General features: G+C 37.7%; 2 protein-coding genes and 1 long non-coding RNA gene across 5 annotated transcripts; 1 reads left to right on the top strand and 2 right to left on the bottom strand.

The window, feature by feature from the left end:
* Positions 1-22,879: 22,879 nt before the first annotated feature.
* Positions 22,880-68,241, bottom strand: LOC110941011 (peptidyl-tRNA hydrolase, mitochondrial). 3 transcript variants are annotated; one of them, XM_022182612.2, is made up of 8 exons: positions 67,816-68,241; positions 66,492-66,576; positions 66,339-66,406; positions 65,773-65,823; positions 65,622-65,695; positions 64,930-64,988; positions 64,764-64,840; positions 22,880-23,143 (listed from the first exon to the last, which is right to left on the bottom strand). In XM_022182612.2, the coding sequence occupies exons 1-8, from the start codon at positions 68,155-68,157 to the stop codon at positions 23,030-23,032; spliced, it is 870 nt and encodes a 289-aa protein (XP_022038304.1). In that variant the 5' UTR covers positions 68,158-68,241; the 3' UTR covers positions 22,880-23,029. The 3 variants fall into 3 exon arrangements, with proteins under 3 accessions (XP_022038304.1, XP_035846003.1, XP_022038303.1); XM_022182611.2 differs by lacking the exon at positions 22,880-23,143 and adding an exon at positions 64,292-64,569 and having other exon boundaries at positions 67,816-68,237; XM_035990110.1 differs by lacking the exons at positions 64,764-64,840; positions 64,930-64,988; positions 65,622-65,695; ... (2 more) ...; positions 66,492-66,576; positions 67,816-68,241 and adding an exon at positions 23,354-26,789 and having other exon boundaries at positions 23,055-23,143.
* Positions 54,394-59,382, bottom strand: LOC110941013. Its single transcript, XR_002593741.2, has 3 exons — positions 59,236-59,382; positions 55,837-56,191; positions 54,394-55,760 (listed from the first exon to the last, which is right to left on the bottom strand). It is a non-coding gene; the product is annotated as an uncharacterized LOC110941013 (long non-coding RNA).
* LOC110941010 (putative F-box protein At4g09190) lies at positions 59,477-61,962 on the top strand. Its single transcript, XM_022182610.2, has 2 exons — positions 59,477-60,970; positions 61,756-61,962. Exon 1 carries the CDS (start codon positions 59,717-59,719, stop codon positions 60,944-60,946), a length of 1,230 nt encoding a protein of 409 aa, XP_022038302.1. The 5' UTR covers positions 59,477-59,716; the 3' UTR covers positions 60,947-60,970; positions 61,756-61,962.
* Positions 68,242-72,089: the final 3,848 nt, after the last annotated feature.

The raw sequence follows: 72,089 nt of genomic DNA, 5'->3' as shown, positions 1-72,089 counted from the left end.
CTCTTCGGTGAGAGCCACACTCAAATCAATGGCTTCAGTGATTGTCGCTGGTTTGGAAGAGGTCACCATGCTGATTATTTGAGGAGCTAGTCCCCAAATGAAGCGCTCAATTCTCTTGAACTCCGGTGTAACCATGTAGGGTACCACATGCGACAAATCGTGGAACCTCTGAACATACTCAGCTATCTTGGGACCTTCCATCTTCAGGTGCCAGAATTTGGTCTCTAACCTCTGGATTTCAGCGCGAGAACAGTACTTTTTGCGCATGAGTTCTTTCAATTCGGTCCACGTCAGTGTGTAAGCTGCGGCTTCGCCAAGGGTCTGGACCTGTAGATTCCACCAGGATAGGGCTCCATCCACAAATAGCCCTGAGATGTAGGTGACTTGTTGATCTAGCGCGCATTTGCTCATGCGAAGTACGGACTCGGTTTTCTCAGCCCAGCGGACGAAAGCAACAGCACCCCCTGTGCCATCGAAGTTTATGGGCTTGCAGTCCAAGAATTGTTTGTAGGTGCACCCATGCGGTGGATTGTTGTTGTTGTTGCCCGTGTTGCCAGAGTTGCTTCCACCCATTCCTCCTTGCGAGGCAGCATATTGAGCAATAGCAGCAGCAATGACTTGCTGTAGTTCGTCCTGAGTAGTAGGCATCGGCTGAGGCTGTCGTCTTGGCGCCATCTTCTAAAGATGTATACGTCGATCAGGCCATAATAAGCATACGTATATAGTAATAGTAATAGCACATAACATCTCATGTTATCAATATATCACACACAACATCCCATGTCCCAACATCCCATGTCGCAAATATCATACATACAACATCCCATGTCTCAACATCCCATGTTGCAAATATCATACATACAACATCCCATGTCACAAATATATAAATAAGAAATCAAGTGCATCGGATATGGTGAGAATACCGCGATTGCTACATATATCGAGACCATAAAGTGTAGTAAGTGTGTCATACAACCATCAATCAAATAGGGGCTACATCACCCCTGTACAAAACTATATCTTATCAGTATCACATACATTAGGTACATCAAATAAGTATCAACAAAAGTCAGAAATCATCAGGTGGTCTCCAAAAGGCTGTGCAGTCACAATCGCTGTCGTCTCACCATCGTCTACCACTATGGCACCAATGAGCTCTATGCAGATGGGGGTGGAGGAGGGGGAAAGTGAGTGTAGAGTAAGCGGCGTAAATGAAGCCAATCCTCCTCCATCGCCTGCTGAGTGCGAATAACAGAAGCGATCTGCTGCTCCATAGTCGAAAGTCGGGCAGCAAAGTCCGGGGGTAATGATCGAAAAGGCTGAAAAGATGAAGACGTCTGACCATGATATGGACCTAGAGATAACTGAGCTCTCTCGAGCTCCTGGAGTCGCTGTGTATGGGACTCATGCTGATGGACAAAGGACATCAAGACGTCCTCTATGGTGTGCCCCATATGGAATGGATGATATGGATCAGTGGGTGGCATCGGAGAGGAAGATGACCAAAGCAGTGGCGTGCTGGTGGGATCGAATGGTGCTACATGAACAGGTGAAACAGAAGATGGAACAGATGTCATCTGGGACATGAAAGGCATAGGCATCGGTATGTGCCCAAAAGGGTGGGCTGAAGAGCCCTCTCCAGGCCCCGCTGGAGGTACAAAAATGAAAAATCAGTATGCTGTGCATCAGTGTGATGTGGGGGAAACGGTGGAACATCCTCGTCAGCAGGTATCCAACCGTGCTGAGCCTCCTCATCGGGTGGATCCATATGCTCAGCAAACAGAGCGTGCTCAGGCTCGAGGGGTACAGGATCAAACGGAGCAATGACAGGATCAACAGGTGCAACATGCTCAACTGGGTGGTCAACAGGGATATCAGCAATCAAAGGGGGATCAACAAAAGGTGGATCAACAACAGGATCATCAGCTATCAAAGGAACATCACCAACAGGTGGGTCAGCCAAAACGGGCTCAACAGGAACGTCAGCATGTACCAAGTCATGCTCATGCACAGGATCGAGAGCAGCTGCCTGCTCTGGGGCCACGGCAGGCTCTGGGTCATCAAAAGCCATATCAAAATCAAACTCTGGATCAAAGGGATCAACAGGATCAACGGGATCAACAGGGTCCTCCAACTGCTGGTCCATAGGAATATACTCAATATCGCGGTCAGGATCAAATCCTCGAGGAAAAACGGGATCAGAATCCTCAATGTCGTCGTGCTCGAACACAAAGCTCGGGATGGGTGCGGCAGAATGTAACGCTCCGCATTTCTGCACTTTCTCGTTTTAGCAAGTCATGTTGTACTTTCCATATTTAGACTCTTGTACTCTCTTTGTAACCTACTTTCGTTTCGTTTGTAATTCGAGACTATTGATCTTAACGAAAATGAAACTACTTTAATCATGTTGTGTATTCATATTAGACTTATGTGCTATTGGTATTCAAATTTCACGTTTGAACGATATATTATCATAGACTCTCGATTCGTTATTACGCTCAGTGCTCGTTAAACTAATTGAAACTCGTAAAATAGTGAAACTCGAAAGCTTTGTGAAACGTAAACGTTTAAAGATTTTTATTCGTTATAAATATGGTCATTATTCAAGTTTAAACTAATGAAATTAATTAAAATAATTAATTTTGTTATTTAAAAGTTTTTTTTTATTTTTATAATATCTAGTTAGTCTCGTTAGATATTAAAGTTAGTTTTTGTAAAAAAAAAAAAAAGATATTAAGTTAGTAAATACAAACTAACTTAGTTAGTTTAAACTTAAAGTTAATTTTCCTTTTTAAATAACAACTTAACTTGGTTAATTAAAGTTAAGGGACTAATAGTGCAGTTTGCTGAAAGTTTAAACCTGCAGGGACTAGTTGTGTAACTTCTGAGGTTGAAAATCAAACACAAAAAAATAAAGGGGGCTGACCAGACTCGAACCCGGGTCTGCCACCCCAGTCACACGCGCACAAACCAGCTGCTCTGCAGCCTTTTTATTGAACAAAACCCAACCTTATTAAATTTAAACACTCGCTTAAAAGGCCTGATCAGTGCGACCAGACCCTTTAGCTCGCTGTTTGAGCGGGATTTTGGGTTTGTTTTGAGTTTTAAACATGTTATAACATTAAATACTCAACCATAAACTAACCCAAACCTTCTCCTATAAATACCACACTAATCCAAGTCCTAAACACTTTACAAACTCATCTAAATCTCTCTCAAATCATCCAAAAACGTAGCTGCAAATTGGTGTTCGAGCAGATTCATCCTACTTCACAAAAGTGAGCATATCTCACTCGTTTCTTGTCCGTTTTTGCTCATTCTTTTTCCTACTTGCTTGGTTAATCATGTAGTTTGATTCCTTGACTTCTCCTTGGAGAAATCAGACCTGGAATTGCTCCGAAATTGACCAAAAACTTTCTGTTTTGTTTCAAACTTATGCAAACTTCATCCAACTTGTGTGAAACACATCTCAAACCAATGTCCTAATGCTTACAACCTCTCTTATGGTTGGTTAGGCTTAAAAACATGGTTGAGACATCTAAATCAGAGGTTAAAACCTTATAAACTTTCTGTTTTTAATTAGGGTTTTACCCACAAGTAATGTTCAAGTGTGAAACTTGTTGAATGTGAGATGGTTGGATTAGCTTGGGCTATCCTTCATAAGAATCCACTCATTACTTGATGTTTTACTATAGATTAGTTGTTGTTAATACTTTGATACTTGTATGTTCATGACCCTCCTTGTTGTTTATAACAACAAGTGTAGTGGTGAACAATAGAGGTGCCTAAATGGAAGCTTGTTCTTCCTACCTCATGTATGTATTCTATGACACAAAGAGGTACCTAAATGGAGACATTAATCTCCTACCTCATGCTTGAATCTTAAGACTTGTACAACTATATAATATCTAAGTTATTCTATACGTATACATCTAAGTAACTAAGACTTGATGATGACTTAATAGTTATTTGTTAAGTGGACGTTACATCATCTATGACCATGCCCTTGTTACGACTCTAATGGATCTTAGAATCCATGAAATCATACCAACTCTTTTGAGTTTCAATAGTGTCAAGAACAAGAGTTATGTGTACAAGATGATTATTTTCACCTATGTTACTTTCTTTATATTTTAAAAACTCCGAATCTATAATCTTCCGTATACGCCAAACTCACACACCTACGTTTCCTTGTGTAGAAGGACAAGGTGCTCCGAACTAATTCATCTACAAACTTGCTCTCGGAACTTCAAGTCACCACTTGTAAACCGTGAGTATACTCGAACCCATTTCTACTTTTAACACTTTGGGTGCAACATGTATTCTATATTAAACGCACACGACACTTGAAACTTATTTGAAACTTACTCTATCCATTTAAACATGAAACATGAAACTTGTGAATCTTGAGACTTTTTGTGCAATGTGAACGTTTAATTCTTGTGTGTAGTTCCGCCTTAACAATAGTAGCGCTATAGGAGTAATGCACCTCCCCGTTAGTCTTTGGGGTATTGTTAGGAGGAGACATATCAACCTCCCGTGAAACTTTGGGTTAGGTACTTAAACGCATTGGGAAACTTGGGCTATCACTTGGACTACGTAAACTAGCACGTTGAAACTATTTTGTTATGTTCATGTTGGATATGAGTTTTTATTCTATTATGTTATGTAAACAAACTTGTATACTCGCTCTTTGCTTTTGCATTGAAACTCTATTTTAATACATGTTGCAGGTTGATTATTGAAGTATGGATGATTCATGAAACAAGTTAGGGTGGACTAGATACACGCCTAGAATATTTTATCTCTTGTTTGTTATGTTACTTGTTGAAACAATGTTGTTATTTCCTTTTGAATCATGTATGACTTTTAGTTTTAAAATGAAATTTGAATTTAAATTAATTATTGTCACATAGTGTTATGACGTTTTGAGCAATCTACACACTTCGTCTCATCCCGATGTTTCCGCCATCGGTTGGGGTGTGACAGATTGGTATCAGAGCCATAACTATAGGGAATTAGGAAAATTGCCATGCTTTTGCCCTAATCTATAGTTCTAGGAATTTTGTCTCTTGTTTGTTGTTTAAAACTTTGTACTCTACCATGCATGCTCCCTAGCTATACTTTTGATTAAATTTATGTGCCTTTCCTAAGGCTAACACGAATACACTTATGCTATTTTTATACTCTTGTAACACCAACGAGAAGAATTTACCAAAATAGGCGTGAAACCCACAATTTGGTAAACGACTCTCATTCTACCTTTAATCTATTTTTGCACGAAATTTCACCATTAAGCTAGGAGTGACATCCACAACTTAATGGTAATTTCCATTTCAACTCTAGTGGACCCTCGTCAAAGTGTCAAAATTTATTTTGGCCGACGAGTACCAACCACATTTAGGGTACGAAATCGTCAAGTTAGGGGTGAAACCGCATCTTGTCGATTAAGTCCCATTCCTTGATTTTTATTCTCGCCAAAGTCCCGAATGTTTCAATCATTTAGAGATGTGTAGTAACCAGAAGGGTAAGATACCGTTAATCGCTTCTCGACGAGAGTATCTTACTTATAGGCCAAAGCACAATATCTCTAATTCGAAAGAACTTTCGACCCACTTTGGAATAGTCGACGTTTCTCTACCCGAAACACTCCAATGTTTTATTGAGCCTTTCTTTTATGTATCTCAATTTATATGTGATTTTATACTAGAACGTTCGTTCATTTCAAAATGTCGTTTTAAACATTTCGCACGTTATCGCAATCACAAACAATAATAATCCCTCGTGAACAAACTAAATTTACAATGCTTTCATTCATTCATGTTATGCTATGTGGAATCCATGATTATGCTAAATGAGATGTTTAAACATTTGTGCTATGAAACTTTTATGCAATAAGTCTTTTGTGCCATGAACCCTATATGCTATGTGATCAATTTCGTTTTCATAAACAAACATTATGACCAAGTCTCACTCATTTCGTTCTTTAAATCTTAGATGTCTTCTCGTCTCTCCAACGCGTCTAAGAAGTCAAAGTCTCGCTCCACCAAGAAGATGATGGCTTTCATGGCCGATCAATTCGCTCGCGTCGTCCCAAAGGTCATTTCCGAGATTCGTGCATCTGAAACTCCTCACTCTTCCGTCGACTCTAAGGTCGAAATACGCAAGCCCGCCTCGTTCAACTTTAAGCACTTTTCTTCGTGCAATCCCAAGCCATTTACTGGCAATGATGGGGTGACCGCTATGCTTGAGTGGTTTGACAGCATAGAGGTCACATTCATCAATAGCGATTGCCCTGACGAACTCAAGACACGTAGTGCAACCGGGGTATTCCAAGCCCGCGCTCTTGAGTGGTGGTCGAATGAAAGAAACATCCGTTCGAACGAGTTGGCTTATGCGTTGACCTGGGAGGAGACTAAGGCCCTAATGATGGATGAGTTTTGTCCACCGCATGAGCAAAGAAAGTTAGAGGAAGAATTTTGGGTTCTAAAGCAGATTGGTGATGACAACCTAGCCTACACCACCCGTTTCAAGCAACTTAGCTTCATTGTCCCTCACCTTGTTTCAACCCCTGATCGCAAGAAAAGCAAGTATATCAATGGTTTACCCCCTAGTATGCGTGACACAATCGAGGCAGCCAAACTCGATAGCATCGAAGACATTTACCGTTTGGCCGCGTCTTTGAATAACAATCGTGTTCGCGATAAGCAAGCCGCAAACCCCGTTTCTTCTAAGCCAGCCCATCAAGTTACCCAACAATCGAATAACAATAGGGGAAAGAAGCGAAAGCAATCCAACCCCGTTTGTAACGCGATTGTGCCGCCTGTTAACCCAAATCCTGTTGCTCCTGTTGATGCCCCCAAGCCATACACTGGGATTCACCCCAAGTGTGCCACTTGTAACTTCCATCATCCCACTAATGCTAGGTGTCGTCGTTGTGAAAATTTCAACCGTTATGGTCATACCATCAACTATTGTCGCCAAGGGCAGCCAGCTCAACCAGTTCAGCCCGCGCAACCAGCTCAACAAGCTCAACAAGCTCCACCTGCTCCCCAAAACGCAAGACCCGCTAGGGCATGTTTCAAATGTGGGGATGTTAATCATCTTCGTCCCCAATGCCCTCAATGGATCCAAGAGCAGCAGCAGCCTCCTCGTGGACGCGTCTTCAACCTAAACGCAAATCAAGCACGCAACGACAATGATGTCGTTAACGGTACGTTTCTTGTTAACCATCCTTATGCTTCGATACTATTTGATACTGGTGCGGACAAAAGCTTTGTGTCCTTAGAATTCGAATCATTGTTAAAATGTGCACGCTCTAAGCTACCTAAGTCGTTTTCCGTTGAAGTCGCCAATGGCAAGTCTATCCTAGTCGAATCCATTCTCCTCGATTGTCGTCTCATTCTTAACGAGCACGTTTTCTCTATCAATCTCATACCCATGCAACTGGGTAGTTTCGACGTCATCATAGGCATGGATTGGCTTCAAAAGAATCATGCCGAAATCGCTTGTCACGAGAAATTCGTTCGCTTACCTCTTCCCTCTGGTGATGTTTTACACGTTTATGGAGGCCGACCTTCAAGGGGACTAAAGCTGATGTCCTGCACACAAGCAAACAAGTACTTACGCAAACAATACTTTGCCTTTTTAGCCCACGTTGTGGAAGAAAAAGGCAAGGGAAAGAGCCTAAGTGATGTTTCAGTGGTGCGTGATTTCCCTGACGTCTTTCCTGAAGAATTGCCCGGTCCTCCTCCTCCTCGATCCGTTGATTTTCGTATTGACCTCGTACCTGGTGCAACTCCTGTTGCCAAGGCTCCTTATCGTCTTGCACCTTCTGAGATGCAAGAATTATCCTCGCAACTCCAAGAACTCCTCGAGAAGGGTTTCATTCGTCCAAGTACCTCTCCTTGGGGTGCTCCCGTGCTCTTCGTTAAAAAGAAAGATGGTTCCTTTCGCATGTGTATCGATTATCGTGAGCTCAACAAACTCACCGTCAAGAATCGTTACCCCCTTCCGCGTATCGACGATCTCTTTGATCAACTCCAAGGCGCTACCTGTTTCTCCAAAATCGATCTTCGTTCTGGTTATCACCAACTTCGAGTCCTCGAAGAGGACGTTCCCAAAACCGCTTTTCGTACTCGCTATGGACATTACGAGTTCGTGGTTATGCCTTTTGGCTTAACCAACGCACCCGCTGTGTTCATGGACCTCATGAATCGTGTTTGTAAACCTTACTTGGATCGCTTCGTGATCGTCTTTATTGACGATATCCTCATTTATTCTAAATCTCGAGCCGATCATGAGCGTCATCTTCGTCTTATACTCGAACTCTTGCGTAGTGAACGTTTATACGCTAAGTTCTCTAAATGCGAGTTTTGGATCAAAGAAGTTCAATTCCTTGGGCACGTTGTTAGTGAAAAAGGAATTCATGTCGACCCTTCAAAAATCGAAGCCGTGAAGAATTGGACCGCGCCTAAATCTCCTTCTGAAATCCGTTCTTTCTTAGGATTGGCGGGTTATTACCGCCGATTCATCTCGAATTTTTCAAAGATCGCCGTTCCTCTCACCTCGTTGACTCAAAAAGAGAAACCTTTTGCTTGGGGTCCTGAGCAAGAGGAATCTTTTCAAACTCTCAAGGAGTTGCTTTGCAATGCTCCTATCCTCGCTCTCCCTGATGGGAATGATGATTTCGTGGTGTATTGTGATGCATCGAATCGTGGTCTTGGTTGTGTGCTCATGCAACGAGACAAAGTCATCGCTTACGCCTCTCGCCAACTCAAAATACATGAGAAAAATTATACTACCCACGACCTCGAGCTTGGCGCAGTTGTCTTTGCGTTAAAGATTTGGCGACACTACCTATATGGTACTAAGTGTGTGGTTTTCACTGATCATAAGAGCCTGCAACACATCTTTGACCAAAAGGAACTCAATATGCGACAGCGACGTTGGGTGGAATTACTTAACGACTACGATTGCGAGATTCGCTACCACCCTGGTAAGGCGAATGTCGTGGCCGATGCACTTAGTCGTAAGTCTCATGTAGATGTCATTCGTTGTTTTCATGTCTCGAGCGATCTTCACAATCGTATTCGTGAAGCGCAATACTCGTCTATCAATGAAGGTTCCATGTCGGTAGAAATACGTGGAGCATCTGAAAGTCAACTCGTTTCGAAACCTGATGGTCTTCTCTATTGTTGTGATCGCGTCTGGATCCCAGATCGCGACAATCTTCGTGACCTTATCATGAACGAAGCACACAAATCTAGGTACTCAATTCATCCTGGCGCCGACAAGATGTACCATAATCTACGCACATCCTATTGGTGGCCTGGTATGAAGAGAGACATTGCTGTGTACGTTTCCAAGTGTCTTACCTGTTCGAAAGTCAAAGCCGAGCATCAACGACCTTCTGGTCTACTCGAACAACCTGAAATCCCTGTTTGGAAATGGGATAGCATTGCGATGGACTTCATAACTAAACTTCCTCGTACACCTGCTGGTTACGATAGTATTTGGGTGGTCATTGATCGTTTGACCAAGTCCGCACAATTCATTCCCATTCGTGAGGATTTCAAGGTTGAACGACTTGCTCGTATCTATACCAATGAAGTCATACGCCATCATGGTGTTCCTCTCGACATCATTTCCGATCGTGATGGTCGATTCACTTCGCGTCTCTGGCAAACTTTTCAGTCCGCTATGGGTACTCATTTAAATCTCAGTACGGCCTTTCATCCTCAAACGGATGGACAGACTGAACGTACTATCCAAACCCTAGAGGACATGCTCCGTTCTTGTGTCATCGACTTTGGTGGTAGTTGGGATGTGCATTTACCTTTGATCGAGTTCTCGTATAACAATAGCTACCACTCCAGTATTCAAATGGCTCCTTTCGAGGCATTGTATGGTCGCAAATGCCGATCTCCTTTAAGCTGGCACGAGATTGGTGACAAACATTTTACTGGCCTTGAGATCATTCAAGAAGCAACGGATAAGATTCTCCAAATCCGTGACAATCTACTCAAGGCTCGAAATCGTCAAAAGAGCTATGCTGACAAGGGACGCAAACCTATGGAATTCAACGTTGGGGACCATGTCCTACTCAAGGTGTCTCCTTGGAAAGGAGTGGTTCGTTTTGGTAAAAAGGGAAAACTTGCCCCTCGCTATGTTGGTCCTTTCAAGATACTCGAAAGGATTGGTAAGGTGGCTTATCGACTCGATTTACCTCAAGAGCTCAGCAATGTTCATCCAACGTTCCACGTCTCGAACCTAAAGAAATGTCTCGCTGATGAAGGACTTCAAGTTCCTCTCGAAGATCTTCAAATCAATGAAACTATGCATTTCGTGGAAAAACCTGTGGAAATCGTGGATCAACAAGTCAAGTTACTAAGGCGCAGTAAAATTCCTATCGTTAAGGTTAGATGGGAAGGAAAACGTGGCGCTGAATTTACTTGGGAACTCAAAAAGGATATGAAGTCGAAGTATCCTCATCTTTTCCCTACGTCTTCCTAAATTTCGGGACGAAATTTCCTAAAGGAGGGGAGACTGTAACGCTCCGCATTTCTGCACTTTCTCGTTTTAGCAAGTCATGTTGTACTTTCCATATTTAGACTCTTGTACTCTCTTTGTAACCTACTTTCGTTTCGTTTGTAATTCGAGACTATTGATCTTAACGAAAATGAAACTACTTTAATCATGTTGTGTATTCATATTAGACTTATGTGCTATTGGTATTCAAATTTCACGTTTGAACGATATATTATCATAGACTCTCGATTCGTTATTACGCTCAGTGCTCGTTAAACTAATTGAAACTCGTAAAATAGTGAAACTCGAAAGCTTTGTGAAACGTAAACGTTTAAAGATTTTTATTCGTTATAAATATGGTCATTATTCAAGTTTAAACTAATGAAATTAATTAAAATAATTAATTTTGTTATTTAAAAGTTTTTTTTTATTTTTATAATATCTAGTTAGTCTCGTTAGATATTAAAGTTAATTTTTGTAAAAAAAAAAAAAGATATTAAGTTAGTAAATACAAACTAACTTAGTTAGTTTAAACTTAAAGTTAATTTTCCTTTTTAAATAACAACTTAACTTGGTTAATTAAAGTTAAGGGACTAATAGTGCAGTTTGCTGAAAGTTTAAACCTGCAGGGACTAGTTGTGTAACTTCTGAGGTTGAAAATCAAACACAAAAAAATAAAGGGGGCTGACCAGACTCGAACCCGGGTCTGCCACCCCAGTCACACGCGCACAAACCAGCTGCTCTGCAGCCTTTTTATTGAACAAAACCCAACCTTATTAAATTTAAACACTCGCTTAAAAGGCCTGATCAGCGCGACCAGACCCTTTAGCTCGCTGTTTGAGCGGGATTTTGGGTTTGTTTTGAGTTTTAAACATGTTATAACATTAAATACTCAACCATAAACTAACCCAAACCTTCTCCTATAAATACCACACTAATCCAAGTCCTAAACACTTTACAAACTCATCTAAATCTCTCTCAAATCATCCAAAAACGTAGCTGCAAATTGGTGTTCGAGCAGATTCATCCTACTTCACAAAAGTGAGCATATCTCACTCGTTTCTTGTCCGTTTTTGCTCATTCTTTTTCCTACTTGCTTGGTTAATCATGTAGTTTGATTCCTTGACTTCTCCTTGGAGAAATCAGACCTGGAATTGCTCCGAAATTGACCAAAAACTTTCTGTTTTGTTTCAAACTTATGCAAACTTCATCCAACTTGTGTGAAACACATCTCAAACCAATGTCCTAATGCTTACAACCTCTCTTATGGTTGGTTAGGCTTAAAAACATGGTTGAGACATCTAAATCAGAGGTTAAAACCTCATAAACTTTCTGTTTTTAATTAGGGTTTTACCCACAAGTAATGTTCAAGTGTGAAACTTGTTGAATGTGAGATGGTTGGATTAGCTTGGGCTATCCTTCATAAGAATCCACTCATTACTTGATGTTTTACTATAGATTAGTTGTTGTTAATACTTTGATACTTGTATGTTCATGACCCTCCTTGTTGTTTATAACAACAAGTGTAGTGGTGAACAATAGAGGTGCCTAAATGGAAGCTTGTTCTTCCTACCTCATGTATGTATTCTATGACACAAAGAGGTACCTAAATGGAGACATTAATCTCCTACCTCATGCTTGAATCTTAAGACTTGTACAACTATATAATATCTAAGTTATTCTATACGTATACATCTAAGTAACTAAGACTTGATGATGACTTAATAGTTATTTGTTAAGTGGACGTTACATCATCTATGACCATGGCCTTGTTACGACTCTAATGGATCTTAGAATCCATGAAATCATACCAACTCTTTTGAGTTTCAATAGTGTCAAGAACAAGAGTTATGTGTACAAGATGATTATTTTCACCTATGTTACTTTCTTTATATTTTAAAAACTCCGAATCTATAATCTTCCGTATACGCCAAACTCACACACCTACGTTTCCTTGTGTAGAAGGACAAGGTGCTCCGAACTAATTCATCTACAAACTTGCTCTCGGAACTTCAAGTCACCACTTGTAAACCATGAGTATACTCGAACCCATTTCTACTTTTAACACTTTGGGTGCAACATGTATTCTATATTAAACGCACACGACACTTGAAACTTATTTGAAACTTACTCTATCCATTTAAACATGAAACATGAAACTTGTGAATCTTGAGACTTTTTGTGCAATGTGAACGTTTAATTCTTGTGTGTAGTTCCGCCTTAACAATAGTAGCGCTATAGGAGTAATGCACCTCCCCGTTAGTCTTTGGGGTATTGTTAGGAGGAGACATATCAACCTCCCGTGAAACTTTGGGTTAGGTACTTAAACGCATTGGGAAACTTGGGCTATCACTTGGACTACGTAAACTAGCACGTTGAAACTATTTTGTTATGTTCATGTTGGATATGAGTTTTTATTCTATTATGTTATGTAAACAAACTTGTATACTCGCTCTTTGCTTTTGCATTGAAACTCTATTTTAATACATGTTGCAGGTTGATTATTGAAGTATGGATGATTCATGAAACAAGTTAGGGTGGACTAGATACACGCCTAGAATATTTTATCTCTTGTTTGTTATGTTACTTGTTGAAACAATGTTGTTATTTCCTTTTGAATCATGTATGACTTTTAGTTTTGAAATGAAATTTGAATTTAAATTAATTATTGTCACATAGTGTTATGACGTTTTGAGCAATCTACACACTTCGTCTCATCCCGATGTTTCCGCCATCGGTTGGGGTGTGACACAGAAGATGCCTGATCGGGGTCTGAGTCATGTACAAAATGCTGCGTGCTCACCTCGTGAGACGGTGCAGATGCCACAGACTCAAAGGAGTCTGGGACTGGCGAATGGGCGGGCGAGTCCTCAGCTGGAGCACCAGCGATCATCAAAAGATCGCCAGCGGGAAGAGGGGCTGCATCAGGAATCTCATCCTCGTAAGGCTCGTCCTCAAAGAGCTCAATGTCGCCGTCAGCCTCGGCGTCGGGTAGCAAGTCGTATGCTGGATAAGAAGCAAGGGGTATGGGAGCTGGAATCGCTACCAAGGGAAGATACTCAGCAGGATCGCCATCAATAGGCTCATAGGCACCCTCGGGTAGAGCGAAGGGCAAGGAGTCATCAATATGCTCATCAGCGTCGTCGGGCAGTGCGAAGGGCTGGAAGTCATCATCATCGGTGCTGGTGAAGTCGGAGGTATGCACCTCGTGCTCTGAAGACACAATGTCGTCCGATACTACGGGTAAAGGTCCGGTGGTATCTGAATCACCAGTGGCTGGTGAGTCCATGGGTCTGTAACATAAACACAAAATATGCACAAAAATCAGTAAATCAGGTAATCACACAAGTTACCAAGTAATAATCACATAATCCTCCTAGTCCCACTAGCCTCCCAGCCTCCCAGACTGTCCTTCCTAGTCCCACTAGCAAACTTTCCCAGCCTCCCAGACTGACTTCCTAGTCCCACTAGCCACTTTCCCAGCCTCCCAGACTGACTTCCTAGTCCCACTAGCCAATTCTCCCAGCCTCCCAGACTGACTCCCTAGTCCCACTAGCAAACTTTCCCAGCCTCCCAGACTGACTCCCTAGTCTCACTAGACAACTACCTCGATCCATTAGATCGAGCCTCGGCCTCCCAGACCGAGCCTCAGTCTCCCAGACCGAGCCTCAGCCTCCCAGACTGAGCCTAAAAATAATAAATAAAATATGCTCAACATTTGTTTATAAAAACGTTTTGGATCTGGACTTAAGTGGTATGCAGTAAAAATGTTTTCGTGAGAGTCCTAGTGATCATAGTCTAGACTCGAGAAGGAATCCTAGTTCGCTATGATCAGGGCTCTGATACCAAGCTGTCACACCCTGGCTTTGCGGAAGCGTGGTTAATTTGGTGTGACTTCTTAATACCATAGCTTAATCATAACAAGCTATATGAATTAAAAAATATGCAAGATCATCCATTGATATTAAAAATATTAAACATTGTCTTAACGGGTTAACACCCAACAACCATAACTTTGTCTAAACATTACAAATGCAAACTTAAAGTAAACATGGTTCAGGGACTGTGACTTGTCCAGGAAAGAGTCACAAGCCTCGAACCCTGGATGACCTCGGGCCTAATGCAGCGGAAAACAAGCCATACCGCGCCAGATCGTTAATTTACTGAAATACATGTAAGTTGAAAAATCAACAATAATGTTGAGCGAGTTCATGCGAAAGTGCGTAAACAAACCTTTAACTTTATCAAAAACCTGGTATGTAGCAAATAAGGAAAAAGAGATCACCAATGGTTTGCAAGGCCATTGATATGTGTGAAGTGCAAGTAGGGATGACTCAAACCTAGCGGATTTATGCGTCGGGCACTAAGTCACCCCGAGGTCCGTTCAGCTGGACCTGTGGCTGGGCTCGCTACACCCAGATAGATCTACCGCTCCTGTCCCTCGGTCCTACCATGAGGATTAATGGCCTCAAGTTTCCGCCTACCCACTCACATGATCTAAGTAACAAACCTCCTTACGCTAACCATACCATGTATAAACATATTCATAATCATAGTAACATGTATTTCACCCCCGCAGTTTAGAAAACTGAAAACAGTTAAGAGAAAAGGGGGACATGAACTCACAGTCAGTGCGTAGCTAAATCAAGCACTCCAAATGTCCGAAAGCTGTGCAACGACCTACATGTGCTAATTCTATTAGACGGATGGCCGTGCTTTAGCTTTATAGTTTAAGTTTCGGGAAACAGTTAGACAACTGTTCCTTGTACAATATGTGGTAGTTAATTTCCTTCCCAAGGATGGGGGATTTAATACATGTGCGTTTATAATATTAAGTCTCACTTAATATATTTTATTTCTCATCTCAAAATATAATTATTTTTCTCAAAAATAATATATTTTCTCTTCGTATAATACTTTCCAAAATAATACGTTGACAATATCCGCATTTATGAATATTTCCGGATAAGGCGTAAGTTACGTTTTGGCGATTTAGTGGTAATAGTAATTACCGTTGTAACTTATATGTTTGTCGTGTAGGCGTTGGTATTATTTTGGGTTCGACAAAGTTTGTAAATATTATTTTTACTCTAAAATAATATTTATATATTTTCACAAAATAATCATAAACAGTGTGGTGAAAAATATATTTATCGAATAAATATTTACCACGTTTAGTTTTTGTGAAAATCCCACCTCCGATTATTTAATAAATAAAGTCATGGCGAAATATATTTGAAAATATTTCAAAATAGTTTAACACTTGTAAATAATTCTAAGTGTTAGGTTTTTAGAAAAATTTCGCCAGAGTTTCCCCTGTAACTGGAGGTGGCCACGCTTTCAAGCATATCATTTTCTTTTACAAAATCACTTCAACAATTTCTTTAGTCAACCAATCAAGTTCCGATACTTCAAACCAGTTTTAACACATCGATCTTGTAGACTAGTATGTAAAGTCGCGTTGTTACATGAACTTGTAATTTTTCCGAAAGTCGTAATGTAGATCACCTTATATTTAGTGGATCTATGTATAAAATAGTTTAGTCTTGTAAAAACCCCGTTTTTGGAACAAATCATCCTTTACAACTTCCCGACAACTTTTATAAAAATTGTTATTTTGTCGGATCTTTCGTTTCACGAGTGTTTATACACTTGTAGTTTGTAAAAATCATATTTATTAACATGTCATCCAACTTTTATAAAACATGATTTTCTCGACACTTGGTTCTACGGATGTACCACTTGTACATACGTAGATCGGCTCGTTTTAAATACTATTTTACATGTCAAAACACTTTTACACAAGTTCATGTTTCCCGTGTGGTGGAGTTTCACCTTTTAACCCTTGTACCGCTAGAAACAAGCTTATGTTAAGATACATGATCTTAACGAGGTCGGGTTAAACGATGATAAGAGCCACCACATCGTAGATCGGGCCTCAATAACCAACATATTCGATTACTACAACTTTTACACAAGACATGACCTTTTATCCAACGATATTCGAGTTTTAGTAGTCTTTAAAGATTCAAAACGCATGATTCCAACTTTTAACCGTTAAAAATCATATTAACCACTTTAGATACGCTCGAGAGTAAGTTTTAAATGTTATACCTCTAGCTCGGGGCTAGGGAAGAATCTAGTCGGAAATGGCGTGGATAAAAGCAAATGAACGAGGTCCTTCAACTTCCGCTTGCTTCAAGCTTCCTCGTACGTGACCCGAATGCCTTGTATGTGCTTGGAATGGCAAGACAAGAACCGAAAGATGGATGGTTGTGGGTGGGGGGTTACGGCCGAGAAGAGAGGGAGAGCAAGAGGGAGTTGGGTGTTGGTGATTTGTGGTGTCAAGACTAATGTGTTTAGTCTTGATTTTATAGACAAAATTTTGATTATCGTCCAACGGTTTACAAGTCCTCTAGATATCCACGAAACTTAATATAATAATCAAAAGTGTGTACTCCCCTTGTCACATCATAGTGGCCGATCCCATTAGGGGGGGGGGTATCCGGTTGGATCTCGATTGTTCAGTTAGAGTTCAGTTACATAAAGTTGGTTATTTTAGAGATTAACCCCGTTAGTTGCGTGACGCGTTATAAAGCGGGTGTTAGGGTAATCAGGGACCCTAACTGGCTCAGAAAAAGGCTAATAATATTTCTGGCAATATTTGTATGTTTCGGGTATAGTCCGGTTGTTCGGTTGGATAGTAATCCGTTAAAGTGCTTAAGTAATCCTTTAAGCGTCGTAATTAATATTTTTAGCGACACAATTTATTCTGCAAAGTGTCAGGAATATTTCCCCATGTTTTGGCACTTTATTAATTAGCTAGAAGCTAGTGTGTTGATAAAAGTGTTGTGTTTCGTGCTTAGAGTACGTTTTAGGCACATCCAATCTCTGTATCTTATTCCTAGAGACGCAACTATACAACCCTTGTATCCCTACACACACTATGGGTGTAGTAAAATATTTCTGGCTCATTCAGGCCTTTAGAAGCAGTGTTTGCCTGATGCTGGCTATATCAGCATGTTCAAATAGGTTATCCGTCCAAATGCTACTGTGCTTTTGTGCATCATGTTTGTCACTAGAGTTCAGTAAGTAAATAGTGTAGTGACGGAAAAATCAAAGTATGATGCAGATATGTACAAATATCAACAATCAAGTAGCAGTTTATCAGAAATCTCAGTTAAGCACAGTTATTAGGCAACAATTAATAGTTAATTAAGTCGTACGGATACCTGGTTTTGTGAGGGTTGTCACACATTCCCCTTGCAACGATCCCCTTCTTTTAACCAATTGAAGATGGAAACCCTAGAAGACGAACAATCGGATGATCGATCGGCGCAGAAAGCCAAAAATTCATTCCCTGAGGAACTCATCGAAGATATCCTTTCCAGAATCCCCGTGAAATCCATCCTCCGATTCAAATCTGTCTCTAAACCATGGCTATCGCTCATCTCCGGTCCATCATTCCACAAACTCCACTCAGGGGGTGTTTGGCCTAGCTTTTTTTAACAAAGCTTATAGCTTTTTTAGCTTTTTTTTACAAAATAAGCTTCATTTGGTGTTTGTTTTAGCTTTTTAAACTTATGCTTATTAGCTTATATAAGCTAATTTGAATAAGCTTATTTGAACATGGTTTTTAAGCTTATTTGAAGAATGATAGAAAATAAGCTATAAGCTAATCCAAACACTTAAAAAGAGCTTATCAAATGATAGAAAATAAGCTATAAGCTACTTTAAAATATAAGCATAAGCCAAAAAATAAAAGCTAGGCCAAACACCCCCTCAGCCGTTGGCCCTCGTACCACCGCTTTATTTTTTACCGCTCACGATTCATCCACTGGCACACGATACTTCTTCTCCGGTGCTAATGACGGTGGATCAGTCGCTAATCTCATGAAACTCGACAACACTGTCTTCGACGTAGCCAATAATCATGCCGAACATTTAAACGGGCTATTTTACTTCCCGGGATAGTCTTTGTGGTAAGCTGTATGCTTTGGTTTTTAACCCTACCACACACAAGTTTTTCAAACTCCCTGATCCTCCTGTTCCCTTACGGAATTACACTGATGAAAACAAGGGTGATTATTACTTGTTTGGGTTCGATGAATTAAGTAATGAACACAAGGTTTTGTACATTGATGTTGAATTGTTTAAACCTACTACAATTGAGATTATGATTTTCTCCTTCTCAAATTACTCATGGAGAAAGATCGAGGCCGATCTTCCTCTTGGTATCAGTTCCCGGCGTTGTTTTGTTCGCACCGGTGATAGTGTTTGTGTCAATAGCACCATACATATGATGCTTCGAAATCCATTTCAAATTTTGGCATTCAATTTAACAACAGAGACGTTTTACATTGTTAACATGCATCCAGAGGCGGCGCGCGACACTATTTTAACGTCCACATATCCTTATGCGAAGTTAGTAAAAATCAACGGCTTATTAGGCTTAGCTTGTTGCAATCCCTTTAACGTGGAGCAATGGAACAAAGTGCACATTTGGATGTTGCAAGACTATGAGAAACGAGTTTGGGTCACAGAAACCGTTTCGTTACCCCCCAAGTTTCAAATCCAATATGGGGAAGGTGGCCCTTACCCGTTTGATTCTATTAGCATGGACGAGATTATCCTTTCCCCAAGGGTGTTGTCTGAGAATTTGATCAGGGTACCCGTCTATAACATGAAGACTAGATCTTTTGAATCAATTCTACTCGCTCTTGGTCATCGATTTCTATCCCCAAAATCGGTGCACGTGGAGCAAATCAAGTGTTATGTTGAAAGCCTCATTCCGTTACAGAACTAGCATGCTTTCATTTCTGCAATTCAGGTTCGCATTTTGTTAATTTATCTTCTTATAGTATTCTGAATCTTGCATTTTGATTGTTATTGGGCCGGTTTTGGAGTATATTATTGAGGGGTATGATATTGAGCAGATAAACATAAAAGGATAATAAGGAAACATGTCAAACAGATCAAAAGCTATCTAAAATGTATTTTTGTTACACCCAATTTCAAATTTCTATCAACCCTTTATTTTAGGCAAATTGGATTTAAATAATCCCAACTCACTGTTATTGGACAATAAATCCCAACTCATTTAATCACCAATAATAATCCGAACTATTCACTTTTGTTTGTAAAATACTCTCAGTTAAAAAAACACTAACTAGGTTAAAAAATTGCTAATGTGGCTTGCCACGTCACCTGCCACATCAGTTGCCATGTAATCGAAAAGTGCCACGTAGACTGCCACATCAGCTGCCACGTCATCGAAAAATGCAACATAGACTGCCACATCAGCTGCCACGTCATCAAAAATGCCACATCAACTGCCACGTCATATGACACATCAGCTAAAAGGGCCACATCAGATGCCACATCAGCAAATTTTTAACCTAGTTAGTGTTTTTTTAACTGGGAGTATTTTACAAACAAAAGTGAATAGTTCGGATTATTATTGGTGATTAAATGAGTTGGGATTATTATTGGCCAATAACAGTGAGTTGGGATTATTTAAATCCAATTTGCCTTTATTTTATTATTATTATTACTATATTTAGAGCATCCACAACGCTGCTGATGTGGAAGTGTTTGGATTTCCAAGCCTCCTCTATTATGGCTCTCGTCCGGAGTTACAATATGCTACAAACGGGTATAGATTCTGAAAAAGGGTGTGGTGTTGTAGTAAAAATTAAGTATTTTTGAAAGATGTTTGGAATCTAAGGTGTCGGTTTGTGGGTTTATAGCATTGTGGATGCTCTTATACTTGGGGAAAGTTGCGTAAATTAGCAACGAATTTACAAAAATATTTCATTTTAGTTGTAGTTACTTTTGTTTGATATCATCATTAAAGATATGCTTTATATTCTATTGTGGACAGAATCGTACCGGTTGGAGCTAATGTGTGTCATGTTGAAAGCATCATTCCCTTAAAGAAATAGGACTTGATTATCCAATAGAAGTTCAGTTTGCACTTTGTTGGTATATTGTCGATGCATGTTTTTATAGAGTTTCTACTGCTTTTAAATAGTTTTATGACTAAACAAATTTGACTGTTTCTAAAATGCTTATGCTTTACAAAATCCAGAACCCCCCCCCCCCCCCCCCCATGCATCTCTAACGTCACCAGGTGTGTATTTAAGTCAAGAGGCATATTATCTGTTGAAAATAATGTTAGATGGTCTCATATATAGGTGGCAATTTTGATTGTAAATAGGCTGGATCGGGGGATCGGGAGGTTTAATATTGAGCGCGTAAAAAGTTTTAAAAAGGTCTAATAAGGAAACATGTCAAATGGGTCAAAATATTGCATCCAATTTCTAATTTGTTTCAATTAGAGTTTCTACTGCTTTGTGTTTCTTTGCAGTTTCAATTTCTACTTTTGCTTTTGCCCTCAAGATCTTTGAGTTTAGGTTTTGAACAGTTAAATCTTGTTTCTGTTTTGATCCATGGAGGTCGTGAATGTAGAGACGGCATGTTTATGACCCGTTTATCAAAATAATGTTGTTTTATAACTAATCAAATATATACCTAATAGGATTAAGTTATTCTACAAATACTCCTAATTGTAAGAAGTGTAACAAGGATTTATAGAGTTTCAAGTGTCCAATAACCTAAAACCTAAACCCACTATACCACCACCCAAAACCTAAATAACCATCCCCACCCCACCACCACTCAAAAACCTAAACCCCCCACCGCCTTAAAAAAATAAAATAATAAAAAAATCTATACCTCACCAAAATCTTATATAGAAATCATTAGTTTGACTTTTATCAAACTAAAGTATTAATAATTTTGTGTGGTCAAATATTGTTTAATTAAATTTTAATAAATAAATCTTATATAGAAATCATTAGTTTGACTTTTATCAAACTAAAGTATTGAATCAAATCTGGATTCCTACTTAGTGTAGCTAACCAATGGTTTGAATTTTGAAACCATCCAAAATTTTGAAATTTTCTACATCTTCATCAATACCTATTTAGTATTTGATTTATTCAACTCGTGTAATACTTAAGTTTCCAACCTAGTATACTATATGTAAGTACGAATTGTGGTTTTATATAACTTTTATTTTATCGTTTTAATTAGAATTGATGTTTCACTTTTCGCCAAGTTTATGACCCCTATATTGTGCAACATGGCGCAAGAATTACCTATCATTGCACTGGTGGGTCATAAATTTTGTCCTTAGATAGTGATGCTTCCCGTCAATTGCCACCTTGGTGCGAGAAGCCTTCACGGTTGAGCTTTTTGGTTAAAATAATAATAATAATAATAATAATAATAATAATAATAATAATAATAATAATAAGTAAGTTTTTTATTTTTCATTTTTTACGAAAGCACTCCTGTTCGTGAACTTTTAGTTTTGACAAGATATCTACTGTTATATTTCTTGTGGAACAACTTTCAAAAAAAGAAATAACATCACTGTCAAAATATATCAGTCAAATAAGTGCACGTAGATATATTGTAAAACTACCCATGGCATTATAGCCTAGTGGTATCTTGGTGGTGGGATAAGGCTTATGACCATTAGGTCATGGGTTCGATTCCCACAAAGGGGGTTTTTTCCAGATTTATTGGGTTTCCTCCTGAATTGGTGTATAGGCATTATTGCCTAGTGGAGATGGATATGATCGGGTGGTTCTGCTGGTGGCACGATGATACTCCAGTGGTCCGTCAGTGATCCAAATTTGCCGTTCAAAAAAAAAAAAAAAAAAAAAAAAAGATATATTGTAAAACTATCTTAAAAGATTTTGAAAACCACAACCTTTGACCAAAAAAAAAATATCGATCCATGTACATAATGGCCAACCAGGATGGCTACCCTCATTTGATCCAGGTCTAAGGTTCTTTTGGACATGCATGACTGCTGCCAAACAACCACTTTAATCAGTTGGTTGGATCCTGTTGACCCAAGTCTACATCATCCGGCCTTTCTAACGAAAACATGATACTACACCTTCACAATACATTGTCATGTGCAGATCTTGGGAATTAGTTTTAAGTGAAAGGAATCAGATGTTCAATCAGGAACTGAGAATTGTGGTATCAAACTATGAGGATATTCGGTTCAGATACCAAATGTCGTAGATCAGAGTAGGAAACGACTAGGATATATAATCTTCAAATAAAAGTAGAACGGGATAGATTCAACACGCATTCAACCGCTGGGCAAACTAAACTAGCTTTTAGATTCCAAGAACATATTCACAATTAAAAAACAAAATGGCATGGAGTAGGCGCATGTTTAAAATATGTAGACAGAAACCATAAACCATTCAAGGAAACATTATTGCACATCCATTTGATAAGAGACCAACATCTTAATCATTGGCCATATTTGCATAATACGAATCAATTACATCATTTCCATAATAATTTAATCAAATACCTAGCAATACACGAATGTGTTATATGTCCCAAAAATCGTCTTAATCATCTCAAAATGTTCTAGGGTCTGTCTTTCTTGTCGTTAACATTTTATTTATTGAATTTGCTTCACAAGCTTTGGACTATTCACAAATGTTGCACTCTTATCAAAACCTTGGAGTAAAAGAATTCGAATCGCTTCAATGCCACTTTGAAATGTGAAATCCAGCTGTCAAAACACACAATCACATGTTTATTTGTTTTTTTTTTTTTTTAAAGGTAAACTTCATTAACAACAATGACGACCCAAGCCGGGCCGACGAAACAAACTACAAATTACATATTTACAAAGAACACCAATCCTTCCATTCTATCCCTTTATGTTTCGATCTTTTAGAAAACCATAAAAAACTCAAAGCCTTAATTTCACTTAAAATACCTTCTATTTTGACCGGAACGTTCGAAAACTTAAACTTATTCCTGGCTCGCCACAGACTCCAACATGAAACCATAATAATGCCTTGCACCGCCTCCTTTTTCTTCTCCGACACAGCAAGATCGCTATAAATACTAAGGAGATCTTGAAGAGAAAACGCGAAAATTTGAGGGATCTTACACCATGTAGTACTAACTCCATTCCACACCGTTGAAGCGATAAAACAGGCAATGAAAAGGTGATCTGCGGTCTCTATTTCCGGACTGCATAACGGATACGATGGGTCATTAACTTCAATATTTCGATACATAAGAGCCTCGGCCGTAGGTACTTTGTTCATTTCCAGCCTCCATCCATGGATGTTGACTTTGGACGGTAACCGGCTGCACCATTCCACGACAAAACGTCTGTTTGCTGCATAATCCTTCTTCAGCAGCCTTTTAACATTCTTAACCGAAAAGCAGCCATCTGGATCGGAGGTCCACTTCCAATTGTCCTTTCCAGATGTAATCTGCATCCCTGTAAGCGCACCTAACAGTTGATCGAGACTGTTCCCCAAGCCTTCCGACGACAAATCCGAGTTCCAGCTCCAATTAAATAATACTTCGCCATTTAGAACTTTGATTCTATCAGCCACGGCACATCTCTTTTCAGTTTCAGATCTAAATAATTCCGGAAACGCAGTTTTGAGAGGCTCGTTCAGAAGCCAACAGTCGAGCCAAAAAGCCACTTCTTCTCCATTTCCGACAGATCCTTTCATGAAGTTTCTTAAAGGCCGACCAGCCACATTTGTGTTTATAAAAATTTTTGCTATGTTATTCCAAACTCTGGGAAGCGATTTTTTAAAAGGAATGCATTCCCACCCCTTCCTATTTGAATGAAGCGCACCGATTACTTTTTTCCAAAGATTGTTGCCTTCCGTCTTGAATCTCCATCCCCATTTAGTCAAAAGAGACCTATTCACCAATTCAAGTTTATTTAAACCCAGACCTCCATCTTTTATGTGACGAGTGACCGTATCCCATGCGACCCAGTGCATTTTTCTTTCTTCCATTGACCCTCCCCACAGAAATCTTTTAATCAACGATTCCAATTCTGAAATAATCTTCTTAGGAGCTTTATAAAGAGAAAAATAATATGTCGGAAGGCTTTCCAAGACAGACTTTATTAAGACCACCCTTCCCCCGATAGAAAGGAGATGCGACTTCCACTTAGACAAACGCGCCCGAAAAATCTCTAAACCGGTTGCCAATTGGAAATCCGATTCATGTTTGCTCCAACTTTAAGGCCAAGATATTTGAAAGGCAGACTATCCGGTTTACACCCCACCACGTTAGCCATCCCCCCAGTTTCTTCCAATCCCACTCCAATACCATAAAGATTGGACTTATCGAGATTGATTTTAAGACCTGAACAAAGATAAAAAAACACGAAGAATTCTCACTATGTTAATTATTTCAATTCTAGACCATTCTCCCATCACAATAGCATCATCCGCATAAAGGAGATGTGACATGTTCGGCCCATTATTAGGAATGGGAATCCCTTTTATAACCTCGGCTTCTTTAGCATTGCTGATCATACAAGACAGAGCCTCCATAACAACCAAGAATAAAAACGGCGAAAGTGGGTCGCCTTGTCTCATACCCTTCTCGCGTCTAAATGTGAAAGTAGGCGAGCCATTGACCAAAACTGAAGAATTCGCCGATTTAAGAACTCCCATGATCCAAGAACACCACTTATTATGAAAACCCATTTGTTGGAGAATACTCGCAACGAATTCCCAACTCACGTTGTCGTATGCTTTCTCAAATTTGATTTTTAAAAAGAAAGCCTTGGATTTCTTCTTTTTAATCCAAGAAATTAGTTCGTTAACGATAAGCGGGCCATCCAATATGTATCTCCCTTTGAGAAAAGCCGACTGGGTGTCGGAAATAACTTCATCAAGAACCAACCTCATACGGTTAGCAAGAACCTTCGAGATCACCTTACTAATCACTCCAACCAAATTAATGGGCCTATAATTATTTAACGAAACCGGATCTTTAACCTTAGGAATCAAGGCAATAAAAGAGGCCCCACTTCCTAAGTTAATAACGTTAGAGCTGTAAAACATGTCGAAAATCTTCACAAAATCCTCCTTAAAAATGTTCCTAAAATGTTTAATAAATCGGAAATTCATCCCATCCGGGCCCGGGGCCCTCTCATCCCCACAATCAAAAACAGCCTCTCTAATTTCTCGCTCGGTAAAAGGCTCAATTAAAAAATTCCGGTTCGCCTCAGAAATCATCTTGATGTTCTGACACACCAACTCCGGTCTATTAGCAACACGCTCTTTAAACTTATCCCGAAAGAACGAGAGAGCCTGTTTCTTAATTAACTTTGGTTTGGAACACCACTCGCCATTAATGTTGAGGCCGTGAATCGTGTTAACAGAATTAACTTTGGTTTAGAACACCACTCGCCATTAATGTTGAGGCCGTGAATCGTGTTAACAACTTTCCTATTATTCACCAAGGCGTGAAAAAATTTTGAGTTCTCATCCCCCTCTAAAGCCCACTTCATATGCGATCTTTGCCTAAGATCAACATTCTTCCTATAGTTCACTTCTTTCACTACTTTCCTATTTTACACCATAATCCATTCTTCTTCCTCGGTTAGGTCCCTATTTTCCATATCGTTCTCTAGAGCCTCCAATTCGGATAAAGCCACATTCACACTTTCTTTTTCTTTAGCTAAGATTTCATCCCTCCAGGACTTCAGTCGGGCTCTAATATGGGAAAACTTGGAAGTGAGACAAGTATCCAGAGAACCAAACGAGACAAAACTTTCTGTAGCCTCAATAACTACTTCCTCAAAACCCGGCTGACCAATCCAAGAACTAAAAATTCGGAATGGTCGAGGACCAAATTTATGATCAACTACCTCCAGAATAATAGGACAGTGATCAGAGTGTCTCCCAGGAAGCACCCTCGCGCACGCCAAAGGCCACGAGTTAAAAAAATTCCGAGCATACCAAAAAACGGTCCAACTTGCTTAATTTTCTGCCATTATCCCTGATACATGTGAATTTACGCCCCTGAAGAGGGTATTCCTGTAATCCATTATCAAAAATGAATTTGTTAAAGTTTTCTGCACATGCCACTTTAAAGTTAGAGTTTTTCCTTTCTTCGATGGAACGAACAGCGTTGAAATCACCTGTTAGAACCCACTTTCCTTCATAAGAACTGATCAGATTCGAAAGCTCATCCCACAGCTGACTTTTGGCTGCCGTATTTTATGGCGCATATACATTAACCAGATTTAAGGAAGCCCCATTACCAGACAACGTGCCTCTAATTAAGAGGAAACTTCTATTCTGAACAGGGACCACTACTTTAAAAATATTCGGATCCCAAATTGTAACATTCCTATTTTTATATAAGAATTATAGGTTTTGTTAAATTTATTAACCACTATTAACTAGTTTATTTTTTAATATAAATATTCAACCCAAATAGTTTTAAACACTATTTTATATAGTTAGTTGAAATATTATATTAATTAACCTATATATAGGTGACCTTTCTAAATAAAGTAAAAGTCTATAAAAACTTATATTATTAGACAAGTAGTCTACGGGTAAGTTGATTATTAGAAATATGAAGTTCCTAGATGAGCCTAGGAACCGTATAATAATTAAATTATCAAAATACATTATATTTGAAACTACTCTATTTTTAATGAAACTTGGTTCAAAATGTAGACAAAAATATTCTCGTTCTAAAAACATATTCTTTATTTTCTAAAACATCATATTTTAAAAGTTATACGCAAGTGAAGCAGCTGAATTAATTATAACAATAAAATATATATATTTGAAAGGAAAACTTGTTTCGTGTCCCATCTTACATTTCGAATATAAGAATAATAATAAAACTAACTAGTGTTATACGTGTACATATATAATTTATAATAATAAAATAAAACATAATATTTAATATATATATTTCTATGTATACGTGTCCTGCATCACATCAAAACTAAAACTAAAGTATGCATGCATTTATGATAGTAGTGGACGTGTATGAAAACAAATTAATATGCATAGGCTACATGGACCTTATGCATGCTTTCCATTCTTTTGGAAAATCAGTATAAATAAGAGTCATATCTAACTTTTAACTTTGCTTGTATCTCTCTAATTCTCGTCGCCCCTCTCCTTAGAATTCTACCTTTTATTTTTATCTTTAATATTTCACTTCAAAGCCATGTCTCGTTTTAAGTATTGTAACTCCCGATCACCGCTATCCTTTCCGATTGATCTGGAACCCATAACTCATGTCAGGGCTCTGCCCGACTAAGTTCGTTGGGATTCTGTCTCGGAACATCGGGAAAAGGTTGAATTAGGGGTACTATACTTACCACGAGTACATTATATATTTTTAATAGCTCAGAAGTTATATCCAAAATTTATACCAGGAGGATTTGTAGTTGAACCCTAAAGTTACAAAGTGAGTCCATTCTCTTTTCTCACTATTTTATTCCCTTTTCCTTTTTAATATAATAATTATATTCAAAAATGTCCCAAATCGATCCATAAGAAAAAACTCGGACCCCTGAAACCCCAATCCATATCAAAAATAAAGAAATCAAGATTTGTGGTCTTCTTGCAGGTCGCGTAAAGAAAAGGCGGAAGATCACGCGGGCCGCGTCAACTTAAAGTCATTCCGGATAAGCATTAAGGCTTCACACGGGCTGCGTAAGGTGTTCCTCCCAGTTCACGCGGGCGGCGACAGATCAATGATGAGAGAAAGTCTGGTGCCGCCACGTGTCGATGACTCAGCATCCCTTAGCCGCCTTTATAACCCTCGCGGGCCATGTAAAAGTTAAGGGTGGGTTTACGCGGGCCGCGTAAAACCCAATTTCCAGCTATAAATAGAGCGGGTCATGAGCAGTTCGTCTGTGCACGAGAAATCAATCAAAAACGAAAGTATACTGTTAGAAATCATAATTTTCATTAGGGAGATGTTGCTACGATACCGGGTATTAACTCAATCGCTGCTACAATTCAATGTCCGATCGATTTAAACTATCCGATGAATGTTTAAGTGTTGCTCAAATCGGGTTATCCTTTGTCATTAGTCGTGATTCCGACAGGATGTTTGAGTACCACCCGAACTTGGGGAATACTCTGTCATTCGTTGTGAATCCGATGGATGTTTAAGTGATTGCACTTTGTCATTCGTCGTGAGGGTTTTAATCTCGTGAGTTTATCGTAAATGCTGTATTAGTTACTTACCGAATTCGTGTGCACTAGGTTACAAGATTAATCTATAGGCCAAGCTCTGCCTATATAAATCTGCAATATCAAGGCTAACCAGTAGGCTAAATTCTGCCCGTATAAATCTGCATGCTTATAAAGTGAGTCATTCTCTTTTTCTCAACTGTTTTACAAAACTCCAAGTTATTTTCAAAAGTTATAGTTACAGAGATTAAGTCTTTGTAGTCTTCAATTACAGCCGGTATGTGGGGTTTTGTATACATTACTTGATAATCTTCACCATTGGACAACGAGTTAGCCAATGGGTGATATGACCATAGTCACAGACACCATTGGACAATGGGAGGGCCAATGGGTTGAGTGACAAATACTGTGGGTAATTGGTTGACATATAAACATTGTAATCGCTCTTAATACTATGAATTATAACAACGTGTCTTTTTATTAAAATGAATGAATCACTCAGTATTTCCCGCTGACAAAACCTTTTTAAAACGCGTTTCAGGTAATTACAGTAGGTTGGAGTAAAAGTTGGATACGACACTGAAAGGCTTCAAGAAGTGGCTTATTTTATTAATTAAATCAAATTATGAAATATTGTTTTATGTAATTGGGTTATCCTTTATTAAAGCTACCTTTGTAAAACATGGATTTATTCCATCTATTTAATAAATAAAATCCGGTGTTTTCTAAACTCTGATATTTTTCCTAACTCACGGTCCTCATGAAATTTCCGCTGCAATGTTTTTTAAAATAAACCACCGGTACCACTTGGCTGCTCGCGGCTCTCGATTCCGTCCAGGGTGGGTCGGGGGACGTGACAGAAAGGTGGTATCAGAGCCACTGATTTAAGCCAATAGGTGTTGTGATAATAATACCTAAGTCTAAATAAAAGAGTCAGGAGATTACTATGAACTGGTAGCATACATTATAGCATTTAGACTTGAACTTAAGAATTTTGTCTTAATATAAGTTTCAAGATAAATTACTTATATAAGTATAATGTAATGTAATAAATATTGATATGCTATAAGAAGGGTGAGTAGAATATTGCAAGATATGATAAATAAACAATAACACTTAATTACTATTTGATATTACTTGGTCTAGAATAAAGATATGTTATGGAAATTCAAATTTCCTTGATTATAGATAAAAGCCCTAATAAAAGAGGCACTTTTAAAATCTTGAAAAGATACTATTTATGGGAAATAGAAAAAACTTCTCCGGAAAGACTGGGTATGGTGTAGCAGACTCTCCAGTTTGTCCAGATATAATGGGGTTACCTCTCCGGCCTAGAACCGGGTAAGCAGGTATATAATATGTCAAACAAGTGACAAGATTTCCCTAAATAGTATCATGCCCTGATATTTGACTTGTTCTTGGAAATATGAATCTGTTAAATACATTGACCTTATGAAAGGTATGTATATTACATATATGATTATATAGATATATATATATATATATATATATATATATATATATAAGAAATTCCAAAAGTCAATTAAAAACAAAGCACAGGCATATGTGTTAATAATAAATCTAGATTTCTTTATCAGGAATCTCTTGCATATATCTATAATTCCGATATCAAACATTATTTCGTTTGATCATCTACCTCGTAACTCGTACAATGAGAACCCTTTAAGTTGGGACGCCATCAAAAGTATAAAAATTTCCAATGCGTTACCATAAACTATTAACGCAAGTAAGAAAGATGTAAAGTTGTGCTAGTGCACAAGAAAACACATGAAGCTTAAATTATACGTCCACATATATCAAGGTATATCACACACAACTTCCAAGGCTAGACCTTTGGAAAAGATAAATTGGGCACGATGACGCCAATGCTAATTCCGTCAGTAGAAGAACTACTAATCAAAAAGCAGCACGTTGTCACGTGATCCTATAAACGACATGAATCTTGCTGAGGTACGTTAGAACAAGATTTCACAACCATCGGTGCACAATCCAATCTGGGTCATAATTATTAGCACTGCAAAAGGAGTCACATACCTTTGCAAATCCCCTATTTCATTTTATTCGACATTTCCTGGTAATGTCACTTAACAACAGTTATCACACGAAATTCCAGATAAAGTTCTTATATTTCTTTCGTTAAAATTCTGACCTCTGTGAATAGACTTTGGCCTTGCTACTTCCCCTAATGGTCATCATACCATGAGGATTTCTTTCATAATGGCAAATATTGATCTATTTCATTTCTTGGTAAATTCACACATTACACATGCACTGTTTGTTGTGCATGTGATTCATTTGAATTATGAAGACCACTGGAGGACATCATTCCAATTTGTTATTTTATCCAAACTCAAATATTGTTTCGCTATACTTAATCTCTGTAAACCGCATTATTGCAAAACGATGATTCTTTGATACTAATAAAATTATTGAGAAACTCAATTTTCTTTGGCATACATGGTTTTTACCATGTCCGAACTTTCTTATTTAAAAATCATTTAGTATAAACCCAGTTCAATTGTTTGAACTTGCTCGCATTACATATTCATTTCAAAATCCCATATGAAGGATTGAAGCTATCCTATTCAAAATAGTCCCAACAAGCAATTCAATTATTTTGCTTGGCCTTCGACTTCACTGAATTATTTCTTTAATCACGATCACCTTGTGGTGACATTTTCACAAATTTGAAAATTGCACTAATCTCATTTGCAAACATCGTATACGGATTTAATTATTTATTTATTTGAATCCGCTTTATTGGTTATTCATATTCAAGCAATCTTAACACAATTATGTGCTAAGATAATGATATACAAATTCGTTTCATATTTCAGTATACCCCTTAAGGGGCCTTACAGCATCAATCGAACCTTTCATGATAATTATTACTTTATCGAAAAACATTATTAAATCATTACAATTTTAATTGAAAATCCTACTAGATTGTTTAAGATAAATATTCAGATTTACTTTGTTGAACTTTCATTTGGGTTCAAGCCCGGTGAATTCATTCAGTCACCACTATTATTATTTCAATTACTACGACACCTTAGGGTGGCATTTTCTTTAGTTTGAAACTTGAGCTAACCTTCTTTTCACACCTATGTACGGATTTATTTATTAAATTTTGTTAGCTCATTATCTTAAAACAATCTTAATACAATTATGTGTTAAGATAAGAGTACACAAATTCATATCACATTCCGTATATCTCTAAAGTTTCTTTCATCATTGATCGAAAATTCTATGATATTCATTTGGTCTTTCATCATCAGTTGAAAATCCTATAATATTTTAAATATAAATTTAATTGATTATATATGGAAACTTACATAAGTAAATACCTAATTTATAATATAGAATTGCTATATTTAAAATTCTTGTTAAAACCATTAAAGCGAAGAATTTATATTTTTAAAATTTTGTTTGAGGTATACTCTCATTTAAATTTATATTTAGTTATTTATTATTGGTAATTAATATTAGTTTTATTAGTAGTGTTAATATTATTTTTAGATACTAGGGTTATTGTCAGGGGCAAGTATTGGGTAGCCTAGCCTTAGTTAGGCATGGACTGATCACCCAACGTTTAAACAAGGCAGCACTAACCAATATCCAACCATGATAATGACTAGTTAATATATATAAATTAAGTCATCATACTTACTTAGTAAATTTTAATTATCTATATAAATATTCAATATATATATATATATATATATATATTGTACTGTATGAAGTAGACATATTTTCATAAAACAATACAAGAATTAGAGGGACGAATGAAATTATCTAAATAACTGTCTAAGTAGTCATGGACAAAACATTTTATACTTATAAGTAATTGTTCATCTTATTTAATATTTCCACAACTATTAAATACTTATAAAAATATTATTTTATAATATATGTATTTTAATATATTAAAATATCAAATGTTATTTACTCAAGCCAATATTTAAGTATATTTGATATTAAAATAAACATGTATTACTTTTATAATTTAAAATATCTTATTGTAAAAATCTTATAATTAAACATACTTGATTTTAAAAATAATAATCGTGAGTTCTAAGATATTTGAATAAACATATTTATAAAACATATATCATTATTTTGTCAAAATTACCACGGGTTTTGATATTTTAAAACTATCTATATTAATTTATTATTTTACTTTATGATAACATAAAAGGAAAAAGTATTTAATAAATTAAAATATCACCTATCTTTGATCGAACATTTTGATTAAAATATTTAATATATTGACGTGACTAAGATTTAAAATATAATCTTAGTATGTTAAAAATAGAATATATTACTTTTGACATATTTTATTATAATATATATTTATTAAATAAACATTATTTTATAATGTTAATAGTAAAAGTAATCTACTATAGTAATCTATACAAAACAGTTGTTATATACTGTACTCAAACACAGTAATAATTTCACATTATATAAATACTATATATTATATACGAGTACACACTTGGATCTAAGTTTCCTTTTACATAGATTACTATAATTGAATTGAATAATGTGAACTGTGCTCCAAATATAAGTATTTTCTTTTTACAATACCTCTAATATAATAATAAATATTATATAATTTCGACTAACCACAGGGCATAGGTGTATATAAATATATATTATTCAAGGAAAATAATTTTTTTGCAATTATGTATTAAAACAATAATACACTAAGTCTATTGTCTTTCCGTGTATCCTTGCAATTCACTCATCTCAGCACATTGATCTTCTCATATCATAATTTAATATTTGACAATTCTTCTTCTTGCTTTTATTTCATTTTGAACATGTCGATTCTAAATCTTTCTCAATCAAAGTAAGCTTTCTTTTGACAAAGAATTTTATTGATTCTAAAAATCCTTCACATTCATTTTAAATATCTATTGATCATATATCTTTTGGCTTGAACCTAGTCACCTTTGAAATTATATCATTTCATCGCATTCGTTTGTCATCGATTTCTTGAACTAATTCAGTTGAACCATTGAATCCTACTTATTGTACAACTCATATTCACAAAATTTGATATTTTAATTCTGTGTCATCTACCTTAATATAGTTTTTATAGACTAAAATATGACATAAGTTTAAAAGAAATGTCGTAACCCAAATCTCGAGGACGAGATTTAAAACAAGATGGGGAGGATGTAACATTCCTATTTTTATATAAGAATTATAGGTTTTGTTAAATTTATTAACCACTAGTAACTAATTTATTTTTTAATATAAATGTTCAACCCAAATAGTTTTAAACACTATTTTATATAGTTAGTTGAAATATTATATTAATTAACCTATATATAGGTGACCTTTCTAAATAAAGTAAAAGTCTATAAAAACTTATATTATTAGACAGGTAGTCTACGGGTAAGTTGATTATTAGAAATATGAAGTTCCTAGATGAGCCTAGGAACCGTATAATAATTAAATTATCAAAATACATTATATTTGAAACTACTCTATTTTTAATGAAACTTGGTTCAAAATGTAGACAAAAATATTCTCGTTCTAAAAACATATTCATTATTTTCTAAAACATCATATTTTAAAAGTTATACGCAAGTGAAGCAGCTGAATTAATTATAACAATAAAATATATATATTTGAAATGAAAACTTGTTTCGTGTCCCATCTTACATTTCGAATATAAGAATAATAATAAAACTAACTAGTGTTATACATGTACATATATAATTTATAATAATAAAATAAAACATAATATTTAATATATATATTTCTATGTATACGTGTCCTGCATCACATCAAAACTAAAACTAAAGTATGCATGCATTTATGATAGTAGTGGACGTGTATGAAAACAAATTAATATGCATAGGCTACATGGACCTTATGCATGCTTTCCATTCTTTTGGAAAATCAGTATAAATAAGAGTCATATCTAACTTTTAACTTTGCTTGTATCTCTCTAATTCTCGTCGCCCCTCTCCTTAGAATTCTACCTTTTATTTTTATCTTTAATATTTCACTTCAAAGCCATGTCTCGTTTTAAGTATTGTAACTCCCGATCACCGCTATCCTTTCCGATTGATCTGGAACCCATAACTCATGTCAGGGCTCTGCCCGACTAAGTTCGTTGGGATTCTGTCTCAGGATATCGGGATAAGGTTGAATTAGGGGTACTATACTTACCACCAGTACATTATATATTTTTAATAGCTTGTTGGTGCATACATCTGTCGACTTCGTCTTGTATCGAGTCTTAGTCTTAGAATGTTAGATCAGGGCACGTGGTACGGAAAAATAGGAGAATATATATGTGTTAGAAGCTAATTTCGCTCATACGTACATAGCTTGTAATTTCGCTTATAGGGTCATGTGTCATTATAGGCGAAATCAGCTTATAGCTGATTTTGCTCATATGGTCCCATGTCACTATGGGCGAAACCCCATCCCCTATAAATACCCCAAGTACGAAATCATTTGTATCCTTCTTGTTTCCGGTACCGAATTGTTGCCGAAGTGCCGTTTGACGTGTAATCAGTGTGAAATCAATATACAAGGCAAGATTTAGTAGAACAAGCTATTTTACAAGTTCGTTTCTTGTTATTCCGCACCTGAAACGGATTAGAACGCCTCCGATTGACTCGTTTGGGTCAGCACGCGATCCTACAAGTGGTATCAGAGCTCAGGACGAGGAGTTCTGCATATATCAGCTTGTTTTCATCTCTATTTCTAACTTCTACACCTTCTTTCATCAGTTCGAGAAGATTTCACAGTTAAAATCGGACCAAATTTTCACATACTGCTAGAAATTGAACATAGACAAATCCTTGAAAGTTTGAGACTGAAATTCAAAGTAAAAATGGACCAAATTGATGTGCGAAGTGATTTCGCTTTTATGGACAATTGCTGATTTCGCTTTTGTGCACACACATACAACCTGATTTCGCTTTTGTGTACACAAATACAACCTAATTTCGCTCTTGTGTCACCCATAAACCCTAATTTCGCTCTTGTGTCACCCATAAACCCTGATTTCACTCTTGTGTCACCCATAAACCCTGATTTCGTTCTTGTGTCACCCATAAACCCTGATTTCGCTGATAAGGTCACCCATAACCCTAATTTCGCTCTTAAGGTCACCCATAAACCTGATTTCGCTTATAGGGACACACAAGACCCCTGATTTCGCTCCAGATTACTTGTGATATCATTCCAACCTGCTATTTCGCTCGTAATTGACTGTTATTGAAAAACGTGTTATAAAATCATGGCCGAAGAGTTTTACAATGCTTTTGCGACACCGGTTGCACCTGTCACTGCTGCTGAGACTGTATACAGTGAAAATGAGATGGGTACTCATCAGAAACCACCAAAGTTGATGTATATTGAAGATTTTCAAGGTTGGAAAAATCGATTTGAGAATTGGGTTCAAGCTTACAGATTCGATGCTTGGTGTTCACTGCTGAAAGACTATGAGAGACCAAAGAATGAGCGTGGGTTGGAAAAGGGTTTCAATGATTTTACAGAAGCTGATAAGCTGAAATATACTAGTGAAAAGATGATGATCAGCATTTTACAGCAAGCAGTTAAAGAAGACTCTTCGTCTTACTTCAACATAACGGAACTGCTAGATCAATCTGGGAGGCTTTGATTCAGAAATTCAGAGGGAGTGCTGATATGATCAAAAACAAGAAGGCCTTATTGAGGAAGTCGTTTGATATGTTTACTGCATTTGATCATGAAACCACGAAACATACAATAGATAGATACTGTCATCTGGTTCTAGAAATGGGAAGATTGGATATTCAGAAAGATGATGATGAGTGGGTTGATAAATTAGCAGAAGCTTTACCCCAACAGAAGTGGTGAACTTATCTGATGATTGTAAAACTCATGAGGAAGACTGAAAGTATGAACTTGGCACAGTTTATCCAGAAGATTGAGGAACAGGAGCTGGATATTCAAAAGACTGCTATTATGACAAATCCAAATGCCAAGCAAGATGTCAGTCTGTATTACAGAGGGAACAAGTTTGAGGCCACTCCAACTCAAAGTCCTAAGATTAGTACTGCATTCAGTGCTGATGGTTCTGCAAGTCCAAATGCAAGTACTACAACTCAAAGTGGTGGATATACTTCATCATTCTCAAGCTTTGATCCAAACAGCAACATACCTAGTTCTCAAAAGCAAAATTCGAATAATCTGCAGTGCAATGTTACTTTAACTATTCAGAATGGTCAGAATCTGTCTCCTGAAGTGGCTAAGCAACACATGGCATCTCTTGTAGCCATGTTAGAGTCGTATGAAAGTTTGATTGCTGGAAGAATTGGTAATCCGATGCTCACAAAAGAAGATTACGACCAAATTGATGCAGAAGAGCTTGAGCTGATGAATGTGAAATGGTGTTTGGCTAGTGCCTGCAGGAGAGCTGAAAAATTTCAACAGATTACGGGCAGAGATGAGTTTCGAGGAATGGCTACTTCTCCACTTGGTTTTGACAAGTCAAAGGTTACTTGTTTCCGATGTAAAGGAAAAGGTCACTTTAAACGGGAATGTAAGAACCAAGAGTCAACTGGAAGTAAAGAAAAGAGCAATTATTATCAGAAATCAATCGTTCATCAAATCCTTCAACAACCTAAACAAAAAGAACCGCAAACTGCTCATGGGAAAATGATTGAAAAAGCAAATCGGAAAGCTTATTTTGGGATAATAGATCAAAGTGATGAGTTTGTTGCACAGGGATTTAGCTGGGACAAGTATATACCTAGTGGAACTAAATCTGATGTGGCACTTGTTACCAGAATTCTGGACCAAAATAAGGATTATCAGAAAAGGATTCCGATATTTCCAGATCTTGGAAGTGATGTTGATACGGATGATGAAGAAGAGTATCTTAACAAATGTAGAAAAAGCATTGATCCTGACATGTCACACCCTGGCTTTGCGGAAGCGTGGGTTTATTTGGTGTGACTTCTTAATACTATAGCAACAATCATAACAATGCTATATGATAAAAACATGAGATATTTATCCATTAATAAAGTTTGAAAAATCCCATTTTCAACAATCACAAAATAAGTTACAAACCTTAACTTGATTTAATTGAGTTTATAAAGACTCAGCAAAAGACTTTAACAATACTAGGTTTAGATATATGTAACCTATCCAGGAAGAGGTTACACCTTCTAAACCCTGGATAACTTCTTTATTCAAACGCAGCTTGAAAATACGTGCATACCGTGCCAGATCCGTTAGTTTCCTGAAATACATGTAGTTTGAAAAGTCAACATAAAGTTGAGCGAGTTCATGTGTAAGTGAGTATGTACAAACATTTGTAAATGTTGTAAGTATGTATAAAAGTCCCTGGTATATAGCAATTAAGGAAAAAGAGATCACCATTGGGTTGCAAAGCCAATGATATGTGTGAAGTGTCGTAGGAAGACTCAAACCTAGCGGATTTTGCGTTGGGTACAAAGTCACCACCTGGTCCATTAAGCGGGCTCATGGGTTGGGCTCGCTACACCCAGATAGATCTACCGCTACTGTCCCTCGGTCCTACACTGAGGATTAATGGCCTCAAGTTGCGCCTACTCACTCACATGATCTGTACGTCCTAACCCTCCTTAAGCTAACCATACCATGTAAAAAGTATTCGTAATCATAGTAACATGTATTTCACCCCTGCAGTTTAGAAAACTGAAAACAGTTAAGAGAAAAGGGGGACATGAACTCACCGAAGTGCGTCTCTAAAAAGTATCTCCCAGACAACCTGCTGTGCGACGACCTACACGTACTAACTTCTATTAGACGGATGGTCGTGCCTTAGCTTAAGGTTTAAGTTTTTGGGAAATAGTTAGGCAACTATTTCGTAAAAACTTCGTAATTATTTGGTAAATATATTCCTTCCCAAGGATGGGGGTTTTAATACGTGTGTGTTCGTATAACTTCGAAATATATTATTAAGTCTCACTTAATAAAATATATTTTATTTCATTTGTCTAAAATACTCTACTTCCAAAATATAAATATTTTTCCCAAAAATATTATATTATATTTTATTACATACCATTTTCCAAAATAATACTTTTATCAAAATACGCATTTAAGAGTATTTTCTGAAAATACGTAAGTTACAGTTAAAGTTCGGGTGGTAATAATAATAATAATAATACCGGTGTAATTTAAATATTTATTGTGAAGGCGTTCGTATTATTTTGGAGCCGTGAATATTCAGTGTGTTCTAGTAATATTATTTTTACTCTAAAAATAATATTTATGTAGTTCACAAATTAATTATAAAAATCTCACAAGTGTTATTACGGAAAATATATACTAAATATATATTTATCAAGTTTTATTTTGTGAAAATCCCACCTCCGACACTTGCTTATTTTGTAATAAAAATCGTGGCGAAGTTTATTTGGAAAAATAAGATAAAAATTATATTCATAACACTTGTGATAAAAATGTTTCCAAGTGTTAGATTTTTGGAAAAATTTCGCCAGAGTTTCCCCTGTAACTGGAGGTGGCCACGCTTTCTAGCGTATCATTTTCTTTTAAAGATTCAATTCAACAATGTTCCCAACATTAACAAACAATATTCCATCAACACAAACTAGTCAAAATAGGTATAAATCGCAAAACACATGAACTTGTGGTTTGTGTAAGATATGTAGTAACTTTCCCCATATTTTTTTAGTAGATCTTTGATGTGCGTTAGGTGTAATATATTTTTAGATGTATATTTAAGCCCCTTTTTTACACTTTTAGCCAAGTTTTAAATTTATAAAACACGATATTCACTAACACTAAACACACATATGGGCAAGTGCACCCATCGTGGACGTAGTATAGTGTTGGTAAGATACCGAGGTCGTCCAAGGACACAAGAGCTTTTAGTACCGGTTTATCCTCAACGTCTAACCAAATCAAAAAGTTAGAAAAATGTTTTAAACTAAGAAAAATAAAAACTAACTAAATGCTGAAAAATAAAGTAAAATAAAAACAGATAGACAAGATGAATCACTTGGATCCGACACGTGTATTAGTATAACCTTTGATTATTTTCGCACTTTTGCACTTGTTTAAGAGATTATCTTAGTTATTGTAGTAGGCCCCTCTTTTGAAGGTGACGTTACCCTCGGCTAAGTAGTCTGAGTCAGCAGGGATACAGTCCTAAATAGCCGGGTTATAGTATTAATAGTAGTTAACTTATGAGGGGGTCAAAGAGTTTGGATCCCCGCCATCCAATACCTATGGGCATTGAAGGAGATCCTACTAAATTTGACCCAGGTCCCAAGCAGGACCTCTAAACGCTGAACAAGGGCAAGACCCTTACCAAACTGTTCCCTTAACCCCCGACCAGGTAGCCAACATACCTCCATATAGACCGTGGAGATATGAATGGTGAAAATCTTTTATTTTATATAGACAGTAAAATAACGCCAAGACACCACGGACAAACGATAAGGAAAGATCACCTTCAACATAAGTAACTAGTTATTAAAGTCATTAATACAAAACCAAATAAATAGTGCAAAAGATTAAAAATAAAAAGTATTATACTAAACACTTGTCTTCACCAAGTGATGTAAGAGACTTAGGCAAACATGGCCTTGATTGTCAAGAACTCTTACGATCAATCTTGGATCCCGAGACGACTCACACACTCTACGATGGACAATGGATGATGGTGGTGGATGATGGTGTTATGGTGGTGGTGGGTGGTGGATGAAGTGTGAGAGAGGTGGTGTGCCAAGGGATGAGAGAGAATGGAACCAAGCTCCTCTATTTATAGGCTGAACAGAAGGCTGGACACGGCCCCGTGTCCGCTGGACACGGCCCCGTGCCCGTCTGACATTCTCTCTCTTCATTAATTGTAATTGCGAATTACAATTAATGCGCCTGCTGTACTTTCACCACGCCCCCGTGCTCGCTGGACACGGCCCCGTGGTGGGCAATGGAAGCTTCTACTGGTTTGTCTTTTCTGCTGCTTCCTGGGCACGCCCCCGTGTTCGCTGGACACGGGGCGTGTTCAGACTCTGTTTCTTCTCCTTTGCCTTGGGATGTGCCGTTGAGGGCCCGGGCAGTCCACTTTTGTTCTTTTTCTTGTATTTATGCTAGAATTAGTTGTCTTTTTGCTTCTTTTGTGATTTTGAGCTCATTTCATCCTGAAAATACAAAAGGAAGACAAAAACACTCTTTTTCCAACATTAGTACTTAAAAAGGGTTAGTTTTATGCCTTAATTGATGTGATTTATATGTTGCATTTTACACACATCAATCTTTTTATAAATAAACTCGGTTTCTTGAGAATCTTGTTTTTAAAGAAGACACGTCTTTACAACTTCTTGTAAAAAATTACAAAAATAATTCTTGTTTAAAACTTTTGGTTACACAAGTGTCCACACACTTGTGTGTTCACAAAAATCACTTTTGTTTAGGGAAAGATCCGGCTTTCAAAATATGATTTCATTTGATACTTGGTTCTTCGAAAATACCACTTGTAGATCTTTAGATCTACTAGTTTAGAACTCCATTTTACAAGAAAAATCATTTTTACAGAAGTTCATGGTTATAAGTAGTAGAGTTCATCATCTAATCACTTTCACACTTTAACATACACTAGTTCATGTTCCATGAACATGACTTAGCCGGGTTAGATGACGATCCGAACTACTACTAGCATCAGACAATATAAAATAATCACCACAAAACAAGATCCAAGAGTTTTACACTAATATTTACTTATTAACCACCAAGTTCATTATTTTTAGTAGACTTTTAGTTTTGTTCTTGAGTGTTTATGATTTTCAACCGACAAATCTCTTATTAACCACTTTAGACAAGATCAAGAAGGTGATTAGAAGCACTTACAACTAGCTTAAGGCTAGGGAAGAAACTAGGTGGAAAATGGGTGGTTAATAGCGTCGTAGTGAGGTCTTTGGCAATCCGTAAGCACCGAGACTCCTTATGCGTGATCCTTCACCCTTGGGTGTATGTGGTTTAGCAAGATGGAAATTGAAAGTGGGTGGTGGATGTGGGTATGGTTTCGGCCGATTAGAGAGAGGAGGGAAGGAGAACAATTTTTTTTGTTGTTGTTGTGTTTAGTGAATGAGAAAATGGCCTTGTAGTTCAACTTATAACCCATCAATCTTGATTAACCAATAGGTAATATGCTTGCTAGATATAAAAAACAATCAAATAAAATATTCATATGTGTAAGAGGGTGTCCCCTACATGGGACCGATTTGTTGGAATGGGGGGGGGGGGGTATTTGGTTCGATTCCAACTAACTAGTTGGGTGCTAGTTAAGTTTAATTAGGTGATTAACTAGTTACTGGCATGTAGTGTTTTGTGACGGGTGTTAGGGTATTCGGGGACCCTAACTGGCTCAGAAAAAAGAAAAATAGCGTCAGTGACAATATTTTTATGTTCCGGGTAAAGTCCGGTTGTTCGGTTGGATACTGATCCGTTAAAGTGCTTAATAAGCATTTAAGGTGTCTTTATTATTATTTTTTGTGACACAAAGAATTCCCGACACTTTGGAAAGTGTCTAGTATTATTTTCCCATGTTTTTGCACTTTACTAGTTAGCTTAAATGTTGAGTTTTATATTAAAGTGCAGAATTTTGTGTTTAAAACAAGTTTTAGGCACATCCGGTCACTATAACTATCACCTAGTGACGCAGTTCTACGATCCTCAACTTCCTACACTCCCTACTAGTGTAGTAATCTATTCCCAGCTCATACTGGCCTTAGAGACAGTGTCTGTCTGGTGCTGACTATGTCCGCACGTTTACTGGGTTATCCGTTCATTGTGCTACTGTGCTTTTGTGCATCAAGTTTGTCACTATAGTTCTGTGTAAATAATGGAATGATAGCAAATAAAGTATGATGCATGTAAATGTATGTATCAGAAATCAAGAATCAGTTAGACCACAATTATAAGCAAGCACAGTAATTAAGCAGTAATTAAATATTAATTAATCCGTACGGATACCTGATTTGGTGAGGGTTTTTTCTATGCAGATAAAGTTGAGATGCTGAATCAGAAGAAGATCGATCGATTGCAGAGAGAGCTAGAAGCAGCAAAGCTACTCGCTGATGAAAAGGCGAAGACTGAAACTGTAGAAACAAAAGATGAAGCAGCTGCTGAGATTGTAATAGAGAAGATTGTTGAAGTAGAGAAAGTAGTGGAGAAGATTGTCGAAGTCGAGAAACTTGTGGAAGTTAAGAAAATAGTTGAAGTTGAAAGAGTGGTCGAAGTAGAAAAGATAGTTGAAAAGGTGGTTGAAGTTGAAAAACCATGTTTGAAGTGTTCAGAATCGTGCAAAACTTGTGAAGAAAAAGACAAGAAGATTGTTGAGTTAGAGAAAATGAAAGAAGATCTACTGTCTGATGTAAAGTATGTGAAAGAGTCATATGACGTATTGAACAGGACAGTTGACAGTTTGAAAAGAACGAATGCAGAATTTGAAAAAGCAAATGATAAGATGAGTGCAACTTTGATGACCAAGCAAAGTGTCATAAATGATTACATTGAAGACTGTGCTAAACTGAAGAAGGAGCTGGAACTTGAGAAAATTGAGAGTGAAATGATTAACCGATTACTTTTGAGTTATACTACTTGTGATTATCTGATTGATCGGGTTTATCCTACTATTGCAGGTCCTGAAGCGTTCAAGAAGAAGAAAGAAAAAGAAGAGGATACTGGTAAGACACAGAGTCTCAAGTATAACAGATGTCCGCCTCCTATCTTTGAGAGTTATTCCCCCAGGAAACCAAATGAGGAACAAGTAGACAAGGCTCTAAACATCAAATTAAAATCTGAATTCACTGATGAATTACCAGACAATATTGATGTCACATTCACAGCGTCTGACACTGATCATGAGTCTGAGTTAATTAAGAAAGTTGTCGATCAGGTGTTGGATATGGATGAAGGGTCAAAATTGGAGTCTAAGTCAGATAGTTCGTGTTCGTCAAACGGTTGTTCGAGTTCGTCTGAGAAGAGTCCGAGTTCACCGGTTAAAAGGGTTTACAATAAAGAATTCTTGTTGTCAAAATCTAATTTGAATGATGGATCAGTCAAAGTAGCATATACGTTGAATGATTCAGACAAATTATATTCTGATGAGGAATTCCCAATAAGAAGTGTTAAAACTGAAATGATCAAAAAGGTTTTCAAATTAACAGAAATTAATATTTCTGAAATAAAAGATTTAGATCTTTCTGAGAAACCTAAACCTTACACTTCAAGGATTCATCAAAGAGTAAACAAGAAAATGGGTTACGGTTGTGGTTATAATTTCCAAAAGAAACCAAACCATAATGGTAATCTCAAAAAGAAGGGTCTTGGTTTTAGTTCGTCAGAAAATTATAAAAGTCAGAAAATTTATAAACCAAAAACAAAATTTGTTTCAGGAGGAAGCTCAGAGGATGAACAGAAGAAACCATTCTGGAAGCAGTCAAATCAAGAGTTTCTTGTTGAAGTGAAGAAGAATGTGAGAAAGTTTGCTGAAAGAGTTGACAGAAGAACCTGTTTCAAATGTCAAGAAGTTGGTCACATAGCTTGGAATTGCCCCAAGACCAATTACCAAAAACAGGGAGTTTCTTCTAACTCAAATTTGAAAAAGATTTGTGTTAATAGAAAAGAACAATTGGTGAAAAATGGTAATTTGTTTGAAAATTCAAATTCTGAAAAGGGTTAAAGTTCAAAACGTTTTTACAAAAGAAGAGGTGATTTGAACAAACAAAAGTGGGTTGTTAAAACAGAAAGTAGTTCTGACAATGAATCTGATTCCATAAAGTCAGAGGAGTCATCGGTTGAGAAAAGAGTTGTGGTTTCCGTTCCTGAGGTGAATGATGAAAATTTTCCGTCATTATCAAAGGAAAATTTGATGAAGAAAGTGGGAAAGGTAGAGATCTCAAATCAATTCTTCGGTGACAAGGGAGAATTTGATGTTGAGAAGGCTTTCAATGGGAAAGTCAAACACATTTTCGGGAAGATGGTTGATAGGAAGGTAAAGGGTGCTAAAGAGTATTATAAATCAAAGTGTTGGTGGGACAGATGTGTTCCAAAATCACCCAAGGCTGGTCAGGCTTGGGTGGACATTATGTTTGATTAAATACCTGACTTGCCGGAGATCCCAAATTTGTAATCGTGGATCAGGAATCGGCATCATTCATGTTTATCGAGTGTATATGAAAGTTGTTAAAATTTTACAGGTTGAAGGACTACGCCGGAGCTTCCAGGTTAGTAAGTGCGAAGCAGGAATCGGCACCCTAATTGGTAAAATGGTTGTGTAGATGTGAAATTTCTACAGCTGGTATTGTTTGCGTTTTCTTCAAGTGGTACAAAGGTTGCTTATTTGCAAATGGTAAATCAAGGACATTAAGTTGTACTTGATTTGCTATACATGATAATCAGATAAACAAGATGATGAACCACATCCCCATTCTTAACAAGTGTTAAACCTACAAGTGGTAAAAACAAATTCATTTTCCGGAAAAATCATTTTGATTAAAACAAACTTAAGTGTTTTGAAATCTTAATGAGAAAATGGTTTGTTGAAAGGGGGAGTTCTGATTGTTTATGCCGAGTGGATGGTGATTTGAAGTGATTTGATAACAGTTGTCAATTTTATTTGTATAGTTTGTTTTACTTTTACAAGTGAGTCAAGAGTCTAGTTTGTTTTTCAAACTTTCTTTAAAATGTTTTTGCATTTTACGGGGAGTAGAAAAGTTTCACAGAAAATCCAAAAACATTAGAAAATTTGAAAAAGCCAAAAACATGATAAAATCAAAATGAGTTTTGTTGTATAAAAGAAGAAATGATAGTACATTAGTGGACAATCACGACATGCTAAAGAATTGGAGAGTTAAAAAAGTGATAAACGGTCTCACTGATGATGTGCCAGTAGGTTTTTGCACATTTAATAAACTGTAACGAGATATAAACCTAAAATATAAACTTGCTTAGTTCGTGGGGAACAACTTCTTGGATATATAGGTAACCCCCGAAATCTTGTTTGAAAGGTCCCTTATACTGAGATACTAGGTCTTTATGCTCAGTGATATCTGGGGTATTATCCCGGGACTTCTGCTGTATGGAAGTACTGATCTAGTCCCCGGATAATGCTTTCTGCATATGCTTTGAAATATAAGCTCGCCCTCAGCATGTTGATGAAACAATAAAATTGATAGTCGCTGCTGTTGAAACAAAAAAAGATCCTCTAAAGGGGACACACCGAAAAGTCGAAGCCGTCATGTCTCTGCGTATACGGAAGTATCGACCTGAGCTCTCACGACCCTCGCAAATTAACCCCTTTACAGATATCATCTGTGGTATACTCACCTGTAAGACTGAATATTGGGATCTGGATACGGGAGTATATACAAGTAGTGGGACACACGAATAAGTTTAAGTCATTAAGTCATTAATATCGTATCTCGGATCAGTTGAACTTTGTGTGAAAATTTAAGTGGATCAGTATACTGACAATCTAAGTGAATCGTTTAAAACTTAAAATGATTAAAGCTTAACGGTGTTGGTGATTTGTCTCAGAAACTGATATGATCCTCTTACACAAACTCACAAAAATATTGTATGTAAATATTTCTTTACTGCATTTACTTTTATGCATTTCATCTCAGTTATTTCACAAAATTCCAAAAAGATTTTCAGTGTGTTTTAGCATAAAATTTTGAAAAATTCAAAAAGATTTTCGACATCTGATATTGAAGAGCTGTTGTTCAAAATTCCGAGTGCTGAACATGATGAACAGGTTTGGGAGAATTTGATTGAAAAGTGTTTCAGTAAAAAAGAAATTTGTTAAATGATCACTGTTTATTTCTGATTGTATATTGATTGTAGAGAAGTCAGTGTTGGTGCATGCAATTTGATAATTTGTTAAATATATTATTCTTGTGAATCTTATGTTTTGGGTAGAGAACGTGCAGGATTTCCTGAGCTGGATAAGAGTCAGGTTCCAATATCTGAGGACTATGTAAAGCCAGGTTGTCATTCTGATGCTGTAAAAGTCAGACTTTGATTCCAGCATGTTTTGAGGGGGAGTCTGTTAGAGAAAGTATTTGAAGATGCAAGAGATAGATAGAGATTCTGGATGCCCGAAGACTGATCAAGACTGAAGATGCGAAGACTCGACACTTAAGACTCGTCAACATCTGAGGGGGAGTCTGTTGGTGCATACATCTGTCGACTTCGTCTTGTATCAAGTCTTAGTCTTAGAATGTTAGATCAGGGCACGTGGTACGGAAAAATAGGAGAATGTATGTGTGTTAGAAGCTAATTTTGCTCATACGTACATAGCTTGTAATTTCGCTTATAGGGTCATGTGTCATTATAGGCGAAATCAGCTTATAGCTGATTTCGCTCATATGGTCCCATGTCACTATGGGCGAAACCCCATCCCCTATAAATACCCCAAGTACGAAATCATTTGTATCCTTCTTGTTTTCGGTACCGAATTGCTGCCGAAGTGCCGTTTGACGTGTAATCAGTGTGAAATCAATATACAAGGCAAGATTTAGAAGAACAAGTTGTTTTACAAGTTCGTTTCTTGTTATTCCGCACCTGAAACGGATTAGAACGCCTCCGATTGACTCGTTTGGGTCAGCACGTGATCCTACATAGCTCAGAAGTTATATCCAAAATTTATACCAGGACGCTTTCTAGTTGAACCCTAAAGTTACAAAGTGGGTCCATTCTCTTTTCTCACTATTTTATTCCCTTTTCCTTTTTAATATAATAATTATATTCAAAAATGTCCCAAATCGATCCATAAGAAAAAAAACCGGACTCCTGAAACCCCAATCCATATCAAAAATAAAGAAATCAAGATTTGTGGTCTTCTCGCGGGCCGCGTAAAGAAAAGGCGGAAGATCACGCGGGCCGCGTCAACTTAAAGTCATTCCGGATAAGCATTAAGGCTTCACAAGGGTTGCGTAAGGTGTTCCTCCAAGTTCACACGGGCGGCGACAGATCAACGATGAGAGAAAGTCTGGTGCCGCCACGTGTCGATGACTCAGCAACCCTTAGCCGCCTTTATAACCCTCGCGGGCCGCGTAAAAGTTAAGGGTGGGTTTACGCAGGCCGCGTAAAACCCAATTTCCAGCTATAAATAGAGCGGGTCATGAGCAGTTCGTCTGTGCACAAGAAATCAATAAAAAACGAAAGTATACTGTTAGAAATCATAATTTTCATTAGGGAGATGTTGCTACAGTACTGGGTATTAACTCAATCGCTGCTACGATTCAATGTCCGATCGATTTAAACTATCCGATGAATGTTTAAGTGCTGCTCAAATCGGGTTATCCTTTGTCATTAGTCGTGATTCCGACAGGATGTTTGAGTACCACCCGAACTCGGGGAATACTCTGTCATTCGTTATGAATCCGATGGATGTTTAAGTGATTGCACTTTGTCATTCGTCGTGAGGGTTTTAATCTCGTGAGTTTATCGTAAATGTTGTATTAGTTACTTACCGAGTTCGTTTGCACTAGGTTACAAGATTAATCTATAGGCTAAGCTCTACCTATATAAATCTGCAATATCAAGGCTAACCAGTAGGCTTAATTATGCCCGTATAAATCTGCATGCTTATAAAGTGAGTCATTCTCTTTTTCTCAACTGTTTTACAAAACTCCAAGTTATTTTCAAAAGTTATAATTACAGGGATTAAGTCTTTGTAGTCTTCAATTACAGCCGGTATGTGGGGTTTTGTATACATTACTTGATAATCTTCACCATTGGACAACGAGTTAGCCAATGGGTGATATGACCATAGTCACAGACACCATTGGACAATAGGAGGGCCAATGGGTCGAGTGACAAATACTGTGGGTAATTGGTTGACATATAAACATTGTAATCGCTCTTAATACTGTGAATTATAACAACGTGTCTTTTTATTAAAATGAATGATTCACTCAGTATTTCCCGCTGAGAAAACCTTTTTAAAACGCGTTTCAGGTAATTACAGTAGGTTGGAGTAAAAGTTGGATACGGCACTGAAAGGCTTCAAGAAGTGGCTTATTTTATTAATTAAATCAAATTAAGAAATATTGTTTTATGTAATTGGGTTATCCCTTATTAAAGCTACCTTTGTAAAACATGGATTTATTCCATCTATTTAATAAATAAAATATGGTGTTTTCTAAACTCTGATATTTTTCCTAACTCACGGTCCTGATGAAATTTCCGCTGCAATGTTTTTTAAAATAAACCACCGGTACCACTTGGCTGCTCGCGGCTCTCGATTCCGTCCAGGGTGGGTCGGGGGACGTGACACAAATCCAAATTAACCCTCCAAAAAGACCAACCGAAGCAACATAAAAAAATTCAAAATTGTTATTACCCCAAAAACCCACCAGATTAGCTCTAGAGACAGACTCTAATTTAGATTCTTGCAACGCAACCGCCCCAATTTTGTTATTCATCCTCATCTCCTTGACCCACATAGCCTTACCACCCCTGAAAATACCTCTAATATTAAGGGAAAGAAGATTCATGGGTTAACCGCGTACATACCTTCGTTTCTAATAGCCTCCTTGATTAGATTACTGTGATTTCCAAGCTCTACTCCCACCAAATTACCGGTTTAAATAGTGGCCTCTACCTCATCAGTTGCCAGAGAATCAAAGGTGTCGGCAACCACATCGTCCTCTTCTGCACTCGATCCCTTAACTCCACAGTGAATAGTGAATTTCCTGGTCCTTTGCTCCTGAAAACAGAGCATCTCTTGGTTGAGGAGACGACCTAACCGAGTCCTTCTGCACCTGCTTTTCCTTATCTGCTTGACTGTCACCTTGGGGAAAAGAAAATGGATCCAAATTAAGGTCCAGGTTAAAATCACCAGTGTCCCTGGCCCGCTTTTTAGGTTTTTCACCTGAATATGGACTAGACGTCCCCTGTTGGTGTTGGTTTTGGGCCTTATTTCTGGGCCTTAAGATAATATTTCTTTTTTGGCCCTCTTTTCTTGGTCCACCGACTTGAAAAAAAATAAATCATTACCAGCTAAATTACCGCCATCATTTGATCCTCGGGCCCCGCTAGAGTGTGAAAGGTGTTCCCCCACAATCTTGGAAGGTGAACTGTTTCTACCATTTCCAATATTTTTATCATTAAACACGTCCACGTTTCCGGCTGCATTAAATGTCTCTAACCTTCCGAGTTCTTCTGTCACCGGCCGGAATTCCGAGCTGTTTAACGTCCGTCTTCCTGAGAATCTTCATCGGAACTAGGATCTTCTGATGGCTTATCATCAACTTCCACAATGTTCACCCTTCCTACTGAGTCCGGAACCCAGTCACAAAGTTCTTCTTCGATCCAAACACGAAACTGTTTGTCCCTCCATTTTAGAGTTACGTGATCATGAATCCTATCTCCTTATCCCACCAGCAGCCCGATCCAACTTACCGATTTGTTACCATCTTTTGCCTCAATCTGAGATCCATGCACAATTTTTCCAAAGTGTTCGACAATGTTATTGAGGACATCATTATCCGCTAGGTGCATGGGAACACCGAAGATCCTAACCCACGCCAATCTCTCGAACGGAAGCGGTTGACAGACCCAAGGATCCAGGCTGAAAAACCAATCCTTCCATGTCTAATGATCTAGCAGAAAATTAGAACAAGTTTCCTCATCGTCAAACTTGAGAAACATAAAGAGGCCACCCATATAGCTTAACGAAACCCCCCTGATTCTCGACTCGGCTAATAAAATGTTAAGATTCCTCATAACCTTAAGGTCCTTGCACCTACCAACCAGCGCATTACCCCCGTTTGACCCGCTTTCTTTTTGCTTGCATATTTTAACCTCACCTCACCCTAAACATAACCGAACCCATTTGTATATTAAAAGATCAAAACTGGCGCCTCTAGTATAGCTATGTAACATACCTCTTCGCTTTCTTGTTTGTTAAATCAACGAAGAACATAGCTAGCAGCTTCCATCTTTCATCTTTCCTGGCGGCCTCCCAATGCCTACAAACATAAGCGACTCATTATTACATAATATATTAATAATCATAATAGATAACTGGCAACAAGAATTAAAAGGTGATCAATAACCTATTCTTAAACGAGGAAAGTCACGAGTCCCTTTAAGGTGATTGATCACACTCTTCATTCTTCAAGAACACAAAAATCATTATGAACAAAGATCATCCATGATGATCACAGAGATACAACTTTCATTCATATGTTTATTACCTCCTAAGTTGCTTTTTTAAGAAAATTGGATTACTATTTCTCTCGTAGTTGCCGTAATCAATATAGATATTGTTTATGACCTGTTACCAAACCGCTGACTCGCCCATTTGTCTCATATAGTTACAAAGTATATGCTAAATCAAGAAAAATATAGAAGTATTTAAATGCTACTAAGAGACAACGAGATGGAATCGTAATTTGCATGTATAACTGTATGTCATGAGTAAAAAACTGTGATTTAAAAGAAACAGAAATAGCTAAAACTCAAATTTCATGGATTTTAGATAAACTATCATAGGTGCACAAACATCAAGATAACTTAAGAATCTTAAGGCCATCCGTAGCCATAAAGCCCCTTTATGGGTGTTATGCGACATGTGTCGAGCCACGTCACATAGGGGCTTTATGGGGCGTTATGCCACTTGAGACCATAGTCATAAAGCCCCTACGTCATCATTACTCAATTAATTAATTTTCAATTTTTTTAATTAACTTCTAAATTTTTTTAAATTAAAAATCATTTCATTTTTTAAAAAAAGATTACAATAAAATTTAAAAAAAAACAGTAAAAAATTTAAACTAGAATAAAAAAAAAAACATTACACAATCAAAGGTTATATTTTTTTTCTATTCGCTCCTTTTGTGCCAACATCATCTTCAACGCTTTTCCCATTAGGTGGTCGTGCGGATTCGAGTAGAACTCAAAGTCGTGAGCCCATTGTCTATCCCGCATAATCTCGGTCACTTCGCGGTTCTCCTCCATACGTTTAGTCCCGAGTTCGTGTATGTCTTAAAGTCGTTTGTTTATCTCCGAAAATGCGCTACTCATTTCGGTTCCCATCAACATCGACGACGACTCGGGCCTTTTCGACCGGCTTCTTCCGGCGGGTCGTGGTTTATATTTATAGGTAATATTGAATATTAATTGAATTTTAATTTTTTTTTTAGATTTGACCGTTTGTGTAACGGTCATGTTTTGAAAATCAAGCCCATATAACGCTGCGAAGGAGATAGCGTTGCACCAGTTTTTTTGCCCCATAAAGCCCACCGTCGTGGTGTGCTAGGCGCCATTGGGCGCTAAAGCGCCCCACTACAGGGGACCTAACAAAATTTTGTTTTTTCATCATAAAACATGGTTATACTGACCACTTGGCATTTAAAAATGTTTGTATTTTCAATATAACTAGTATTTTACCCGCAGCGCGTTGCGGCGGCGTGTGGCGGGTGAAAACGTGCAGTATGACAACACACGATTCGTAAAATGCAACGTGTAAAAGACACTTACTTAAAAAAGCTTAAAACATGCGTAAAAGACAAATACAAAAAATTATAAAACACAAAGGTAGACAAGAAGTGTAAAACACAATGCATTGACAATTGCAGAAGTAGGAGTAGGATTCTAGAAGTTAAAATTGCAAGTTTTTAAAGTAAGAGTAGTAGTCCCGCCGTGTATTGCGGCGGCACGCGACGGGTGAAAACGTGTAGCAAGACAAAGAGCATAAATCACAATGTGTTAAAAAAGAAAAAAAGTTATGGGCCAAAAATGTAGATTAGAAAAGCATGAGCAAAAAATGTAAATTTCAAAAGTATTAGTAAGAAATGCAAAATGTAAAAGATGAGGGGGCCAAAATGTAAATTATTAGTTGGGCCTAGATAAATTAAAAACCATATGAGAAAAAGAGAAGAGGTCAAGAGTCGAACTCCTACAATCTTATTGAGTTGGTGATAGGAAAACCACGACAACAACATTACATCTAGAAGATTTTTATGCAAATAAGCATTATATACAAAGAAAAGTCGGTGGGTATGATTTGACAACCACCGACTTTCTCTTTTAAGATCTTATATAATGTAACTTGTGTTTTAATATGTTAACACCAGCTTTTATTAATAAAAAAGGGCATGTTTCATAGGCTATTCATATCAAGTATAAAAGGAAGTAATCTTGGTTTTGTATGCTATTCATATCAACGATAAAAAGGTAACTTTTATACGATTACTGAGGGTGGTGTGTGGGATTCCTTTTCAACTTCTCCTTCCTAAGATCGTGGGGTATGGTGGGGCTTGGGTTGGGGCATGAGTTGACACGTGGCATTGGAGCCCCCCCACCGGCTAGTGACGTGTCCGTGGGGTATGGCGGGGCGTGGGTTGGGCTTGGGTTGGGTGCACCGCTTGGCAAATTGTTAAAAAAATTACAAAAAATTTATAAAATTCACACAAGATTTATAAAAAAACCCTAAAATTTCATTAGATTTTTAAAAATTACATAATCCTAAAAATTACATAATACCTAAAAATTACAAAATAAAAAACTTAGGGCATTAGGTAAATTTCAAAAAGGGGGGTCTTGTAAAACGCCTTTCGCTCCTTACCTAGAAATTCAATGTTCGCCACCGCCACCCGGTCCTCGTGGCTTAAATCGCCGCTCAGAACGGCTTCGTAGTAAGCCTTGAAATGATCGAGCTTGGGCCGTAGCTCGCGCCATTTATGTTGGCACGCGCTGAGGTTGTGGCGGTCGTGTCGGACGTTATGTTTGTAGGTTGCGAATGCTTCCGGCCAATATCGTGTTTAGCCAGGTTGCCGACCCTTCATAGCGTCAACGACGCTTGTGACGAGAGCCAATTCTTCCTTGTGGGTCCAAGATGCCATCTTCTTCGGGTTGGGGGTGGTCAGCCGGTGGGGTAGCGGTGGATAGTGACGGGTTTGGAAGTGGGTAGCTGGTGGGGTAGCGGTGGATAGTGACGGGTCTGGAATGGGGTAGCTGGTGGGGTTGGGGTTACATTTATAGGGGATGTTGGGGTTGGGGTGACCGCTTGGCTTGGCCAAACGGTTTGAATTTAAAATTCAAACTTTCAAATGGCCCGTTATGACATGGCGGGTCAGCTATGACATGGCGGGATCAGCGAATAGGAGGACGCCAGCTAGGATAAGATCGCCCCACGCACGGCTTGAAACCCAAGTCCCAAGGGCCACGCCCCAACCCAAACTTACACGGGGTGGTGGCTTTGGCGTTTTCCCTCAACCCAAGCCCCATACCCCCATAGTCTAAGTAAGAAATCTGGACTTTTTTTTTTCTCCTTCTCCTATAATGTTTTGTTATTTCTTTTCTTAAAGTCGTTCTTAGCTTCAACACTGTGTTCCTGAGTTTAATAAAGGAAAGAAAAAGAAAGAAAGAAAGTTTAGGAGAGAAAAGAAAGCAATATAAAGGAAAAATTAAAAATTTATTTGTGTTCCCAAGTTTAAAAGGAATGGAAAGAAAAGGAGAGGAAAATAAATTGTATGCTCCCGAGTGGAGAGGAAAAGAAAGAAAAGTAACAATTTTACTATTATACCATTCTAAGCAAAATTAAAATAAAAAAATAACCCGGACAATCCTTGGTACCGTCACCGAGTTTCTTATCTTCTTTAAAACATTCGCTCTTCTTCAATAACAAATTAAACTCTATTTCTGTTGTATAATTGGTCTAGAACAAGTGATTTCAATGAAATTAACAAACCTGGAACCCGAATTGAAATAGCAAAGTTTGTGATAAAACCTGGAACGACGACTTTCATTAACAACAAAACCGAAAACCCCATTAGCAAGGCGCTAGCGGGGCCCGGGCCATACAACAGAGAAACCGAGAACAAAACAAGACATTATACATCGATTTTTTCCCACTTCTCCCACGTTAAAGTCTCGCCGTTAGCTCTATGTTTCAGCCACAAAAAGCCCAAGGATTTCATCTCACCAATAATATCCTTAACACTAACCGTGATATTTGAGAAAACAAGGTTGTTTCTTGCCCTCCATAGGCTCCAGCAGCCTAACAAGATCACAGCCTGCACCATTTTCCTCTTCTGCTCGCTCCCCGGAATATGCTTATGAATCTTTAGCAGGTCACCTATTGAGAAAGCAAAGATGTGTGGTATGTTGCACCACTTAGATACTTCCTGCCAAACCAAATTCGCCACGATGCAACCTGTAAACAGATGGTTTACCGTCTCCTCATCCGACCAGCATAGATAACACCCGGTTGGACCGTTTATGATCTTCCTTTTACTCAAAGCTTCAGAAGTGGGCAGCCGGCATTGAATAACTCTCCAACCAAAGTTACAGCCAATTGGATTACATGGCCATTATTTGATAGTAATGGGTCTTTTAAAACAACCGACCAAAACTAGTTCCTTAGTAAACTAAAGTAAAACATTTCTAAACCATTAATAAGCTAAAACAAATTAATTAACTTTAGTTTCAAAACACTATGACCATTATAAAATCATTAAGCCCAAAAGGATATTTATATAAAACTCAAATAACATTAGAATTAAATCGAGCCCGCACTCCCGCGGCACCTAACTCGTTCAATGTCCAATGTTATATCCTCTATCAACGAGTTAATCCAATATCCTAAAATTGTTGATAACACTAAAATTACCAACAATTTCAACCAACCTAAACTTGTGGAATAATATGGCAAAGATTCTTGTAGTCACCAGCATCCTCAATTTAACATAGTTCTTTAAGTTTGACCATCTTATATGATATTGCATTTTCATAAACAAAGCATCAGTAGTTGATAATAATTTAGCACAGTTAAGCTCTTTAAAGGCATCACAAGATCATATGTTACAGAAGACGATAGAATAAGCAATTTACCGTTTCGACGCGAACCGTTTCGACGCGTACTGTTTCGACGCGTACCGTTTCGACGCGTACCGTTTCGACGCGAACCGTTTCGACGCGTACCGTTTCGACGCGAACCGTTTCGACGCGTACCGTTTCGACGCGAACCGCATCGACCCGTACCGTTTCGACGCGAACCGTTTCTTTAGCGGTTGCAGCCTGTGCACCGGATGCCCTATCCTTTGCAAACAGTTCTAGCATTTCATTGAAGTTTGAGATTTTCTTCATCTTCAACACTGCAGCTTCAGGCTTCGACTTTTTAACAAAATCAAGATAATTAGTATTATAAATGATCATCTAAATATTCATGTAAATAATTAAAAGCCCTTACGTATATTAGTTGATCCCACACTTCATCTTCCGCTTCAATTAATTGAGTTTCTGAATTCCATGAGAACCCACTCATCGACGTACCACGAAACATATCGTACCATTGGGAGAAATGGTCTTTCAATGTCTTCAAATGATTCTTCAAATGTTTTTTGGTAACATCAATTTGAAGCTTTGTCCTCAGCTCCTCAATCATATTGTTGTATGCTTGTGTTGTAAAAGTGCCATTAATCCTATAGCCTTTATTCTGTTGCGCTATCATGGATTGTATGAATAGCTCGTCCATATAGTCTATAGTCGGTCCACTTTAGTTGTTCCTTCTTTCCGGTAGCTTCGTGTTTGCTCATGATAACTTTCTACATTGTAACATAAATAAAATTCGCATGTGTACATATATAAATGGTTGGTTATGCTAAAAAGAATTACCATATGCACACGCAAATAAAATAAATGCCAAATCACCAATTAATTGAAATCATAACAGTCAATACAAAATCAAATTGAAATCCATATTGTACTATTCTAAAACTACTTTGACATATCTATTTCATTGTTTTGATACATTAAATAGTTAGTCCACATGGCATTTGCAATTGAGTTCCTTAGTTGTTCGGATCTGGTACTTCCCTCACGTATATCTCTTGTATTGTAGCGCTCTTCCTCTTGTGGTGCATTTAACACCTCTTGTATCACCTCGTCTTCAAGATCTTTATCACGATATTCCTCTAATAAAAAGTTGTGTAAAATACAACATGCTAAAAAGATGGTAGACTGTGTTTCGCCAGAGTAGAATGGTTCACTTGTACTTCTAATAATGGGAAACCTCTTTTTTAGGACGCCAAATGCTCGTTCAATTGCGTTGCGTAATGATGCATGACGAAGATTAAACAACTCCTTTGCATTCACAGGGGCACGAGTGGAGTACTCTTTCAAATGGTACCTAACACCTCTATACGGTGTCATTAGGGAACTCGTATGAGGAAAACCCGCGTCTACTAAACAATATCTACCTATAAACTGGTTGTAGTTAGTTTTGTAAAATATTATTACACAACTAAATAAACTCGGTTTAAGAAATTACCCTTAGGAATTACTAGTTTATCATCTCTAGTAAATGCATTCTTTATTATTCTTGAGTCTAATGCTGTACCCTCCCATTCAGTTAGCACGTATGTAAACTTTAAATCAAATGTACAAGCAGCCAGTACATTTATAGTCGGGTATCCCTTGCGGCCGCGATATCTAGGAGCATCTTTATTAGTTACTTTGACGCGAACATGTGTTCCATCAATTGCACCGATACAATCCTTAAAAGAAGGATAAAATCTCTTTTTTTCCTGAATTTCTTTCGGGACAATATCACCTTTAGGTTGTTGAATATAACGACCTTCTAATGATATAATCGCTCGTAAAACTCTATGAAGGCACCGATTGGTTGTTGATCCAGAACGACAGTACAGCCAAGAGGTAAACCGATTTCTCAAATCATTACCTACAATATGCAAAAATGTTGCAACTTGTTCTTCAACAGACATGCGTTGAGGAGGTCGAAGTCCCCCATCACACTTTAAGATACCGCATAATGTCTTAAAAGCTTTCTCACTCATGCGGACAAGGTCACGACATTTACCACCGTTTAAAAGGTTGTGTAACATCTCTTCTCGTACATATCGTCGTCGTAAAATTTCATCTCTAGTAGGTAAATTGGCACGCTTTTTGGTTAACAGTCTACGTAGTGCAACGAAAGCCACCAATAAGCAAATCAAGTTAACCGCTTGCAATTGTCTGGCTCGCACAACTTGAATTACCTTGCGTATCTGATTATCCGTTGCAACTTTACTTGCTGTTAAAAATTGTTATTTGATTAGAAAATTGTTAATTCTTGTTCTATGAAATTATGGTAGGATTCACAAATTAGGCATTTCATTCTTCCAAACCTCAACGAACAGCTTTGACAGACAGGCTAATAGTGCTAATAGTATTATAAAAATGATATTAACAGCTTTCATCCAGTTGAATAACCTCAGTTTTACTCTACAGAACTAGGCTGGTAAACGGGTCGGGTCGGGCAGGTTTGCTTAGGGTTGTTATTGCGTTCAGGTCGGAACGGGTTATGGGTCAGAATGGGTTGGTTTAAAAATGGTTATTTTGAAATTACTATACAGCTTCTAAGTTCTGACTTTCTGGTTTTCGGTATGTGAAACTCAGTTTTTGCATGTTTATATGCCAGTTACGTGTGCTGGTTTTCGACCCGCCGTTTTAGTACCATCAAAAGGCTGTCACAAGCAATAACTCGGGTCAATTTGGCACGCAATAAATGATAAACTCTACCACAACAAACCAACCTTGGTAACTGTAACATCCGTCGAAAACACGTTTAGGCGTTACGCGCGTTTAGGCGTTGGTTATGTAGGCATCTCTTATGCGCGTGACGTTGTTATGTGTGTTTAAAGGCCGGTCACGCGTACCGGGGCCGGCAAACACCCATCATGTGCCACGTAACGCGCGTAACCCAGCTTTGATACACACTCAACCTAGCACTCGACGCGTAACCGGTGCGGGTTACGCGCGTTTAAGCGTTAGTTTTGAATGCTTAATGCAGGTTACGCTTGTGCCAAGTTTTGAACAATTATGCTGTCAATAGTTATTATAAAAAAAGGGTCAAGTTCAATGGAGTTGTGATTTCTCAGGCTCTGCTACTGTTTCCCAAACACCTCCTTCAGGTAAGTCTTATGTTAATTTACCATCTAACCCCCCTCAAGAATCAAGATTTCATTATTCTTATTTTTTTTGTGTGTTTCTTGATTGTTTACAGGTGCAAATTCAAATGTTATTATAGGTATGATCACTACCCATCTTAATTGGATCTTGTCTTTTTTAGTTTACTGTTGTCATAGTATTAAAAGATGTATAAGGATCTGATTTTTATTGCTATTATGTTGGTTAATTAATATATGAACTGAATTTTAAAATAAAGGTTCGATCTTTTTAAATTTTACATTGTCAAAATGGTAGTTTTTGCATTAAATGTAGTTTTATATGTCTTTAATCACTTGTACATTAAGCATTAACACTGTGTTCTGTGTTCGTGTGTTCCTGAGTTTAATAAGAATACAGAGTAAATCAAACAACCAACCAAAAACTAAGCAAATTAAATCAAATAACTAATTATCCACCAATTAAACACAAATAAAACTCATATAATCTAAAATTACCTAAAAATCTTAACAAACTAAACCTAATTATTCACAAATCAAACACAATTAAAACTAAAAGAAGCTGAACTACCTAAATTACCATCCATTCAACCACAAACCAACATCAAACTTACCCTAAAATTGCGACACACTCATCTTATACAAAACTCATGTATATGATAAATTGAATGTAGGTGTGTTACCTGGAAGATGAATTGCTAAGCGTTGTTGGATAGTAGTAGCAACGATTATGAACAGTTGAATCAAGATATGGGAAATATGATGATGAAAACTGAAGATACGAGATTCTGGGAGAGATGATGGAAGGTGGGTTGAAGATATGGCGGGTTGCGGGAGAAATACCCGCCATTTTTTGATGAGGGTAAAATTGGAAAAAGTGAACTTACAATATTCTGTTCTCTCCCAATCTTTCTGATTTGAAGAGAAACAATTGAACTCCAAAAGACCTTCTTTTTCTCTCCTTCCCTCTTTCTTTCTCCCCATAAAAAAACTCTGGAACAACATACCTCTTTTCTTTCTTTCCAAATCCCTTCTCTTCTTTTAAAAATAAAACTCTGGAACATAGTGCAAAAGTCATTTTCAAAAGAAATCCCAAACATCCACTGAGATTTTGAGAAACCTTTGATTCCCCTGCAACGATTCCCTTCTTTTAACCGATTGAAGATGGAAACCCTAGAAGACGAACAATCGGATGATCGATCGGCGCAGAAAGCCAAAAATTCATTCCCTGAGGAAATAATCGAAGATATCCTTTCCAGAATCCCCGTGAAATCCATCCTCCGATTCAAATCTGTCTCTAAATCATGGCTGTCGCTCATCTCCGGTCCATCATTCCACAAACTCCACTCCACCGTTGGCCCCCGTACCACCGCTTTATTTTTTACTGCTCGCGATTCATCCACCAAAACACGATACTTCTTCTCCGGTGCTAATGACGGTGGATCAGTCGCTAATCTCATGAAACTCGACTACACTGTCTTCGACGCAGCCAATCTTCATGCCGAACATTTAAACGGGCTACTATTTTTTACTTCCCGGGATAGTTATTGTGGTAAACTGTATGTTTTTGTTTTTAACCCTACCACACACAAGTTTTTCAAACTCCCTGATCCTCCTGTTCCCTTACGGAATTACACTGATGAAAACAAGTGTGATTATTACTTGTTTGGGTTCGATGAACCAAGTAATGAACACAAAGTTTTGTACATTGATGTTGAATTAATTAAACCTACTACAATAGAGGTAATGATTTTTTCCATCTCAAATTACTCATGGAGAAAGATTGAGGTCGATCTTCCTCTTGGTATGAGTGCCCGGCGTTGTTTCTCTGGCACCGGAGGTAGTGTTTGTGTCAATAGCGTCATACATCTTAAGCTTCGAAATCCACTTGAAATTTTGGCATTCGATTTAACAACAGAGACGTTTTACATTGTTAACAAGCATCCAGAGGCGGCGCCCGACACTGACACTGACACTGACACTAATTTAACGTCCATGTATCCTTATGCAATGTTAGTAAAAATCAATGGCTTATTAGGCTTAGCTTGTTGCGATCCCTGGAACTGGGAGGAATGGAACAAAGTGCACATTTGGATGTTGCAAGACTATGAGAAACGAGTTTGGGTCAGAGAAACTGTTACGATCCCTTCCAAGTCTCAGTTCCGTTATGGGGCATATGGCCCTTACCCGTGTGATTCTACTAATATGGACAAGATTATCTTTTCCCCAAGGGTGTTGTCTGAGAATTTGATCAGCGTATCCATCTATAACATGAAGACTAGATGTTTTAAATCAATTGAACTCACTCTTGGTCATCGATTTCTATCCCCAAAATCGGTGTATGTGGAGCAAATCAAGTGTTATGTTGAAAGCCTCATTCCCTTACAGAACTAGCATGCTTTCATTTCTGCAATTCAGGTTCGCATTTTGTTAATTTATCTTCTTATAGTATTCTGAATCTTGCATTTTGATTGTTATTGGGCCGGTTTAGGAGTATATTATTGAGGGGTATGGTATTGAGCAGATAAACATAAGAGGATAATAAGGAAACATGTCAAACAGATCAAAATTTCCATCAACCCTTTATTTTATTATTATTATTATTACTATATTTAGAGCATCCACAACGCTGCTGATGTGGCAGCGTTTGGATTTCCAAACCTCCCCTGTTATGGCTCTCGTCCGGAATTACAATATGCTTTCATTTTGATTGTTATTGGGCCGGTTTTGGAGTATATTATTGAGGGGTATGATATTGAGCAGATAAATATAAGAGGATAATAAGGAAACATGTCAAACAGATCAAAAGCTATCTAAAATGTATTTTTGTTACATCCAATTTCAAATTTCCATCAACCCTTTATTTTATTATTATTATTACTATATTTAGAGCATCCACAACGCTGCTGATGTGGAAGCGTTTGGATTTCCAAACCTCCCTATTATTCGTCCGGAATTACAATATGCTACAAATGGGTGTAGATTCTGAAAAGGGTGTAGCGTTGTAGTAAAAATTAAGTATTTTTGAAAGATGTTTGGAATCTGAGGTGTCGGTTTGTGGGTTTATAGCATTGTGGATGCTCTTATACTCGGGGAATATTGCGTAAATTAGCACCAAATTTACAAAAATATTTCATTTTAGTTGTAGTTACTTTTGTTTGATATCATCATTTATGATATGCTTTATATTCTATTGTGGACAGAATCATAGCAGTTGGAGCTAATGAGTGTCATGTTGAAAGCATCATTCCTTTAAAAGAAATAGGACTTGATGATCCAGCAGAAGTTCAGTTTGCACTTTGTTGGTGTATTGCCGCTGCGTGTTTTTTATAGAGTTTCTACTGCTTTTAAATAGTTTTATTATGACTAAACAAATTTAACTGTTTCTAAAATGCTTATGCTTTACAAAATCCAACCCCTCCCCATGCATCTCTAACGTCACCAGGTGTTTGTATTTGAGTCAAGAGGCTTATTATCTCTTGAAAATAATGTTAGATGGTATCATATATAGGTGCCAATTTTGGTTGTAAATAGGCTGGCTCGGGAGGTTTAATATTGAGCGCGTCAAAAATTTTAAAAAGGGCTAATGAGGAAACATGTGATATGGGTCAAAATACTGCACATCCAATTTCTAATTTAGATTATGATTGTAGTGGAAATCGTAGATGAGTTTCAGCTGTGTTGATGGAATTTCCCCATGGCTGCTTCAAATTCGTCTCTTGTCACCTCAGTTTCATATTCAGTTTTAATAATTTTCCCATTCATGTTTTCAGTTTCTTTGTGGGTAATATTTTTGTGTTTCTTTGCTGTTTCAATTTCTACTTTTGCTTTTACCCTCAAGATCTTTGAGTTTAGGTTTTGAACAGTTAAATCATGTTTCTGTTTCGATCTGCACATGCTGCTACTCCTCTAATTACATCCATGGAGGTCGTGAATGTAGAGATGGCATGTTTATGACCCGTTTATCAAAATAATGTGGTTATAACTAATCAAATATATACCTAATAAACAAGAAATTGGTTATGTGCGAGGTCAAGTATTATTTTAACCAATGTTTTAAAACCCGGTTTTTAAATCAAACCGAATTAGGCTAAAAAATGGTTCAACCGTTTGAACCAGGTTGTACCGAGCGGTTCAACCGGGTTGACTAGCTAACTCTTTAATTTCATAAATTACAACATCAACTCAAAAGTTAATCCAAAAATACATGATTACATATTAAAAGATGTCTCAAAAGTAAATCCATAATAAAAAATAATTCAAAAGATAATCGAAAATCATTCAATTTTCCAACCTGCTCTTTTAAATGAAAGTGTACGATATGTTTAAGGCATTTAAGTTTTGAATACATCAAATTCACGATCACATAAATGAAATTCACTATTATCGCTATCCTCATCAACTAGAAGATAACTATTTTCATTTCATACAATGTTAAATAACAACTTTTAGTTACGAATAATCATAATATATAAAAATTACGTAAGATATGTAACATATATAATAAAAATAAGTAACAACCTAAACTAAAATAACCCTGGTCCGGTACCGGTATTACGTTTCAAACCAGTATACCGGATTTTACCGCCTGTACAAACCTTATGGCGTTTCACTTATTTACCGGGGTATTTCGTACCGGATTTACATCTGAAAACGGTAATACCGGTATAACCGGCCGGTATTTACCGGTTTTTAAAACATTGATTTTAACTTCGGTGATAATTAAAATTTAAAAAATAAATCTATTAATAAATAAGAAATTGGTTGTCATGTGTAATAATTTTGTGAGGTCAAATATTGTTTAATTAAATTTTAATAATTTTGTGAGGTCAAATATTGTTTAATTAAATAAATAAATCTTAATAAATCTTGGAGGCTGAGAGATGGCAAGAGAAATAACATCACTGTCAAAATATATCAGTTAAATAAGTGCACGTAGATATATTGTAAAACTATCTTAAAAGATTTTGAAAACCACAACTTTTGACAAAAAAAAAAAAAAAAAAATCGATCCATGAGTTATTTCCAATGGGTATTTGATGGTGCATAGAAGCTTGGACATGTATGGTTTTGCATGACTGCTCAGATCCCCTTCGACCCATGTACATAATGGCCATCCAGGATGGCTACCCTCATTTGATCCAGGTCTAAGGTTCTTTCGGATAGGGATGAGCTCGGTACCGTCCGGTACCGGAACCGAAAGTACCGGTACCGAAAATCCTCAAAAGTGGGTACCGGTACCGAATATACCCGGTACGGTACGGTTCGGTACCGGTACGGTACGGTTCGGATACCGGTACGGTACCGGTATTTAAAGGTAAAAACCGGTAAATACCGGTACCGAACCGGTACCGTACTGGACCGGTACCGAACCGGTACCGAAAATGTCAAAATTCGGTACCGAATCGGTACCGAAAAGGTACCCGGTTTGGTAAATTCGGTACCGGTACCGGTTCGGTTCCGGTACCGGGTCCATTTTGCTCATCCCTACTTTCGGACATGCATGACTGGTGCCAAACAACCACTTTAGTCAGTTGGTTGGATCTTGTTGATCCAAGTCTACATCATCCTACCCTTGGTAACGAAAACTTGATACTACAACTTCACAGTACATTGTCATGTGCAGATCTTGGGAATTAGTTTTAAGTGAAAGGAATCGGATGTTGAATCAGGAACTGAGAATCGTGGTATCAAACTATGAGGATATTTAGCTCTGATACCAAATGTCGTAGATCAGAGTAGGAAAGGACTAGGATATATAATCTTCAAATAAAAACGGGTAACAGTAGAATGGGATACAAAATTCAACACGCATTGCACATCCATTTGAGGATATTTAGCTCTGATACCAAATGTCTTAATCATCTCAATAGGGTCTGTCTTTCTTGTCGTAAACATTTTATTTATTGAATTTGCTTCACATGCTTTGGACTATTCACAAATGTTGCACTCTTATCAAAACCTTGGAGTAAGAGAATTCGAATCGCTTCAATGCCGGTTTGAAATGTGAAATCCAGCTGTCAAAACACACAATCACATGTTTATTTGTTGGCTACATGAAATTATTATGAAGAGCCGGGTAATTTCAACCCGTTTGACCCGCTTTCTTTTTGCTTACATATTTTAACCTCACCTCACCCTAAACATAACCGAACCGATTTGTATATTAAAAGATCAAAATTGGCACCTCTAGTATAGCTATGTAACATACCTCCTCGCTTTCTTGTTTGTTAAATCGTCGAAGAACATAGCTAGCAGCTTCCATCTTTCCCGGCGGCCTCCCAATGCCTACAAACGTCAGCGACTCATTATTACATATAATATATTAATAATCATAATACGTAACTGGCAACAAGAATTAAAAGGTGATCAATAACCTATTCTTAAACGAGGAAAGTCACGAGTCCCTTTAAGGTGATTGATCACACTCTTCATCCTTCAACAACACAAAAATCATTAGGAACAAAGATACAACTTTCATCCATATGTTTACGACCTCCTAAATTGCTTTTTTTAAGAAAATTGGATTTACTATTTCACTCATAGTTGTCGTAATCAATATAGATATTGTTTATGGCCTGTTACCTGTTACCAAACCACTGACTCGCCCATTTGTCTCATATAGTTACAAAACATATTCTAAATCAAGAAAAATATAGAAGTGTTTAAATGCTACTAAGAGACAAGAATGAGCAGTAGATAGAATCGTAATATGCATGTATGTCATGAGTAAAAAACTGCGCTTTAAAATAAACAGAAACAGCTAAAAAAATCCAACTCAGATTTCATTGATTCTAGATAAACTATCATAGGTACACAAACATCAAGAATCTTAACTTAACAAAATTTTGTTTTTTCATCATAAAACATGGTTAATTGGTTAAACTGACCACTTGGCATTTAAAAATGTTTGTATTTTCAATATAATAATGTAACTTGTGTTTTTGTATGCTAACACCAGCTTTTATTAATAAAAAAGGGCATGTTTTCATATTATATAACAAGTCTAATCATAGAATAGGTTCATCATATAAAGTATAAAAGGAAGTAATAGCAGCATGGTATTTACCCGTTGTGTCCCCCATGTCCACCTTTTGGCAACAGTCGTAACTTTCCAAACGGCAAATCTAAGTCATCATAAATCTGCAAATGATGTATCACGACAACTCATGAATTCAAAGAGGTAATATTAAAAGTAAGTAACATTTTAAAGACTTTACCATGAGTACTTGCTTTGGTGGAATCTTATAGAAAGAAACAATCGCTCCAACCTTTTAAATAGAAATCATGAAGTCAATAAACTGTAAAAAATAAAAAGGAGTAAAATGCTATTTTTGTCCCTGAGGTTTGGCCAATTTTGCGATTTTCATCCAAAGGTTTGTTTTTCCGCATCTGGATCTAAAAGGTCTGAAATCTTGCCATTTTCAACTGGCTCGTTAACTCCATCCATTTTTCTTCGTTAAGTCAAGGGTATTTCCATCTTTTTAGTTAACTTAAAGGGCAATTCGGTCTTTTGAATACTTGTACAAAAAGTGCAAAAGACCGAATCACCCTTTAAGTTAACAAAAAAACAAGAATACCCCTGACTTAACGGAGAAAAATGAATGGAGTTAACGAGCCGGATGAAAATGGCAAGAATTCAAACATTTTGGGTCCGGATGCGAAAAAAAAAACCTTTGGATGAAAGTCACAAAACTGGCCAAACCTCAGCGACGAAAATGGCATTTTACTCGATAAAAAGAAAAGAAAAACAGTAACAGATGTATGACCAGATGAGCTTACTTACAGACTCACCGCTATTATTCATGAAAGTTTGTGGCTTAGCAAGCATCAGCGGAGTATTTCCAATACATCCTAAATAAATAAAAAGATTAAAAAAAAAAAAACATTATAGACTAAAAAAGCTTTGCCGAAAACAATAATGAGTTCTGTGACAGACCTTTGCCAAAAAAAGCTTTGAATGAAACACTGCTCATGGAGATACCCTCAGCTTCTGCTATTGCATCCACCATCTCAAAACCCACCTACAAATTCCAATCACATACTTATACATCCAAAAGCATCATTTTCATAAAACTAATTACCATGAACATCCAATATACGACAAGAGGAAGTGTTACTGATAATTAAAGTTAAACAATTTGATTAATATTCTACTAATTTCATGTTACTAACATGATTAGGGTTCATAAATTATTTTCTTCTACGGTTTATCTATTTCTCTCTTTTAATATCAATCCATAACACTCACATATCTAAATGGTAACATATTCATAATTTATAAGTATACAACTGTCTAAGTAGTTAATGCGGTGAAAAATATCGGATATCGGTCAAGGACTGATATCTGAGATATCGGTTATCGTGGTGGGATATCGGTAATTTTAATATCATGCTAAATTTATATATATAGCAATTTAACACTAACAATTGTAACAAGTAAGAACTGACTAAGACTTAAAACACTAACATTTAACAGGAACAACTAACAATTAATACTTAAAACACGAATAGCAGCAATAAGAAGAAAAATGAACGGTAGAAATAAGAAGAATGGTACTGATATCGGGAAAATCGGTGATTTATCGATCAAATATCGGTCCTATATCGGTCAAATATCGGACAATATCGTTGATATTATCGGTACCGATATTCTGACCAATATTTTGTACCGCTATCTCGGCAGGGGACCGATAACCGATATATCACTGATATATCGGGATTTTAATACATAGAGAACTGTTTGCCCAAATTTGCCCAAACTAAATTCAAGAAATTCCGTAGTAATACTCTCTGTTGCCCAGGCGCGTGCCTAGGCCCAACGCAGCCTTCTCGCTTCAAAAGCCCTACTTTCAGGCCCTCAGGCGCATATTTCAGGCCAAGTTTCAATAAAATTCCAGCCACAAATCGTGTGAACAGGTCTCAAACAGTTATACCAACCCGAAACAAGCCTGGAATCAACCTAAACTACCCCTAAAGAAGCCTAAAACATGTCTAAAACCCTTAAAAAATGTATTTTTTTTCCTATACGCCTCGGCCTAAATAATTTGATTAGAATTCTGCTAATTTAATGTTACAAACAAAATTAGGGTTTATAATTCTTTTCTTCTAAGGTTTATCTATTTTTTCTCTTCTAATTTCAATCCATAAAACTTACATATCTAAATGGTAATTAAAAATAAAAAAAAATAAAAACAATTATTTCATCCATATTTATTAAGTAACCAAAGAGATAGATACATATATAGAGATAGAATACAAACATTGTGCCTTGTGCGGTTATACAACTTCCCAGGGTTTCCAAGGCCTACAATAAGCCACGGATGTTGCTTTGGCGGAGGCTTGTTATCTTCCTTAACCGGTTCGGGTTCTCGGGCAACCGATAATGGTACAGTAGACTTGATTATCGAATCAGACGGACCAGATTGAATAGCAGCGGATGAAGAAGGAGAAGAAGAAGAGGACATTGAAATGGTATTTTTCCAGTGAGATTGAATGTGGGTTTGATAAGATGAGGAAAAGGAAGAAATGATAAGCCGGCGACAGCTATAAAGGGTAGATGACGGCGACGATGATGATAGTATTCCGGTAGCAATGTTGTTCATGGTGGTGCTGGGCTGCTTCTGCGGTTTGAGAGTGAATTATTTGATTCATCCACCGGCCCTCACCAATAAAAGCCCAAAGGTGTGACTACACCAATTACTCACTAGTCAAATTGAAACCCAAAAATAATCATTATTATTACTACTATTATATGACTTTAGCTAATAAATTTGGTTTTAGTTTTGTGTTTTGAATATGTATGATTATAAAAGGTAAAAAAAGAAAAATAAGAATCACAATTCTTAGGGGGTGTTGGTTTGTGGAATGATTTGGAATTAGAATTGGAATTTGTATAGGAATTAGAATTTGAAGGAATGAGATTTGGAATTTAAACATTCCAACTGGAATTGGAAATTGTTGGAATTGGAATCTCAAATCCATATTTGTTGTGTTTGGTTGTCAAATGAATTGGAATCTATCACCCCAGCACCCACAACCACCAGTTCGGATCGAAACGGTACGGGTCGAAATGATTCACGTCGAAACGGTTCGGGTCGAAGCGGTTCGATTCGAAACGGTACTGGTCGAAACAGTACGGGTCAAAACGGTTCATTAGTAGCAACCGATGTCCGCTCGTCCCACCCTTCGGCCTATGACATCCAACACCACTTGTCTTTAACCTGGCCTTGGTCACACTTGAAACATATTCGTTAGTAGCAACTGTGTGACCAGGATCATCAACAAGATCGTAAGAAATACTTTTTAAAAACACGTTAAAGTACAACTTACGATTCTTGTAACTCATGGTGACCATCCCGCCTCTACAGTCGATCTGTGAATTAGCGGTATACAGAAATGGGCGACCCAAAACCACCTGTGGCTGCTCGTATGTGTTCGATGGCGCATAGTCGATCACCATGAAATCCACCGAGTAGTAGAACTCGCCCAGTTGGATGACCACATCCTTCAAAACCCCCCGGGGTTGTTTCCAGCTCGCATCCGCGAACATTGCCATGCTATCACATACTTGTAGAGAACCAAAATCGTACTGTTCATACAAGCTACCAGACAGTACGCTCGTCCCCGCTCCATAATCCAATAGTGCCTTGTGGATCTTGCCATGACCTTGTCCCGAATCTCATCTTTCTGTCTTCTAGCTTCATCCGATTGACTTATCTTTTGCATCTTTTGTTGCATGGCCTTCAGCATCTCTATAACTTCGTTACTGCCCTGTCAGTAGCTTTTTTATACCCAAAATTGTTCCCCCTTGATAGTTGTTCGGATTACGGGGATGAAACGATTGGTTGCTATCATGGAAACACGAATACGTGTTTCCATTCCCTTGCAACATTTGCACCTCATCATACCTTCCCAAAATGCTAGGGCACTGATCAACTATATGCCCTAGATCTCTACAATGCCCACACATAGGCATCTATGCACCCGCTTCCGTAGCGTTCTCTACCACTCTCACCATCGCATGCCTACCCTTTCTCGATGATTGCGCTTTCCTCTTTGAGGTACTTGCCATTTTCTCCAGATAGCCCCAGTCGACATTCTCGTAGTTTGTACCAAATGTGCCATTTGATATCGAACTGAGATCATGTGCATCATCCGGTGTCAGACCTTCATGAAAAGCATACAGTAATTCCCACATTTAAATATCGTGGTGTGGGCAATTCTTCAATATCATCTTGTTGCTGCATTTCGGGCCAAGTGATCCAATTGCTGTTGGAAGTTCTGAATATCCTTACAAGCATCACTAGTCCTTTGAGGCGTGTAGAACTTGTCCAAGAATAGTTGCTGCATTTCGGTCCAGGTGAAGATAGAGGCAGATGGTAGAGTGTGGAACCATTGTTGTGCCTTATCTTCAAGAATGAATTGGAAAAGTACCAATTTCACGTCATCCGGTGTGAAGCCTTGACCCCCGATAGTATTATAACGAGCATCGTATGCTGCGATATGTAGATATGGTTCTTCGGTGGCCAAACCATGATATGGTTCTTTGGATGGATTGGGCCCGAACTTCAAATGACCAACCTCAGAGTTGAGGTATTACTACAGGTGAGGGGTTATTAGCAATAGCGGGTTTAAAATGACTCTCAATTCCCCGCACCAGTCCCCGATCATATCGTCGCGAAATACCCTCAAAGTGGTTGACCGGTGGAACTAAATTTCTTGGGAATGGCCTTTGTTGACCCGGCAATTGAGGCACCGGGGGTGGTAGCGGAATATCTATAGGCCTTGTAGGAATCGGCTGTTGGTTGATTGGGGCAGGTTGATGAACATGATGTTGGTACCCATACGTACTCGGATTCCCTCTTTCTAAGAAACCATTTCCCGTGTTATATCTTTCATAACTTCCCGCATTTACCACCTGCCTATTACCTTGAATACCCCCTTATACCTCGTATTCGTCGTAACTTTCATCGAATTCTCCCGAGCTATTCCCTTGATCGAACATGGGGAACCGTTGGTGCTGAGCTGGGTGGTAATGTGAAGGTTAGATTGGTAAAGGAATTAAGGTGGATGAGTTAGCAGGTTGCGTTTGGATTGGTGGAATCGGGTTCTCGTCAGCAACAATCCTCACATATGGTGAAGAATGTTGGATATTAGAAGTTGGGGTGAAGACTGGGTATTGGGATGATGTTGGTTGGTTTGAGAATGGTGGTAGGTTGTCTAGATTGGGAAATGGTGGTGGAGGCATTGGTGGTAGTTGCGTAGTAGCTGGTTGAGTTGATTGTGGTGGTGGTTGAGACGGTATGGTAGTGTTAGGTTGTGACACCCTAGGTTTTCCCGAGCAAATATCTTGTAATGACATTGTGTGTATATATGTTATTAAATGAAAGTTGTGTTTATCTTGATGTTCTATGTGATCCTTGCACTAAGTATGTATATGTAGTATATATAGGTATGTATGTATGCAGTGGGCCGAGACCGCGGAAACCCGACTCGAGACCACCCGGTCTCGAGTGAACAGTGAACAGTTGGGCCGTTTGGGCCGCACCTCCTTGAGCCCGTGAATTGGGTTATAAAACCCCCACATAAGCCGACACCTTCCTATTCTTTGGACACTCAAACCCCCAAACATTCCCTCACTCACATACATACACTCCCTCTCCCACTAAAAACCCTAGGACACCACCATAATCCTCCTTCTCCACCTCCCTTGGATCGAATCAAACCGGCAAGCATAAGGAAGTGTTCGGATTGCTTGTAATCCCATTTGGAAGCCCATTCATCGGACCTTCACACCCTCGAATACCTAGCCGGTTAGTGATTTATTGTTTGCTTGACATTTAAGTGATTTTAGATGCAAAAGGGTGCTAATTGCTTTGAATGATTGTATGAATGATGAGGTGCAATGTTGATCTTTTTCCTTGTTAATCATGTATAAGCAAGATGACTATTTGATGGCAAGGTTGCTCTTTGTTAAGATGATGTGAGTAGTTTAATATGTTTATGACCGGCTGATTCATGTTAGGAAATGTAGGACAAATGTTGTTTTGATGATATGCAAGATCATTATGATATATAAGGATGTGTAGATGTGTTTTTGAACCAAGGAATGTATGTTAGTTGATTTGTTTGAATATGCTTGTCAAAAATGATAAAAACCCTAATGATGAACAGCTTGAAGATCACAAAAATGTTTGAAATTGTTGTTATTTGATCTGCTTTGGTAATAAAACAGACAAGGAAACATGTTGGTGAAATTGTATTGGTTAGTACTAAGGATCATGAACATGAAATTCTATTGGATAGTACGAGTTGGACAGGTTCTAGAAGGATTTCATGTGCACACAACCGTGGTTGCGAGTCGAGACCTTCGGTTGCGACTCGAGACCACCAAGGTGACAACTCGAGACCAAGAGGCAGGCATCAAGGAACCGAGACTATCACGATCTCGACTCGAGACTAAGCTCGAGACTCCCGAGGTTGCGACTCATGCCGGCATTACTCGAGATCTCATGGTTGCGACTCGAGACCGCAC

Source organism: Helianthus annuus, chromosome 5, assembly GCF_002127325.2.
Source record: "Helianthus annuus cultivar XRQ/B chromosome 5, HanXRQr2.0-SUNRISE, whole genome shotgun sequence".
NCBI lineage: Eukaryota > Viridiplantae > Streptophyta > Magnoliopsida > Asterales > Asteraceae > Helianthus > Helianthus annuus.
Note: the sequence above shows the minus strand (reverse complement) of the source record. Positions and strands in the feature narration are given on the sequence as shown.

What these genes read in the sequence shown, in the direction of transcription:
- LOC110941011 (XM_035990110.1), bottom strand. Translation starts at nt 24,404, where the DNA reads ATGGAAGAAAGAAAAATGCACTGGGTCGCATGGGATACGGTCACTCGT. An exon ending in CGTTCCGGTCAAAATAGAAG is followed by an intron (nt 23,144 to 23,353) that starts GTATTTTAAGTG and finishes GTGTTTTGACAG; the next exon opens with CTGGATTTCACATTTCAAAG.
- LOC110941010 (XM_022182610.2), top strand. Translation starts at nt 59,717, where the DNA reads ATGGAAACCCTAGAAGACGAACAATCGGATGATCGATCGGCGCAGAAA.